We start from the raw sequence: 66,858 nt of genomic DNA, 5'->3' as shown, positions 1-66,858 counted from the left end.
GCCCGTCTGTTAATGCCACTCATACGCATCTTTGAGCACTAGTTTTTTTTTTTTGGCGGGAACGTGGCGGTAATTCCAGAAATAAAGTTATTTTGATATCCATTTTCATTACTTGTTTAAATATAGGTATTGTTTTGTTTAATTAAGATAGCTCTGCCTAGACCAAACTAGTAGTCTGGCGTCTAGTATTAAACATGTACAATACAAATAAAACAACCACCTCAATTTTATACTTTATTTTTGCTGAACCACACATATGACCATACAAATAACCTACTTATGTATCAATGTCATTCGACACTACACTTGTATAAATAAAGCACCACGTGTTTATTTGCACATAATTGCACGGAAATCGTGCGGTGAACTCTACACCTAGAGACATTCAAATCTAAAATATGAAGGGTATTCGGAATTTCGTCAACCATCGGGGGTTAGAAACCATCGGTTGACCTTAAATATGATTATTTGCGAAAATTATCATTATATCATGTGTATGTTGTATTAGAATTATGCTTTTTTTATTATTATTATTATTATATTTATTTAGGATCACCAACAGACAGTACATCATTCAAACATTTTTAAACCTTCATTAATTTAAAGTTAGATGTTTGCCCAATTATAGGTAATCACATCATGCACCAGTATCTTTGGACAAACATATGTACAGTAGTAGGTCTTTTGGACTTGAACTATTAGTATAATTAAATTTAGTAAACATAAACAAAAACAAAAAATACAATAATAACATACTTTAGAAATTGGATTCCTTTACACTTTTCGTTCGAAAAGCGGTGGGACGGATTTCAAGTAAGATTAAATAAAAATAAAATAAAAACATCCTAGTAAATTAAAGAAAAAAGCAATTGTTGGAGTACATGCGGGATGCGAGCCTAAATATGTTATAAAGATATTAGCACACTAATATCACAGCACATGCGGCTAGGAATCTATTATTTTTAATCTAAAGCAATTACATTATTTTCAATTTAATAATGAAATAAAATAGGTACATTTCTTTCGTCTTCGGTACTAGACTACTAGATGTTAATTAACTACTGCTTTTAAAAACAAAAAACATTTACAAAATTGCAGTCTACATTAAAATCAGTTAGCTTACATATAGTTCTTAAAACATATTAATTGTACTACATTTATTTCATTTGTGTATTGACAGAGATCTTTCTATGAAAGTAACATAAATTAAAACATAAATTATTTATTTTGTTATAACTTAAAAATACAAATAAAGTTATTTATCAATAAAAATAAATTAAAAAATATAACTGAAGAAAAAGAACTAAAAAGGTACACATAAGAACTAACTTGATCTTTGAATAAATCAGTGTTTGCATGGGGTGCCGAATTCAAACAAATAAAATTGTAACCAGAGTCTGGCCACATTGTAGTTTCGTCACTTTTAAATAATGCTTTTAGCTTTCAAGCTTCTCAAACTTTAAGATAATTTACATTTCACGTCTAAATATAGCAGCGAGTTCTTTAAGAGGGGGTAGAGCAGGGAGAATTTTCAGAATCTGTCAAATTACCCCATTACACACACAAACACCCTTCACTCACACTACCTCAATTTACTGTGAAAGGTCAATGACCCTTAATTTTTTTCAAGAGTGTTAGATGAGTTTGTAGTCAACTACTGACCTCCTTTGAGAAATTAAACTGTAAAAAAGGTAGCATACAAGAAGACAGAGAAAAAATACGCATCATCTAGCTTTCCTTCTGTTCATGTCTCATGTGACTTAAATTTACCTAAATATGTAGATAACGTTCCTTACTGTTGATTGTTTATCTAGGTGTATTTCAAATTACTTTGCACTTCATTTTGCGTTACTTTTCTATACTTAGATTAAAAATCGTCAGCCTGCCTATCCCCGCAAACATTATTCAAAGTCGTGTGTGAAGGCCGATACCTCCAGGCAGACAATTATGGTCGCGTGATAAATGATAAAACATTCAGCCCTATCGCACTATTTGTAAGTGCAACAGGGACGGTCCGATGTTTTATCATTTATCGCGCGACTATGATTGCCCTGCAGGTCTTCAGAGGCCTGTGCTGTGCATTACGTATATGCGGGTTGTATTAAAGACTATCAGATATTTTCTTTATTCTTTTTGGTCGTTAGGTTTTTTATCATTTAGTTTGATACAAAATAAAGTATGTGTATAAAATAAAAACCTAATGAATAGAGAACAGCTAGCAGCAGTCAAGTCAGAGACACAAAGAAAGACGGGGAATATCGACGCATATCTTATCTTATCCCAATACCGCCATCGCCATCTGCATCAGACTCTTTATCTTACCCAATTTCCGAGTCTCTTCTCTAAATTTCAGTTTCTTGAGTTGAAAATGTTGAAACTCATACTTGGTAATAAATAAGACACAAAAAAAACATATAAAAATCACAATATAATTTTAAATTATAGTTTAGGCCCTGTACCAGTTGCAGTCGCCACGTCTGTAAAGTCCCTTGTAGTTTCTTTTAAATGGCTAAATACCTAGATGTTATGTCATAAACATCTGTGACGTGACTGAAAATTAAAAAACATCGCTCAGAGATAAGGTTCAAATTAGCATGGCAAAAATACAACAGTGCAGTCAAAATACGAAAAAGCAAATGTCAATGTCAATATCATTGCCGTATTTCAGGCAATAAGGGCTGTTTTCTCAAATATGAAAAAATCTCAAAAGCAGGACTTTATAAAGACTTTCTAGGAAAATTATTTTGAACTTGATAGGTAGACCAATTTAATTAAAGTTGTACGAAAAAAAATTCTGAACTAAGTTTGTAACTATATATGAAAAGCATTTTTATCTTAGATTGTATATTTTAGTATCGTAAATCGTTACGATACTAAAATATACAATCTAAGATAAAAATGCTTTCAAATAAAAAGAGAATTATTAGAATAGATTCACGGTGTCTACCGTAAACTGGGGTTACATTGACCAATTTGGGAATTTAAACTTCTCTAGCTTCTACATGTAATGGGTAGCTATAGCTAGCTTCTACATTTAATGGATATTTTTATCCATTAAATGTAAAGGAAGAAAAAAAATGGGACCATCAACTTTTTTAGTCTTTTCCTGCTAAAAATCTAGAAAAGTAACAAAATAATGTACGCAGAAAAAAAAACTATGAGATCAAACTTAAACTGACATTGGGGTTACTTTGATAGCCTATGTTTTTTTTTAATGGTAATCGAATTGCAAAAATATTTTATCTCAAGAAAAGATAAAAAAACGGTTCGCACAGTCAAATATTACAACTCTTTAACGCTATTTTGGGGTTACTTTGATCAAAAATAAAAATTACCTACCATATTCGAAAAACCAACTTTATTTGCAATTGTTTCAATATTTATCACACGAAGAGATCAAATTATCCGCCTCAACTCAACAAGTACCGTGACATAATCAACTATGTGTCATTATGGTCAATGTTACCCCATGCAATGCAAGTGATCAAAGGCACCCCACAGAGTATATCATTAGTAATAAATGCCTAGTTTGACTTTATGATACAAAACTCAATACTTACAATGGTAGGTATAGCTAAGCAGAAACACATTTCTGGCAAGCTACTTAATATTCACTGTGAACCTTTTACTTGAATACCACTACGTTAGTTTAGAAGTTATTTAAACATGAAAAATAGCAACAAACATATTATATTTATGTATTATTTTAACACGTTATCCGCACTGCCCACGACCATACTTACTTGTTCACTGCGTCAGAGCACCATTTATTGGTTGGTTGGTTTAAGGTTATCATATGTGTAGATTTCGATAAATTTATTTTATTAATACATAACCGACTACTCATAACATATTAGTTAGTCAGGTTTTGTTCGTAGTCCAAAAGGGTCAACCCTAGCACTTTTCCCTATTCACCCCAACGTTAGGGTGAGCGAAAATTACTAAATAAAACGACATATTTTCAAAGACAAACCGAAGTTCACACCGCTGGAAGATTTTTTGTGTAAAAAATTAGCATGGAACATATAAAAAAAAGTGCTATCGACGTTCAAAAGTTGGTTTTGGTCCTATTCAGCACAAATTACGGTAGTTCATACCCGTTCCGACCCCATGAACCCAAAATCTTCAGAAAACGATGTACTAAGTAGCCCAAAGTGCAGCGCCGTCTATAGGTGAATTGGGTTACTAATTTATGCAAACTACTTAAGTCGCAATAGATGTCATTTCATTTAGTATTTTAGAGGTAACTAGTAAAGATAATTTAGTTTTACAATTGTGCGAAAAAAGATTCTCATTTGGCCAGATTTTTTAACCGACTTCCAAAATTCAAAAGGTTATAAATGTATAGTTTTTTTTAAATATCACTTCTGGTTCAATTTCAAACCCCACAAATATTAACGGCAAACTGATAATGACATTAAGTTTTTTTGAAATAAATTTTTGACATATGTGGGTAGTTTAGTAAATAGGCACCGACTGATTGTGGGTAGGTTTATATTTTCGCTGGAACGGATGTGTTTTCTTTGGTGCCTCTTCATCAGCGCTGATCTTCGGCTGGGAGCATACCTTACAAAATTAAATGCCAAAAAAAAGTTTATCAGTAAAAATTACTTATTTGAAAATAAAGTCATAACCGTTTTCATGCTTATACATTGAAATAGATATCACGCACGAAAGTAAGAACGACAAGGCCCCCTGGTGGCTGAGCCGGGAATCGAACCCGCCATGTCTCTCGCTATACCGTAATCCTCTAAGTGCCACTTGCACCAACAAAGATGGAGGATTAACCTGAGGGTTAACCCACTATTTTACATGGAATTTGACAGTTGACAGCCCACTAACCCTGAGTTAAGTGGTTGGTGCAAATGGGCCTTATAAGATTCATATACGAGGTGGTCAAAATGTGCCTATCAGAGATAACGTACACTAGAGAAATTTCGTTGGGTACCACATGGCGGGCGGGTGGCCTAGTGGTAATGACGTTAGCTGCGTAAGCTGAAGACCCGGGTTCGATTCCCGGCTCGGCCATCAGTAGGCCTTGTCGTTTTTTCTTTCGTGTATAATATCTATTTCAATTTATGTATGTATGTATGTGAACACTTTATTGTACATAAGATAAGTTAGGACATATAAATACAGTATAGTTATCGTGCAAAAAGGCGAACTTATCCCTATAAGGTGTCTCTTTCAACCTTTGAGCGAATTGAGAATTTATTATTTATATAAACTTGAAAAAGAACAAATCAAAAATTATTCAATAAAATAATTTTATTTCTTCCCTAGTTGTATAGTTTCATACTTATGATTTTTATTTTAAAGTAATCCATTTATATTATAGCAATCATGGGTGAAACGTGGAGGTTGACAGAAGTGTAATTAACATTTCTAAATATTGATTTCTTGTATCTAGTCTAACTACGAAGCAATACATTGACGTATAAATTGCGTCCATATTCAGAGAGGTCATTCATAAAAACATCACTTTAGGTAAGTTATATATCCTTTATACAATTTGACAACCACTGACCACACATCCCAATTCACCCCTCTTCCGACCCTAATCACCCCTTCGTAAACCTATTCACCCCCTTTGCGACCCGATTCCCCCATTCCTGATCCTATTCACCCCTCAGGCCGCGGATATTTATCCATCAAATTGAAATTGAAAATTGAAATTGAAATCGTCTGTCAATGAAAAGAAAATTGTAGTAAGTATGTATGGAACATTAAATTTTAGAAGTGTAGGTATACACTACATTCAAAAGGATAACGAACAAATTCTGAGCAAAATTTCACACAAAAATAAAGTTAAAATACAATAAATTTAAATGCCAACTTTGACAGACATTTTCATGGCCCTAAATATATTATTTTCCTTGGAACTACGGAACCCTACACTGACCGTGACCAGACGCGCTCTTGGCCGGTTTTTCTTCTCAATGAAATGCAGAGATAATAAAAAATTACACCTCCCAATTTATAATATTTTTTTTTGCAAAAATTTCATTTTTGGCACAAGCTTTACCTTAGCCGACTGTACCTTTCTTTCAACAATTATCTATTGCTCTCCAAGATGTTTCTAAAAACCCCTTACTCAATGGGGATACGACGTTTGATAACAGAGTTCCTCTGACCACCTTTCTGCTCCATCATCAGATCACCTCCATGATACCATAATATTGCATTGTCACGTGATTTACATATGTGTGCAAAATTTCAGCTCAATCGGAAACCGGAAAGTGGGTCAAATTTAGCTTCTACGTTTTGACCCAAACTAACAAGGCAAGTTGAATAAAAGCTTGTAAAAAGGCTTCTCATATCAGATTTGTAATAAGTTTAGTTGTCATAGTTTAAGAACAGATGAGACAGACATATGCAATGACAATATACAGTGAAACCTGGATAAGTGAGACTTCAAGGGACGACAAAATTTATCTCACTTAGAGAGGTATTCCACTTATTCAGGGTCTCAGTTAGACAGGCATAATAAAATGTTTGTCTCATTTACAGAGGGTATCACTAATAGAGGCCAGAATGGAGGGTATGTCAGTTATAGAGGTGATAAAAAACGTGTTTTGCATATAGTTATTATTAGTTGCATACTACTTAAAATAAAAGGTAAATAAGCCTTGTCTTTAAATAAAATATAAGACTCTAACGTCATTGTGTCTTAAGACTTTTATAGGTGTATTATGAAAGTATTTTTTTTAAATATCTTTATGTAAATTATCGAGATTTTAGTTTTAATTACTTAACATAACCAAGAAAACCCTTAAACTCATCTGAACACAAAAAGGATCAATCGCGTAATTTAAAGATAGGCTAAGAATTATTAAAAATATGGAAGTAGATTTTCAATGAAGTCCAAGTTACAGAGGTCATAGATTGACTGTATCTCAGATACAGAGGTAAATTCCTATAAAATTCTTAACAAACAATTAAGTTCATACACATTTCAAATATAGTCTCAGTAACAGAGGTAAAATACACACTCTGTCTCACTAATAGAGGGAAATGTGACTATAAAATCGAAAAGGCTAATCTCACTTATAGAAATTTGTTTTGTCTCACTAATAGAGGTAAATCGGTGCGAAAGTGTCGGGACCACACCTTGGGTCCCAACTAAAGAGGTTTCTCACTTATCCAGGTCCCACTTAACCAGGTTTCACTGTAATACTGCACGTGTTTCGTGAGATGTCAAATCACCTCATACAATTTACCGCTCTAAGGCAACTAAGGTAGGGTTTGTTATTGCACTTTAATTACATATTAATGATTTCTAGCCCGTAAGATATAACTAAGCTTTAACAATGGATAGATAATTATGCGAGTGAGAGTGTAATTTAGATTTTTATAAGGAAACAAATATTTTTAAGCGACCCGATCATACGAATAAGGACCTTCCCACATCTACCGTCTCGCGATCGTAGCGTCGGGCCAACTGTATGGCTAAGCCGCGCCGACGCGACGCGGCGTCTTTTACCATACAGTTGGCCCGACGCTACGTTCGCGAGACGCTAGAAAGAGAGACTATGTTTTTGCCGGTCACGAAGCATCACAATTTTTTGCCGGGAATATGTCGTCATATACTTATGGCCCCTATAGAGAATCGGATATGTTGTCACGGCCGTTCATAGTCATATACGTATGCTGGTGACTGTTCCATGAACATCTGGTCTAGTTGAATGGAGAAGTGCCATTCAAAACGAGCGTTACTTTCTAAACAACGATGAACTTACGGTTACTTACGTGTTCGTGGTATGCACAGGGCAGGGATGTAACGGATGTGGTTTTAACGGAACCGGAAGCGGAAGCGGAAGTTTTGAATTTAGTTTAACGGAAGCAGAAGCGGAACCGGAACCAGCAGGCCTAGCACATGATGGCCGCGGGAGTATGTCGCCGCGAGATAGACTACCTGTCCTTATGTCATTAATACAATTAGACAAAGACGTGTCATCTATCTCGCGGCGACATACTCCCGCGGCCATCATGTGCTAGGCCTACTGAAGCGGAAGTTATAGATGTTAAAAACGAAATGAAAAAATACCACATAGGTATAACATAAACCAAAACTAATTAAATTACCTAGAACTTTTAGGTGTTTACTGTTCAGCCTGTAATCAGCAGTTTGTAATCAGCCTTTAGGCCCACTTAGGTTTTAAAAACGAAAAGAAAAGTTACCTGATATTTTATCTTTAGTATATCATTCATTACAATCCAAAAATTTAAATCACCTTGAACTTTAAGATTGTTTGTTGTTTAGGTAATCACTAAAAATCACATAAGAATCCTTTTAAACCTGTATTATGCCGTAAAAGGTTTTAGAAACGAAAAGAAAACTTACTCGTAGGTAGTATAATACAATCCAAACTTTAAGATTGTTTGTTGTTTAGGTAATCACTAAAAATCACATAAGAATCCTTTTAAACCTGTATTATGCCGTAAAAGGTTTTAGAAACGAAAAGAAAACTTACTCGTAGGTAGTATAATACAATCCAAAACTAACCAGTAAAAATTATATGTGTAATTGTTAGCACACAATTAAATTTTTAAATTAAATGGAGTGATTGTAAAAGAAGTAAACTGTATTTAATAAACAAATTAGCAGCTTTATCTCCCGGCAGTTTGCTTCTAAGGGGATCGTAGATAAGCCCTGCACCACTGAATAGTTGTTCACTCGCTACTAACTAGGTGGACAGGACAAATATTGGCGCGCAATGGAATGAAGCGGTTGATGTTTAGTATCGCAGCACGTGGCAAGCGGAGAGATGAGAGAATGACAGGTATAGACCTGTTGGTCTTTGATGTACGCCGCTCATGTCCCACCGTCGCGCTAGGTTCAGACATCCGTTATAACTTCCGTTTGAAAAATAACAGAACCGGAACAGAAGCGGATGTGTAAAACAAAACGGAAGTTCCGCAGAAACGGAAGCAGAAGCAGAGCTCCGTTACATCCCTGGCACAGGGTAATCTTTAATGAAATTGAAACATTTTTTTATATAAAAATTTGAACCAGAAGCACACCATACGGAATATTTATTTAATAAATAGGTACTTATATACCCGCCCGCATTTCCCTTTCTTCTATTCTAAGTAAGAATCGATTAATAAGTATCTAAATATGTAAAAATAAATTAAATTATAATTGTTTACATACAACCTGGTTGACAGAATTTGACGTAGGTGCTGTCATATATATTTTTAAAATGACGTACTGTTAATACCAGCGTAATGAAAATTTATTCCAATGAGTAAAAGAAAACATGAAACTCTTTTCAATTTAACCGAACTAGAATGAAATCATTTATACTCATTCGGTTGTGTTCGTTATTTTCTTTAATAATGTGATATATTTTTATTTATTTTTGATGCACAAGCCATGCACCTTTACACTTTAAATGAGATTGGATCTCCACCTGACATTATCGACTTACCCTATTTATTTTGAGCACAGTTTTACACTGGTATGGTTTTTCGTGTACGTACACTATTTTCTGTCAAAATATTTGTCAAATTTAATTGTCAACGCGGAGCGACCGGCGACACGTCTGCCTCCGATGAGCCGCTCACGGCATCTAATCGAAAGGAGAATTCTGACAGCAATGGCGAATGTATGGAAATTTTACGATAGTTTAAATTTAAGGTAAAATTTCTTTGTTGCCTTTGAGAGGAAAAATATAAAAAACCTCAAAACTTGTAGTCCATTTATCTGGCTTTCAGAATCACATAATGTTTTAACTAGGGTATTAAATTTTTTTAACAAAGTTTACTAAACGGCGACATACGTTTTTCTCATTTTAGGTCAACTTTGTGTGGGTTTAGTTATTACACCGTTAATAATTGGAGATTGTGAATAGTCAAAAGTTGTAGACACACTCTTTAACATAATAACTACATTTATTTTATTTCATTTAATTTAGAAATGTGAGCAGCATTTGTTAAACGCCGAATGCACTTTTCGAGGATTTCGTACGACCCCCTCTTAAGAACCCGTTATGATCTTACGACTAGATATGGTAAAACGTTGGTTAAAGTGCCCACTTACACGGTGCGAGGTCACATTACGATTTGAACGTCGATTTTTGCGGCTGAAAATCGCATGCTCGCTCGCTTGCCGTCTAAACGGGCCTTAAATCTCACGTAGCGAGTGTTGTGTGGGGGAGTGCGTCTAGAAGCAGACGCACTGCAGTCGCTATTGCACCTTCTTCTCCTCCTGGGGTGGCTCCTCGTTCGCTGGAGGATCCTGTTACATATTGTATCTTTAATAACGTATAATCTGCAGGCCTAGCACATGATGGCCGCGGGAGTATGTCGCCGCGAGATAGACTACCTGTCCTTATGTCATTAATACAATTAGACAAAGACGTGTCATCTATCTCGCGGCGACATACTCCCGCGGCCATCATGTGCTAGGCCTACAGTTGTCAAAGCGGACTCCCATGAGCCGTGTCAAAAATGCCGAGGATGAATAACGTCTAATATACAGTCGCCGAGGTATTTGGGGTCCACAAGAAGTAGAACCCGACTAAACCCTACTCCAGGCCGTCGAAAAAGATGTAACCTTGCGTGGACGCAGTTTACACACAATAATCGGTCAGTATACATTTTGTCAAAAGGAAAAGTCATACATTTCAGTAGTAAATTTTAATGGTGGGATCCTTTTTGATAAAGTACATACATCCTGCCTGAGTAACATTATGTGAGACAGTACCATTATGGCGAGCTGCTCCTGCCGCTTGTGCCCCAGCAGGCGCGCGCCCAGGTAGCCGAGCGCGGAGCCGGCGAGCAGCGCGGCGGCGCCCGCCTTGGCGCCCACCACCAGCCCCACGGGGCCGCCCACCAGCGCGCCCACGCAGGCCCCGCCCAAGCCCCACGCGCCCGCACGTAATCTGAACAAAACAATATTTTACTGGCAGGGTCGCCATGTTGTACTAACAGTGAAGTATGCAGACAGGTAAAGCTAGGCGGCGGCCATTGCTCTAAACTAAATACGCCCCTGAATTTATGTTTCTTTGCACAAAGCGTATAAAATGTGTTGGCAGCATTGAAACACAATATGTAACTATATTTGTTGTTACGACAAAATATTTTTTTACTTTTCTAAGAGTTTTCAAGCAACTTTCATCTAAAGTAGCCGTCCCACCTTCGCTTAGAGATGATCTTACCCAGCAGGTAATAAATAACTGTCATGAAGTAGCAAATATATTTGCCAAACAATTTGAGAAGTCGTATGTTCGCGAACCGCTGAATGGACTAATGCCTGAAGTAAATGTAGCCAGAGTTAACAACTCTATTGAAAATGTTGAGTTCACACCGGATTTAGTTAGTAAAGCGATCTTGAGTTTCGACGAAAGTTCATCAATGGGACCTGATGAAATACCTGCAGTTTTGTTAAAGAGATGTATAAAGTGCCTTGCACCTCAATTATCCCATATAATGACATTATCACTTAGAGAACAGAGATTGCCCCCTGATTGGAAAAATGCCAACGTAACGCCTATTTATAAGAAAGGAGACAAACTGGTGGCAGGAAATTACCGACCAATAAGCCTCACTTGTATAGCCTGTAAAGCAATGGAAAAAATTATAACATGTGAATTGAGAAACTTCATTGCAAGAGAGCAGATCATTGTCGACGAACAACATGGTTTTACGCCAAAGAGATCAACAGTAACTAACCTGTTATGTTGTGTTGACAAGTGGACAAGCAGCTGGAATGAAAAGATACCGACGGATGTTATATACCTGGATTATGAAAAAGCATTCGACCGCGTCCCGATAAACCGACTGCTCGTCAAGTTGGACCCCTTTGGAATTCGCGGAAAATTGCTCAACTGGATAAAAGACTTTTTGACGGGCAGGAAGTTTCGGGTACGAGTTGGAGAGCACCTCTCGGACCCGCATGACGTCCACAGTGGGGTTCCGCAAGGTTCAGTGCTTGGACCAATGCTGTTTGGGATTTTCTTGACAGATCTCAGACAAGTTGTAGAGTCAGATTTGTTTTTGTTTGCTGATGATACAAAGATCATGGGAAACCCGCTTATCAGCCACAACATCATACAGCAGGACTTAGACCGTATTGTACAATGGACTAAAGATTGGCTAATAACTCTCAATGCGGAAAAGTGCACTGTACTCCACATAGGTAAAAACAACCCTGAGCATACGTATTGTATTGACTCTAAAAGTTTGGAGAGAGTTACTTCTCAGCGAGATCTTGGTGTCATTATAACTAATAACTTAAAATGGGAAGAACACATATTACAGCTTACCAAAAAGGCCAACTCTATGTTATACATGATTAGAAAAGCCTTTCGCTATATGGACAAGAAGCTCTTTATTAGAATCTACAAGACGTACGTAAGACCATTGCTGGAATATGCGTTCCAAATTTGGAATCCATATTTTCGAAAAGATATTAGTCTGATTGAAAAAATCCAAAGAAGGGCAACAAAACTGGTACCATCTCTTCGCAACCAACCTTATGAAGACAGGTTAAAAGAATTGGGTCTGACAACCTTGGAGCAACGAAGACAACGCGGCGACTTAATAGAAACGTACAAAATACTCACAGGACACTATAATGTACCTTCATTAAGTGACATTTTCACTCGGAGTGTGTGTGACAGATTGAGAGGACATTCCCTGAAGTTGACACGGACACAGAGTAGTAGCAACCCTAGACGTCACTTCTTATCTAACCGCGTAGTGAGAGTGTGGAACAGTTTGCCCGAAACCGTAATCAGTGCACCTACAGTGAACTCTTTTAAAAACAGACTCGACAAATATTTATTGAATGGACAAAACACAAGTGCATCAGGACATTGACGTGCACGTATCAGCTTTAAGCTGCCTGTGCATTAGCAAATAATAAATAATAATAATAAAGTTTTAGCTATTTCTAGTTCCGCTGTAAATACATTTATTATTTTTATTTATTTATTAATTTGATCAATAAAAATCTTACTTCTCGGCACTGGAGAGATGCGCCCGCGCCGCCTCCACGTTCCCGGCGGCGACGTCCACGCGGCTCGCCGTGTCGAGCACGAGCTCCCGCTGCGCGCGCGCCGCCGCGTGCGTCGCCGCCCACACGCCGTGCAGGGCTCGCAGCTCCGCTTGCAGTTCTGTCCAGCCTCGTAAGGCTGCCTCGCGCTCGGCCAGGGCTAGCTCCTGTCGAAACAATCTTTATTTAGATAAGAATATAAATATTGGGAAGCACGCGTGGAGCTGAAGACCTACCTATACCTAGACCTAGACCTTTGATACTCCTATCATACTTTAATGAAATTTAAAGGGTAGGTACTCTAAACGGAGCAGATTAATGGAATCTAAAACGAACTGAGCTATTGGGTAAAAGCGATAGACAAAATACTGGGCTTTGAGATAGAACTGAAAGTCTAATGCAACAGTGACCAATTTTATTTCTGGTAGACTGTGAAACACGCCCTCATAAGATGGACTCCCACAAAAAGCGACAGCTAAGATGACTATAAGGCAAAGTAGTTGACAGTAGCTCAGGGTGGCAGAGAAGTGTGCATCATCATCATCTTTCTACAGTTCGTACAGAGTAGCAATACAGTTCATGTGTCAACTAAAATACGCACCCGATCGTCAACTTGTAGCTGCAGCATCGGAACATCGCAATCATCTTCTATCTCACTCTGACCGGTCTCCGCTCTCTCTCTCGCGTGCGCCACCACGCCGACGGAGTCTGTAGACACCGCACTGCCGGCTACCGCGGGCATACTCGGTTCTGACCGCGTTATGCTCATTGGTGATGATTCTGCAATCAATCACAGTCAAATAAGTTAACCTCTATATTCCACAAATAGATTCTAGGCCATGCTAGCGTGTAATATTATACAAAAGCCTTGTAATGGGTTAGTTTCATAATATAACATCGACAACAAAAACAGACAACAGTGCATTGCTGGACATTTGATGATGTGAATGATTTGATGATGATTTCATGCTTGAGCTTACTCAATTCTTAAATTGTTAAAATAATATATACCTGTATGTATACTGTATTAAATACTTAATCTCTTTCATATTTGCTTATCTAAAATCATGTACTTAAATAAATATTTTAGAACCAGATATTACAAACGGTTCGTTTAGTTAGGCAGTCTTTCGCGAAGATAACACTTGTGATAATACCTGAATAACAATTAGTTTAGTTGTAAACATCCAAACACACAAGAATTGAATCTATGTATTACGAGTATAGTGTTTCATGGACAACAATCAACTAAAGTGAATCTTGTTCCTGACAAAGAATAAAACAACACAAAATTTGTTAATGGTTTAGTAAACAGGTGCAAACAGGAGAACACAGCTCACCGCGGGGGCGAGCGAGGGGCCGAGCCAGGCCGGTGCAACTTCTCTCTATCAATCCTACATTGGAGAGAATCCTATTATATTTGTTATTAGAATACAGGGGTCAAAAATAACACGAAAAAGTGCCTATTATCACTAGTGATTCTTAAAATGAAAAACTTTCTGAACTACAGGAAAAGTTTGCAACTCTTGCAGGACTTGAAGCTGCATTGGAACTATAGTCCAACTGGTCTGACCAACTAAGACTGCAACCTACTGGACCGGTGTTCTACTATACCACGGGTTCGAGTCATGAGATTTTTTCAATAATTGTTTCTTCACTTAATTTATGAAATTGTAGTATTGCTAGCAAGAAACTTCTGCTTGTTAAAAAAAAGTGTACATTGGAATTTTATGCTTTGTTCTTAACACTCCCTTCTACAAAAGGTCCAAGTCTATACAAACCTAGATAATCCATGATAGCCTGCAAAGTCAGGTCCCTCGACCGCTGTGTCTTGGTATCAAAGGCTTGGCGGTCAGACTCCCGAACGCGTGCGCGGAGGGCTGCCAGCTCCGCAAGTAGGGAACGTAGGCGTGCCGCGGCGCGGCCCGCGCCCGCCTGCTCACGACGGACTTGTGCATACTGGCCTGCTTCTTCATGCTGCACAAGTTGGGATTTAAAATAATGGTAGATTTAAAAACTCATCATTCTAGTCAGAACAATAGGACCTCATACAACAGTGACGACATTAAATCTAATAAGTATTCTTGGATTAATAAGATACTATAATGCTCACCTTAAATTCTTAAAATAAAACTTACTTTTTATCAACTTAAAACTAATTTTAATGAGCAAATGAGTGGCTGAAGAGTTCCTGTGACTAAACAAGAATACATGTGTGCTTGATTAAAGAGCTTCAGTTCAAGTGTTAAAAACATAAACAAAATCAATACCTATCTGGCTATCTCTCTACAGTACCAACTGTTTGAACACAAACAAAGCCAAAAGATTGTGTAATACACGAGGCTATCGAAAGCTCTTGGCGAATAGATTTGTAAATCCGTTTATTTTTACACAAACTACGTCATAGTACAAAAAATATTACGCACTTGACGCTAACGAAAATGACTGGATGAAAGCTTACTTTATATTCTAGCTGATACTAGACCATCGATATTGCGTTGCAGACGCTGCGTCTGACCTAAATTGTCTCGAAATAGGGTCGAACAATACCTTGATAATGTTAGCCTTGTGTTGTCTCAGCAGCTCTAGGTGGTGTGGTATCGCGACGTCGTTGAACTTCGACAAAGAAAGCTCCACTCGCTTCAATGGCAACTGATTCTCTTCCTCCATTATTTGTTAACTAATTTATTTCAATTCTGATACATTTCAGAAATACTGAGCTAAGAACAACAATAACAAAGGTTTCGTGATTGTGAGACAAGGCAAGTGTTCTGTCAAAGTCGTAGATGTCAATTGTCAATACACTCCAGGATTGTTCAGAAACGAAATCTGAATACCTATTGAAAGTAAAATATGACATGATATGACATAACATATCATTTAAATATTTCATTTGTTCTAAATGCCATTAAAAATACTGAAATATAGAAAAAAAATAATAAACTAAGATCATTTAAATAATTTGAACAGCACTTAGATATACTTTTTCAGTGTTGGAAGCAAAAAATATTGACTTTCAGAATGATTAATACACTGCCAATGTCATCGAAGCTGTTCCAGAACTTAGTAAAACCATTGAGAGTTCATACGCGTTCTAGCAATAAACGGCTTTTTACGCTGCCTTATCTGTGACTCGATCGACATGTAAATTGGCAATCGGCGTTATTTTATTACATGTCAAATTCGTTAACGTAAAAGCGAAAAATGCTTCGTTTTTGTTATTCTAACGTGTGAAATTACTGTTTAATGTAATAACATCCATATTACAACCAATTATTGACATTTGATAATAGTTTAATCGACAATGGACGTGGACACGGGTATGTTATTGTTTTATTCGCGGTAGGGACATAACCTCTCTCCTATATTTCTAGAATGTTAGACAATGCATTAGGTTTACAAACTAAAAGGCGCTGTATTTATTCAGAAATGACGGTGTGAATGTTTGCGTTGTTCGCCTGAGGTACCACCAGGTTTATGCCTTTCATGAGCTTTCACAAGGTTATTGTGATTGTAATTTAAGTGCCCTAGACATTTGTTAAGTAATGCTCTCAGAAAACGAAGATACTCTCAATCTAGGAGCCTTTTTATAAAACATGTCTCTAAAATCTTTAAATTATTGCAAAACATGATGAAATGCTAGGTGCAATGCTATTAAAAACAGTAACACAGGGCTGCTGAGTGAAAATGAATTAACTGTATGTTACTTAACAGCTGGCGACACTCTGGTTGCTCCTTGTGGTACAATCACTATTGATTCAATATCACCATGAGCTTGATTATATGAACATTGGTTGTTGTGTTGTTGAATGACAATAATGTCAAGTTGATTGAAGAGAATGATGGAATGTGTCGTTGCAGGCGGCCGCAGCCCGCGCTCCCGCAGCAAGTCCGTGAGTATCTACACACACAACATATTTATCTATTATAAGACATTACATTGCTACACATTTAATGTACCAATTTGGCAATTTCAAAAGAATACGAACATCGGCCATATGTCAGGGACGCTATCTGCATTCATGACATGACTTGATTGCAGTTTCTCTATGCTTGGTTTAAAGTAGGGATTGCAATTGAACTGGGGGACCCGATAAGGGCTAAGTTACTTTTTAGGAACTAACAGAGAGAAAGAAAAAAAAAAACACAATATGCATTTTAGATGGCGTAAACTTGTAAAGGTGGCAAACGGGAGTTATGATTTGCACAGAAAAAAGAATTTAAGAATTGTTATATACTTAAGAATTGTTTATCTTGATATTATAAGTTACATATGTATCAGTGGCGTAGTGTCGATACAACTTGATTCCCAACGGGTTCCCTAAAATTCTGCAGTATTTGTATAAGTCCATACAAAACATCCCAAAAACCCATCTGGCTTTACCAACGAAAATCTTTACGCATTGCCACTGATATGTATATCAGATAACTTTGGTTTCATTTCATTTTGACACTGAAATTGATGTTGTAATATTGCATGTTTTACTGCTATGTTTCATTACATTGTTAAAAAGTTCAAAAATATCTGACTCCATGTAACTAGGGCACTCTAAAAGACCGCAGAGAACGTGGGGATTTAATAGAGACATTCAAAATACTAACTGGACATTACGACCTCAAGGAATTTCAAGAGATGTTCAAGCGTAATAACAACACTCGTTTGAGAGGTCACCTCTTAAAGCTAAAGACTCTAAAGAGTGATAGATCTCACAGTAACCCTTATAAACACTTTTTGAGCAATCGAGTAGTGAGATCTTGGAACAAGCTCCCAGAGGACGTGGTCTCAGCACAAAATGTGAATCAGTTTAAAAATAGACTAGACAAGCACATCACATCTACAACTCGGCTATAATTACTGTCACAATGATCACTGGATACAGGCTATATCGGTTCTTTAACTGCCTGCCTGCTTATTAAATAAGAATAATAATAATGAACGCAGGGCAGCTTGTGGCGAGCTGTTGGGGAACAGCGACCCCACGTACCCGAGTGCTCCTGGGGAGTTCTGTTACCCGTAAGGCGGGTGGGTGGGACAGTACTCTCTACCTCTGGCTTGCCTTGGCTGGCCGTCCAGAGTGGAGTCGTTAGGGCTACATGCCCCAGGGGTGGAAGTGAAAATTTGCATAAGACGCGAGTTGGTGCAGTGGCTTCACAGCCACTGGGCAGAAAGCGGTGTACACCTCTTGACACCCTTGAGTTCTCACACCGGTGTTGCCCTTGAGCCATCTTGGATGTCGCTTTTTGTGGGGGCCCATCTTGTGGGGACGAGTCACCGTCTGCCGGAAATAAAATTGGATACCATTTTATTAGGCAGGCGTCCAGTTTTTTATCCATAGCCCAGTATTTAGTCCATCACTTTCATCAAAATAGCCCAGTTCATTTTAGATTCCATTAATTCTCAAATAGTCCTTACACCCTGGCGGGTGCTGCCTCTGCGTGTGTCCCATGATACGGGCAAGGGCAGCATCCGCTCGGTGTACCCCTTACATTTCATTAAAGTGTCAAAAGGGCCTCTACGCGTTGGCTTCGGCCCCGCGCACGCCTCCCAAAGGTCCGGAACACCATTGTTCCGTGATGGGAAAGACATACAAAATAATAATAATGTAAAGAACTGGAATAATCAGTCATTTAATTATCTGGCCAGACCCGGCTTAATGACTTATCTTGTTTGCAAATGCAATCCCTAGTTTAAACTGCTGATAAACTTCTTTACTCTTGTATCTTAGAGACTATGAGTACTATCATAATTGGATTGCTGAATCTACCACTACTAATACCAATATTGTACTAAAGGTATTTGTTAGATGATTTGGGGTAAACATACTGTAATTTTAAATTCTCATTAAGGTTTATGTATTTAATTTAGTAGATACATTGTTGAAAGGTTGAATAACCTCGGCAGGTGGAGTCCGCGTCGAAGTCTCGGTCGCGCTCGCGCTCCACGTCAACCTCCAGCCGCAGCAAGTCCAAGTCGCGCAGCCGCAGCGGCTCTGCCGTCAGCCGCAAGTCCAAGTCTCGCAGCCGCAGCGGCTCTGCCGTCAGCCACAAGTCCAAGTCTCGCAGCCGGAGTGGCTCGGCCGTCAGCCGTAAATCCAAGTCGCGCAGTCGAAGCGGCTCCGCTGTTAGTCGCAAGTCTAAGTCACGCAGCCGCAGCGGCTCTGTAGTCAGTCGCAAGTCCCGGAGTCGCAGCGGCTCCGCTGTCAGTCGCAAATCTAAATCCCGCAGCCGCAGCGGGTCCGCAGTCAGCCGCAAGTCCTCGCGCTCGTCGCGCTCGCGCAGCGCTCGGCGGCGCCCTCTGACGCCGGGGACCGCAAGTCGCGCTCGCGCAGCGGCTCCCCGGTGGACAAGAGCGGCTCGCCTCGTAAATCGCGCTCCCGAAGCGCGTCACGCGCCAAGTCGCGTTCGAGATCCAAAAGCCGCTCGCGAAGTGGATCGCCCTTGGACAAATCGCGCTCTCGCAGTGGATCCCGCGCTAGAAGCGGATCTCGAGCGAAGTCTAGAAGCGTGTCGCCGGCTAAGTCGCGCAGCGGGTCGCGAGCCAAGTCCGGGAGCGGGTCGCCGAAGAAGTCCCGGTCTCGCAGCGGGTCCCGAGCCAAGTCCCGTTCTCGCAGCGGGTCCCGGGCCAAGTCCCGTTCTCGCAGTGGGTCCCGGGCCAAGTCCCGGTCTCACAGCGGGTCCCGGGCCAAGTCCCGGTCTCGTAGCGGGTCCCGGGCCAAGTCCCGGTCTCGCAGCGGGTCCCGGGCCAAGTCCCGGTCTCGTAGCGGGTCCCGGGCCAAGTCCCGGTCGAGAAGTCGCTCGAGGTCGCCGGAGCGGATGCAGATCGATGAGACGGGAGACAGGCCGGAGTCACCCACCTTTACACGTAAGTTGTACAACTTTAAACTTGAATTTAACTCGTCTAAATGATGCAACCACGTAATAAAGTTTATTTTTTATTCCAGAGGTGGAAAGGAAAAGCCGATCCCGCTCCAAATCGGCCGGTCGGAACTCTGCATCCCGATCTAAGTCCCGTTCTAAATCTCGATCTAAGTCTCGATCGAAATCTCGATCTAAATCTCGATCAAAATCCCGCTCCAAATCGCGCTCGAAATCTCGTTCCCGCTCTAAGTCTGGTTCGCGCTCGAAGTCCCGATCTCGCTCCAAATCCCGATCCCGCTCCAAGTCCCGGTCCCGGTCCCGCTCAGGATCAGGCAGCCGCTCGCGCTCGCGGTCCGGGTCGAGATCTAAATCTAGGTCGAGATCTAAGTCCAGGTCGAGATCTAAGTCGAGGTCGAGGTCGAAGTCGGGATCTCGGTCGGGCTCTGCCAAGTCCAAATCTAGGTGAGTGAATTTGATATTTACCCACGTTAAAGGCGCCTACAGACTGTCAGTTCGCTGGACTGTCACTTTTTACTTGACAGGGTAACTGATAGTCAGTGGCGTGGTTTATGAGTGTTTGTTGTGAATAGAAGATACGCTGAAGAAATAACCGGTGGTGTGTGGTGTGTGCGCAGGTCTCGTTCCCGCTCGCGCTCTCGCTCCGGCAGCCGCTCTCGCTCTCGCTCGGGCTCCGGATCTCCGCGCGCAGGTTATATCACATTTTATTTGCAAAGAATTATGTATTTTTCTAATTAAAGACAATATGCTTAAGATGTTAAGATACAATTTTCTAAATTACATAATCTTCTCCCCAGCTGCCTAGTCTGTAATGATAATTTTAAAGATAGATTAACATCATGGTTATTGTGTAGACGCTAAGAAGCGGCGCACCGTGCGGCTGGCCAGCGACGACGAGGGCGACGAGGGGGGCGCGCGGCCCGAGGGGGGCGCGGCGGAGGGGGGCGCGCCGCCGCCCGCGCGGGACGACTCCTCCGACGACGACATCGCGCCCGACTCCAAGACGTGAGTACTGTGCTACTTGTCTACAGGTACACCGCAACCGAGTGCTGGAATAACATCCCTCCACCGTTATGTTACTACTGCACCGTCCGGCCTTGGTGTAATATCCAGTGAAGATGGGCCCAAAGGCGGAGGGGGAGATACCACCGGCTCTTGAGTGACTCCTCTGACAATGAGATAGCTCCCGACTCCAAGGTGTAAGAAATCAGGTGTTGAAGTAAACTCCAGAACTTTTATGTAAACAATAGGTTTTTATTTATGATGTAAAAAAAATAATCACAGCACTTGGATTACATTCTATGGTTTTACAATATTATAATTAAAATAATGAACTTGTTAACTATTCGACAGCTCAAGCGCAAAAGACCCCGACGCGTAGTTGTTCAGGCCTTTTATGCCTGTTGAAATGGCGCCACTTTGATCGGACATGACGTCACAGTCAGTTGATTTTTACCTGGCAAAATGGCGCCACCTCGCTCGGCATGTGACGTCATGATTACCCGTTTTAATGAAACACGTGTTCTTGTAGTTTGTTAGTCAGTACACTTTCTATTTACGAGAACACGTGTTCCGCAGTTGAAATTAATATTATACAAAATTATTTCTTACATTCGGCCTTTCCTGACAAAAAGTTTGTCCCAAACTTAGATACAAATACTTAACAAATTCATCAACACATATCATATTCAAAGATTACAAATTTAATTACATAATAAGTAAACACATTCAAGAAGTACTTAACAAGTTCATCAATACACAAATCATATTCAATTTTACAATTTAGATTACATAATAATTGGAATCATATCATTTATGTACATATCATTGGTCTCTTCTCTCTTTTTTTTAATATAATCTCTCTCAATCATTATTATTTATTTTATTGCATCGTCACTATCAACCATATGATTCATTTTGCTTTACTGCTATACTGCCATACTACCATACTACCATACTACCATACTACCATACTACCATACTACCGTACTACCTTTACTACCTTACTACCATACTAACCATACTACCAGTATTCATTATTCAAGATATTTATTTATAAATATTTAGCTAATCATAATAGAATACTCTGAGATAAGAAATTAACTATGAGAAATCGGTTAGCTTTGATAATCCAATCTTTTCTCATTTTAGCCTTTATAATTCAAATACATATTTCAATAAATATGACATCTCAAACAAAATCATATCACTGAACAACACAAATCATAAATTATTTTCATTACTAACAATCATAACTGAACCATAATCTCTTTCTATTTTTTTATTCGATCGTGCACCAAGAACTCATTAATGTTTGGTATCATCATTCTCGGAGTCTGAGCTACTTGTATCGTCATTACCATTATCATTCATTCGCGTATTTATCCAGGGCTTAATACGATCAGCTGCCCATACACTACAATAGTTTCTCTGTGTAATATTAGTCCCTATAATACTAGCTATTTCATATCTATCATTATCGAGAACTTTTGTAATTCTAAACGGTCCTGTAAATCTGGGCAATAATTTCTTACTCTGACCTTCATTACTTGGAATTGGTTTTAGTATTTTTACGAGATCACCTACTTGATATGTTCTAGCCTTTATTTTATGACCGTCATACCGCATCTTTTGAGCCGCTTGATCTTTTTCAATGTGCAAACTTATCTCTGCCCTAATATCATCTATAATACCAACTTGTCGTGTCTCTTGCAATATCTCTGCAAAAGCATTATCACCTTTACTCAACATTCTAACTCCGAACATTGCTTCGGAAGGTGTTTTGGCTATCCCTTTATTCATGGTATTATTCAACCCCACTGTACCTTCCCTAAAACGGTGTCCCAATAGCGTTCACCTAATTTATCTGCATACGCTGTCAGAGAGTCAAGTATTGTCCGATTATATCGTTCTACTTGGCCATTAGCCCTAGGTGTACATACGGCATTAAGTATGTGTTTAATTTTTGACCGTTCACAATAATTTTTGAATTCTTTCGAAGTAAAAGATGTACCTCGATCAGAGATCAATCTATTGGGATAGCCAAACGTCGTGAAAATGTCTTCCAAAGCTCGAATCGTTAAGTTAGATTTAAGATTGCGAAGTGGTTTGAGAAAGCAAAATTTTGTAAACGCGTCTACACATACCAGGAGATACGATTGACTCTTTGCGCTCTTTACAAAAGGCCCTAAATGATCTATATGTATGGTATCGAAGGGCCTGTCAACCTTATGGATCGGATGTAATAGACCCTCCTTTGGTCCTGTTGGCTCTTTACTATAAGCACATTCAATGCAAGCACGGACATACTTGGTTATAAAACGTCTCATTTTAGGGAACCAAAAGTCTTGCTTTATTTTCTCTAAGGTTTTATCAACACTGAAATGACCAATGTCGTCATGATTAATCTTACAAAGATGGAACCTTGCACTTTTAGGAACTACCCATTTTAACTCACTTCCTACTTTTCTAAATAGCCTATTATCTTTTACCAAATAATTATCTTTTATTTCAGAATATTCTTTATCTTCGAGGACTTTGCGTATATGCTGAATTTCACTGTCATTTAACTGTAGACTTAGAAGCCAATCTTCTTGGGTAATTCTCAAAATTGAAGGTATAGGGTCTTGAATCGGTTTTGGTCCACAAGGCTGAGGGTTCCTACTAAGCGCATCGACATGAGACATGGTATGTCCTGGTTTGTATTGAATATCGAAATCGAACTCCTGCATTGCTATCCACCACCGCGCTACACGAGGGATAAGATCTCTTTTAGCAAACGTTGCTCTTAACGCGCTACAATCAGTAACAAGAGTGAATTTTAAGCCTACTAAATATACTCTGAATTTTTGTAATGAACAGATAGCGGCCAAGGTCTCAAGTTCATATGCATGGTAGTTTTGTTCTTCTAAGGTTGTTTTGCGGCTAAAATAGGCTACGGGTCGAAGACTACCCGTTGTATAGTCTCTTTGCATTAAAATACCTCCTAAGCCGTATTTGCTAGCGTCCGTATGCACCTGCGTTTCGCTATATGGATTATAAATACCTAAAAGGGGTCGTTGCGTAAGTAACTCTTTAAGTTGGTGAAAGGCTTGTTCTTGTTGTTCTGTCCAACACCATGAATAGTCTTTTCTAGTTAAATCGGTAAGTGGTCTAGCTATGACTGCAAATCCTTTGATAAACTTTCGAAAGTAACTTGCTAGACCAATAAACTGTCTCACTTCATGCACGTTTCGCGGTGTTGGGAAACTTGCAACGGCAGCAATCTTATCTTTTCCCGGTTTAATTCCTTTCTCACTTATTTCATAACCCAAATATTCTAATTCTTCTTGAAGAAAATTGCACTTTTGTAAATTTAATGTTAGTCCTGCATTTAATAGTAGTTTAAACGTGTTTTCCAATCTTACTATTTGTTCAGTAAAGTCTTTTCCAGGTATAAGTATGTCATCCATATAAGCAAGTGAGGAATTAAATCGGGAATTGCCTAATATTTTGTTAATAGTGCGTTGAAACACGGCCGGTGAATTAGCTAGCCCAAATGGCATTTTTTTAAATTGATATAACCCATCGGGCGTTACAAACGATGTGTACGGTCTACAATCTTCCCGTATAGGTATTTGGTAATAACCACTCGCGAGATCTAAACTTGAATAATATTTATTCCCGTTTAACATGTCCAACTGATCTTCAATCCTAGGCATGGGATAGTGATCTTTTACAGTTTTTTGGTTCAATGCTCTAAAATCTACACAAAGTCTTCTGCCACCATTTTTCTTTGAAACTAATAAGATAGGGCTCGCGTATGGGGAGTTAGATTCTTCAACTATGTCATTCTCAATAAGTTCCGCGACCATATCCCTAACTGTCTGTCTCTCTGTATGACTCAATCTATAGGGTCGGTAAACAACTGGAGTTTGATCTTTAAGCTCGATAACCATCTCTGAAGCATCTGTACACCCTAATTCTGACAAATTTTGTGCAAAACATGGCCTGTATTTATTGATCAAGTCTAGTAAAATCTCTGATTGGTCATCAGATAGATTTGGATTCATCTTAATATCATCTTTAGTGAATGGAGTAAGAGTAGACTGATCAGTTACTCTATTGCAAGAAACCAATTTAGATTCGTCTAAAGATTCCATAACAGAGACCGTATGTGCTCGCACAAACAAAGATCCTGCCTTCAATGTAATAGGTTTCATAGATTGATTACATACTGCAACCTTACAGTCTCCATTATGTAAGCTATAGACTCCTCCCACGATACTGTAGTCCATGTCTTTCTGAGATCGTGAACTGTCATTAATCAAAATGTCACAATTTGTTTGCCCGCTACTCTTACAGTCCACGAATTCAAACGAGTCTATCTTAGTGTCAGTTACGATCCTAAGAACTACTTTGTCATTATTAGGTTCAACATTATTTGCCAAAGTAGCCCAATCAATTGCATTATTTGTGTCACACTTAAGTATGTCTAGTCGGTCGTGTGTCTTTACTGCCAAAAGGTCGGGTCGCTCTGTAAAATCCTGACCTACTAAAATCTCCTCAGATATTACAGTAGAGTCTACTATGTAAGCGTCTACATCAGCTGTGACTTCACCTAACGTTAAACTGAATTTTACACGCCCTAATGGTGTATACGCGTTCGGTCCAAATCGTATGTTGCCTAAATCAGTATTTACTTCGGATTTTGGTAAGGAGTATTTATTTACAACATCTTGTCTGATCAAAGTACAATCGCTTCCAAAATCAACAAAACTCTTTAACTCAATATTTTCGTTTATAAACACGGGTTTATAAAATTTTAAATCAGGCCTTCGGCTTTGCGCAAACATTGTCTTCTTTTCCGTATTTTTCATTGTATTTGTTTTGTTCCGGTAACAATCGCTAGACTTATGGCCCATTAGATTACAATTATCACACTTAGCAATTGGCTTGGGACATTTGGTTGAAATATGTCCTTTTTCTTTACAATTAAAGCATGAGATCTCTGTTTTGTTAGGATTTTTGCAATTAATAGCGCGATGCCCTGATTTGTTGCATTTAAAACAGACTATGTCATTGGAAGCGGTTGTATTCTGACGTTTAGACGTTCTCAAACTAGTTTCTTTACAGAAATCCTTTAGAAATTTTAATAAATCCTCTGGATCCGTTAAACGGGCTGCCATAGCACTCGAACGCATGATTTTATCGTCTATAGCATAAACTAAGCAATCTACAGCTTGTTTACCTTTAATACCGCACGCGTTAAGTAAAATCATCTTGTCATAATAATATTCGTCAACCGATTCTCCGTGTTTTAATGACCTATCTAACATCTCCATTAACAAAGCCGCGTAATTTGTTTCTGAAGGAAACGCCCTAGTCAATCGTTCTTGCCATTCTGACCACGTCATTAGAATAGATTGCAACCCTTCGTACCACTTTTTAGCATAACCGGCTAGTTTAGGTAACGCGAAATGAGAAGTTTGTTCGTCCGTCCAATTATAAATTTTAGCACACTCATTTACTTTAGCTATCCAATTTTCAATTTTTTGGTTCTTTTGTGCAGGATCGAAATTTGGTATTATATTTTTATCATATGACATTTTATGTGTGTTATACTTTAGCAAATTTTGAAAAAACATTGCAACATCAGTCAAACTAGAAGGTAATATCGGTACCTCGTCTCTCTCTCGCGAAGCTGCTGTGGTAGTCTCTGGTCTCTCGTGAGGCTGCTCCGCCGCTCGCTCAACATGTCGCTGTGTAGACCTCGCATCAGCTTCGTCTGCCAGCTCAGCATCCCTCATTCTCTTCACGGGTTCCGTGTTCAACTCTCGCTGAAATTCACAAAATAAAGGTCTTACTACCTTATAGTCATAAACATTCACAAGTCAAATACGTAAACACCTCGAAATTGTTTTTCAACAAACAAGGAATCAAGAATTTATTGCATCTAACCGTTTTGTTCTCGAAATCAAACCCAACGAACCAAAAATAGTTTTTTTTTTTTGTTATTACGTGAAGCGTATTATTATTAACCTGAATTTAGCACGAGTTAAAATCTCCAAATATTTTCAGTCGAAAGAAATAACAACAACAAACAAACAAAACAACAAAAAAAAAAATGTTACTCGCCTCTGATATTTCTCGAGCTGGTGTGTAACTCTGTCGCTTACGATTGGAAGAACGCGGAGACCGTTCTTGAACAGAGTTCTCTTGACGTTCCAACCGCCGTCGCTTCGATGGCGACCTGCGCTGCGTCGATCGCGACCTCCGCTTGCCACCGTGGTAACTTGTCGTAGATTCCGTAGATTGCCCTCTGCTACTAGAACCACGGTCCCGCCTTTTTGTTTTTCGCCTGCTTGTATCGTCTTTATAGTGTGAACGTCGCTCCCTCGAGCGAGACTTCCGGTTTGATTTGTTTTTACTTTTTCCCGTCATGTTTCGTGTGTGATCTTCATGTAAGTACTTATCCCACTTCTGATGTAAGAAATCAGGTGTTGAAGTAAACTCCAGAACTTTTATGTAAACAATAGGTTTTTATTTATGATGTAAAAAAAATAATCACAGCACTTGGATTACATTCTATGGTTTTACAATATTATAATTAAAATAATGAACTTGTTAACTATTCGACAGCTGCTGCTCAAGCGCAAAAGACCCCGACGCGTAGTTGTTCAGGCCTTTTATGCCTGTTGAAATGGCGCCACTTTGATCGGACATGACGTCACAGTCAGTTGATTTTTACCTGGCAAAATGGCGCCACCTCGCTCGGCATGTGACGTCATGATTACCCGTTTTAATGAAACACGTGTTCTTGTAGTTTGTTAGTCAGTACACTTTCTATTTACGAGAACACGTGTTCCGCAGTTGAAATTAATATTATACAAAATTATTTCTTACAAAGGCGTGAGTATTGAGGAACTATTGATATATCACAACCAAGTGCTGGAATAATTTCCCTCCACCGCTATTAACGCCTTAAAACCGAAAAAAACGAAAAAACAAAGTTTTTTTCAGGTGTCAAAGTGGGAGCGCTTTAAAAAAATCGTTTCAAATTACTTACTGAGTCGGGCCTTTACAATTAATTCTCTTTTCACGTTATAATTTATACTTTGAAGGATATTACATATCAATGAAAAGCGAAACTAATTCCGCTATTCTGTTTTCTTAACAAGTTGATAACTTGCAGACTTTTATTACTTGTCGTAAAAGTGTAGGTAAAGAACCGACCATGCAAAATAAAACCTTGACTGAATGTTAGTGGGCTCAATATCTGGTAAACGATATGATATCAAATTTTGCGGTGTATTTAAGCATTCTTTCGGTGCAAGTCTAATTGTAATTCACTTAGAAAATTGATGAAACTGACAATTTCTAGTGAATTGTACAAACCTTTTTCAGACGTAGTAACTGTAACCCTTTCACGAATGACCTGATGAGCTCAATGAATTTTAATTTCATTCACCTTCCTCATTACCTTCTTCATGTTTTGGCACATTATGATAATAACAGTTTAATGTGTTTTTGCCTATTTCTTCTACTAATAGAGCAGACTGGCGTCATCCTTTGCAGGATGGCATGAAGAGACATGATGAAGTCTGGCTTGATGATCTAAGGGAGAAAAGACTTCAGAATTTACAGGAACCATTAACAGATTCGCGTTTCACTTGCGATCTCTGTGGCCGGAAGTGGAGTGCTGCCACTGGACTTTACAGCCATAGAAAATGATGTGCCGTACCTCCGATGTCTGTTAAAGATGCCGTGGCCAATGATGATGAGTTGTGCGCTCTCGTTGATGTATGTGTGTGTGTTGTAGGGAGGAGATGGCGGGCGGCATGTCCGACTTCGAGATAATGCTGGCGCGCAAGCGCGAGGAGCGCAAGGGGCGGCGGCGGCGCCGCGACATCGACATCATCAACGACAACGACGACCTCATCGCGGCGCTGCTGCAGCAGATGCGCCAGGCCGCCGAGCAGGACCGCGAGCTCAACAGGAAGAACCAGCCCGCCGTCAGGAAGGTAATGACGTCACCGCAGGAACCACCCATACAACCATTTCGGTCGCAAAATCTTCAAATCAGTAACTAACTGTCAAATGTGACATAACGCGTGGTAACGTCGTGCAAACAATGCGACCGTATTGATACAATAACAAAATGTAGTCGACGTGTGCACTTGTTACGGTAACAAAATGTGTACGAATCTGTGGCTGTCAATGTCACTGTCAGAACGATTTTTAATGACACTCTATCTGGCGTCAGTCAGGGATCGATTCTTGGGCCATTGCTTTTTGGAATTATGGTCAACGATTTACCATCTGTTCTTAGGTCTGCGAGAAGTTTGCTTTACGCTGACGACCTCAAAATTATTTACGGCGTGCAAAACATCTCTGACTGTTTATCTCTCCAGGATGACGTAGACCGAGTTCACTTATGGAGTGTAAAAAATAGGCTGACTTTTAATTCATCAAAATGTGCAGTCCTTACATTTAGCCGAGCTCGTAATCCCCTTGTCTGTGAATATTTTCTGGATTCTGAGACTATTACTCGTGTCAATTCCATACGAGATTTAGGCGTAATCTTAGACTCCAGCCTCAACTTTCATGATCACATTACCTCATTGGTGCGCGACTGTTATAAGAGGTTGGGGTTTATTATTAGGAATTCTAGGGATTTTAATGACCCCGATACATTAAAGATCCTTTACAATTCACTAGTGAGAAGCAAAGTCGAGTCGGCCTTCGTCGTTTGGAACCCTTACGAAGCATCTTACGTCTTACTTCTAGAGAGAGTGCAAAAAGTGTTCTTACGATCCCTTTATAAAAAATGTATGGGTACTACCCGTTTTTATATCCCACCAAATTCTTGCTGGGTGTGCTGGGTTTTCTCTCTCTGGAGGTAAGACGTAATCATGCACTTCTCACTGCTGCCTGTAGCGTCCTGCAAGGGGAGTCGGACTGCCCCGAACTGGTGGAGCAAATGGTGCGTCTGTACGTTCCCTCAAAGACCAGAATTGATTTCAGACCTCGGGACCGTTGCCTACTGGCAGTCCCGGCTTCACGTACTGTAGCGCGCAGGAATTCCCCTCTGGTGCGTTCCTTGGTCCTCCTGAATGCGTTCCTCGCATCAGCCCCTCAGTGCGACTTATTTGCAAGCAGACAGGTTGTTGTGCGTGATGAGTGTCTGAAGTTCTGTGAGAGGATTGATGCAAGGCCTACTACAGTTAAAATGTAGGTAAGATAAATTGTGTTTAGTTATTTTTTGTTGTTATTTACTGTTGCTGTGTTGTATGTTTTATTCTATGTAGTTAGCAGTGATTTAGTTTCGACTGTTATGCTGTTAACATGTTTTGTAAATAAATAAATAAATAAATAAATAAATTAGTCGACGTATGCACACATAACGGTAACAACAAGTGGACGAATTTGTGGCTGTCATTGACATTAAAATGTAATGGCGTAAGAATTTGTTAAAGATAAATATTGTTTGCATTTGTAATATAATATGGGCTAATTACCATGGCCAATTAAATTGCTCGAGTGATTTCATAAAATAAGTCTAAATTTATCAACGCGCCATCAATTTACCTCAGTTTAACCAGTAATAATATTATTGACTACTCGGTGTTTGCGTAGTTTGGTGAAGTTTTAGTGCTCCGGTGCATATACTATACTGAAATAATAAAAATATTGCCTAGAAAACCAATAAAGTTGTTAAAATATGGATTAAGACTCGGTAATATTCCATGTAAAAAACAGTCGCCAAACGGTCACCAAACGGTCAACAAACGGTCAACAAACGGTCGCAAAATGGTCGCAGCGTACACGCGTGACCGAAAGCAGTGAATATTTATTGGATTTGAAAATGGCTTCTTGTATTCATTTTTTTCAGGTATCCTCAAACTTTATAAACAATTAAATATGCCGTCGTACTCAGTTGTCCTCACTAAAGAAGATTTAAAAAAAATTGTAACGTGCGTACCGAGCTGCTGGGTTGTAAAGGATCGGGGATCATATTATTATGGTCTTTATAGAGCAACTAGTATTTTGCGGCATTTCACAATTGACACTTGTTGAAGTAGTCGTCATTAATATTACTATCAACATTAATTTCAGCGATCTGTACTTCTTTTGTCAAGATTTTTGTAGAGATAAGTGTCCACAAATTTGTAATGTTAAAGAGACATAAATAAAACGCAGTAGAGTAAATAATGTGTTTTTTTTGTAACCCAAACAAAATACTTGTAGATACGAGTGCGGAAAAGAGGAAAATCGATACGAGTAGCGATAAATTAATACACGAACGAAGGGAGTGTTTTAAATCGACACGAGTTGTGAATGTCCTTTTCGCACGAGTATCGTACGACGATTTTCAGTACCTAAATCTAAGCTAAGAGTTTCGACCAGACAAGAAATGAATCATTGCTTGATTTGCTCGCACTACTGCGTGAAAAAAAAAGCAGCATCTGTACTGAAAAAAACTATCATTGCGCAACAGAAATTCTATTAATATCACAGTAAATACTCTATTTCATTTGATACCTACTTTTATTGTGTAAAGCAACACTACACATCATTTTTATCAATAAGTATTAAAAATAGATAGATAGATAGATATACGTTTATTTGTTTGTCACAATACACACAGAATACACAAAAGGAATAAGTTACAAAAAAGAATTAGAATACATAATAAGCAAATTGGAAAACAGGAAATTACACAGATTTTTACCATAGCGTACTATGATACTGTGCGCGTCGCAACAAGACAAAAGGGTTACGGCTCAGTATTACGCTACGCCCTGAGGCAGCAGCACTGATATTCTGCCGGAACCGGATCAGATCACGATAACACATAATTGATTGAATAAGAAATATTGTAAAGAGATGAAATTATATACCTAAAATATCTATAAATAATTGCCTATGAAACGAGTGAGATGAATGCTATGATGAAAAGAAATGTGTGTTTGATTTGTTAGATCGATATATAGTAAAATAATTGCTACAGCTAGAGCTAAAGCTGAAGCTAAATCCGGTAATCTGCAACCAGGTAGCCATAAGGGATACCCAAACTTTGTTTTTCTAAAAGATATTTTTTAAAATGACGTTTAAAAGTAAATTTAGTTTTAATTTGACGAATCGGAGGCGAGATATTGTTCCAGCACCTGGTTGCGAGATACCGGAAACAGCCTGTAAAAGCAACAGTTTTGTGAGGGTGAGCTTCTAGGAGACAGCGCCTGGTAGACCGTGTACCATGTCGTTCATGGAAAGAGGATATGCGTATTTTAGAGAATAAGTAATGGGGCTTTTTGTCATTCAAAACGCCAAATAAGAGACTAGCTAGATGTAAGTGCCTCCGTGAGGACATGTTTAATATGGATGCTTTGTTAAGGTATGGTGTAATGTGTGTTCTCGGTGGTATTGAGCTACAAAAACGGAAACAGGCATTTTGAACTCTTTGGATAAGACGACGAGTTTTTTCCAATAGTCGTGGCCCGTACACAATGTCTGCATAATTTAACTTAGAGAGTACCAGCGATTCGCACAACAACTTACGAATTTCCTCATTTAAGAGGTATCGTACTTGGTATAAGACCTTAAGACGAAAAAAACACGACTTCACTAATTCTCCTATATGCTTCTCAAACCTCAGCTGGTTGTCAATGACTAATCCCAAGTTTCTAGCCTCGTCTACGCGTTCGATCAGTGAACCCCTTATAAAAATTTTAGGTTCATTACATAAAATCCTAGAGAGTTGTACTTTGGATCCGAGTATCATAAACTTTGATTTAAGTGGGTTCAACAGTAATCCGTTATTATCTGCCCAAGTGGAGATATTTTCCAGGTCTGTACTTATTTTTTGTAGCGCCTCATCGAACTGACTTGGACGGGCTGCATAATATAGTTGAACGGGGTGCGCCAAAGTTCATATAAAATTGGTACATAGATTATTGGTAGTCCGAAAATGTTTCTCATACAATTTTACATTATAATGATCATTATTTATAACAATTTTATGTTAATAACTCTCGTAACTTCGAATGACTTATGTTCATAATGTCATTCATCATAAACACATTTTATACTAATGTTAATGTTTATATACTTATTGATCATAACGATTGCGAGTAATTTAACTTGTCGGTATGTTATTGTTAACAAAACAGAAATCACATGTGACAGAGTCCAGTTAGGTGCGACGACGAGCGTAGCGAGGAGGAGCGTGTTAGGTTGACCGTGAACGACTTTTTAGTGTAAATTGTACATGTCACTGTAAAAGCTCCAAGTGCGCTTCTACAAATGCCACACGTTTTTCATAGAACTTCCCCAAAACTTTTTTAATAACTTTATGATGAATGATTTTCTTAAACACTAAATTATGAATGGTATTAAATATTTGTATAGAATTTATGATTAAAAATTTTCGGCCAAATTATTATTATGAACAGTGATAGTAGTACTATTGATAATAATGAAACAAAATTATGATAAGTAAAATTATGGGAAATGATCATTCGGAACACAAATCGGTATATACAATAATTTTATAACAAATAATTTTATATGAGCCAATATGGACCCAGTTGAACGTCATCTGCGTATAGGTGATAATTGCAGTTTTTGATGCTTTTGGTGATATCAGCAGCGTATATAATATACAGTAAAGGGCCGAGTATAGAGCCTTGAGGCACTCCTCGGGTTAGGTTTCTAGAGTCAGATATCATTACTGTACCATCGTACTTAGTTAATTTAACGGATTGCGTGCGTCCGAAAATTATATATTTAATACATTAAGTAACTATAAAGTGCTTAATTATTTTTAAAAACCGGGACTTAATCGCGTATAACTACATATTAAACTGACCTCCAACGTTTCAAGGACGGCGTTGTCCCCGTGGTCTCGGAGAAGACTTCTCCGAGACCACGGGGACAACGCCGTCCTTGAAACGTTGGAGGTCAGTTTAATATGTAGTTATACGCGATTAAATCCCGGAGAAGACTTCTCCGAGACCACGGGGACAACGCCGTCCTTGAAACGTTGGAGGTCAGTTTAATATGTAGTTATACGCGATTAAGTCCCGGTTTTTAAAAATAATTATGTGTAATAATTGTGAAAGTTTAAATCAGTGTTATAAAGTGCTTATCTATTTGTATAATCATTCTGCACTTTTCTTAACTTTCCCACATTTCTATAAAATGTCGAAGACTGCTTAAATGGTCGTCGTTGTTTATTATTTATTATTTAATTCGCTCATATTTAAATGATTCAAAGCAACCAGTCCACAACTTCACAAGACAGTTTGAGAAACCTTCGTATTTCAGATTGTCATTTGCGGTTACAGTGGTTTAGGAGCAGTTCGGTAATCACTGAAATGAACTGAAAATCGTCGTACGATACTCGTGCGAAAAGGACATTCACAACTCGTGTCGATTTAAAACACTCCCTTCGTTCGTGTATTAATTTATCGCTACTCGTATCGATTTTCCTCTTTTCCGCACTCGTATCTACAAGTATTTTGTTTGGGTTACAAAAAAAACACATTATTTACTCTACTACGTTTTATTTATGTCTCTTTAACATTACAAATTTGTGGACACTTATCTCTACAAAAATCTTGACAAAAGTAGTACAGATCGCTGAAACTAATGTTGATAGTAATATTAATGACGACTACTTCAACAAGTGTCAATTGTGAAATGCCGCAAAATACTAGTTGCTCTATAAAGACCATAATAATATGATCCCCGATCCTTTACAACCCAGCAGCTCGGTACGCACGTTACAATTTTTTTAAATCTTCTTTAGTGAGGACAACTGAGTACGACGGCATATTTAATTGTTTATAAAGTTTGAGGATACCTGAAAAAAATGAATACAAGAAGCCATTTTCAAATCCAATAAATATTCACTGCTTTCGGTCACGCGTGTACGCTGCGACCATTTTGCGACCGTTTGTTGACCGTTTGGTGACCGTTTGGCGACTGTTTTTTACATGGAATATTACCGAGTCTTAATCCATATTTTAACAACTTTATTGGTTTTCTAGGCAATATTTTTATTATTTCAGTATAGTATATGCACCGGAGCACTAAAACTTCACCAAACTACGCAAACACCGAGTAGTCAATAATATTATTACTGGTTAAACTGAGGTAAATTGATGGCGCGTTGATAAATTTAGACTTATTTTATGAAATCACTCGAGCAATTTAATTGGCCATGGTAATTAGCCCATATTATATTACAAATGCAAACAATATTTATCTTTAACAAATTCTTACGCCATTACATTTTAATGTCAAATGATTTTATTTCTTTTTTACTTTGACGTCTCTGACAGTCGCCATTTGAAAAGAATGAAAAAAACGAATGATTTTGGGAAAGTAGTCGCCAAACGGTAACAATGTGTGCACGCGTAGTGCACACTTCTGTCACTTCTGTGACCATTTGTGCCTGTTAACAATCGTCCCCATTTGGGTCGCCTCGACTAAACGTCGACCGTACTGCGACTAAGCATTGAGACCCGAAGACCTGTGTGTACACAAAATAGGACGATTTGCGTAGGAACGGCGACCGATTATGGTTATATGGGCAGCCCACCCTTAGGAAGGTAATGACGTCACTGCAGGAACCAGCCCGCCGTCAGGAAGGTAATGGCGTCACTGCAGGAACCAGCCCGCCCTCAGGAAGGTAATGGCGTCACTGCAGGAACCAGCCCGCCCTCAGGAAGGTAATGGCGTCACTGCAGGAACCAGCCCGCCCTCAGGAAGGTAATGGCGTCACTGCAGGAACCAGCCCGCCCTCAGGAAGGTAATGGCGTCACTGCAGGAACCAGCCCGCCCTCAGGAAAGTCAATATTTCATCTGCACTATTTGATGATTGACAGTGCTTTACTGTGTCCAGAAACTTCCTGCCTCACAGCTAGACTGTGGAAATAACTGTAACTTGCTGTATTTACGGATAGAAATAATGTTTTAATATTTCCAAATTTGCTATTGGAACTGCATACGTAAAGAACTTGCTACATTTTTTACCTTACAGAGTTTTGTCTACCTATATGTACACTCATATTTTTGTGCACAGGAACACTGAACAAGGAACGTGTTAATGTAAACAGTTGAAGACAGGGAGTAATAGGTAATTTCCCCGCAGGTGTCGATGCTGAAGGCGGCCATGTCGCAGCTCATCAAGAAGGACTTGCAGCTCGCCTTCCTCGAGCACAACGCGCTCAACGTGCTGTGCGACTGGCTGGCGCCCATGCCCAACCGCGCGCTGCCCTGTCTGCTCATTCGGGACTCCATACTGAAGCTGCTGCAGGACGTGAGTATACACACACACGCACACACACACACACACACACACACACACACACACACACACACACACACACACACACACACACACACACACACACACACACACACACACACACACACACGCACGCACGCATGTACGCACGCACGCGTTTTCATATTATCCGATCCGATATCGAATGTCGGAAGGATTTCAAAGGCAAAAATCCAAGATGGCGGCTTAAATGTATGGGGTATCGGTTCTACATCCGATATCGGATCGGATAATGAGAAAATGCACTTACCTTGTCTGATCATCAGGGACTCGATATTGAAGCTGCTGCAGGATGTAAGTACATAAAAACTTCAGAAAAAGCACACGCAATAAATAAAAACAAGAATTAGGATTTCCCCAAATTATGATGCCATACCTGAAAATGTCCGTACTTTGATAATTCGCTATATTACTCTGTTTTGAACCAAATTTGTTCTGAAATGATAAATCTTCAAAAAAATATTTCGATAGAAAAATAACTGTCATATTAGTATTTGCGGTAAATAGAGGAGATATTTTACTTTACTATTTGGGTCATAAACAAAATTTCTTGTGAACGATGTGTTTGCAAGTTGGTGATCATGTGTTTGCCTTCTGTGTCCCAGTTCCCGTCGATAGACAAGTCCCTCCTGAAGCAGTCCGGCATCGGCAAGGCGGTGATGTACCTCTACAAGCACCCCAAGGAGACCAAGGCCAACCGCGAGCGCGCCGGCAGGCTCATCTCCGAGTGGGCGCGCCCCATCTTCAACCTCTCCACTGACTTTAAAGGTAAAAATAGTTATAGATAACGTGATGGGATGACTCAATCCAGAACAGGTTAAACTTATAGTCTACCGAAATATCTTTTCAACAAATAGAAACGCTTGTCGTCTGTCAGTCGTCTCGTCTCGGTATTTTAGATGGCAGGACGCTGGGCTAGCGGGCTGCATTGTATTTGAGATGATTTTAAAATGTTGTTGTCTGTTACAGCGATGACCCGCGAGGAGCGCCAGGCGCGAGACGAAGCCATGGCGGGCGCGAGGAGAAGGGACAGCGAGCCCGGGCCCTCCGCCAAGCGGCCCCGCAACGAGGAGCGCTCTGAGAAGTACGTGCCGAGCCGACTACATCGTGGAGGAAACACTGTTAATGGACTCATTTTTTATTTTATCTTTTATAAATGGGCTACTTTGGCTACAGACTAGTCAAAGGCAAAGACGTGACCTACGATGGAGTGAATTCGTCCAGGTGATGCATGTTCACTCTTGATTTTAAAATTGCCTATTTGTAAACTGAAATTAAAGTTATCAAAAGAGATAATGTCCAGTGGCTAGTATGACTGACGCCCATCCACAGCGGGGCGATCACAGAGTTTGGACGAGATATGATGAAGGATGAATGAAAACTTTTATTACAACATTTATAATAGATTTTACGGAAAAAATTGTTTATAAAATAAGGGGTGTATTTTCTAAGCGTGTATTGTCTTTATTAATACCATAGTTTCCGGTTCATTTGAACGTAAACTCAAATTACCCTATTGCACAGTAGTAGTAGTCCTCCTCGCCGTGTCCGGCGACGGCGACTCCTCCAACGGTTATTGATCCGAAGCATGGAACGCTCTGATGTGGCTTGCGAAGCCAAACTTGGTTTTGAAAGTGCGATCACAGGTTGCGCAATGAAGCTGGCCGGCGGGGTTGTAGGTATAGCTATACGAGGGCTTCGGTCGTGTCTTACGGAGATGGCGTTTAGCATCCAGGTCTTCTAAACGTTGCCGCTCGTATTGTTCAACTTTTTTATGCACAGTTGCGCGCCATTCAGTTCTACGCAACGCCATCTCCTCCCAGGAGTCACTCGGTATGCCGCAAGTGGTTAGGTGACGCTTGAGGACGTCCTTGTGGCGTAGGTACTGACCCCCCTGTTTCCTCTTTCCGACAGCGAGTTCGGAATAGAAAACCGCTTTGGGTAATCTACTATCGTCCATGCGTACGACGTGGCCACCCCACCTCAACCGGTGCTTAATGACGAGTGCCTGGATACCCGGCATCTTGGCGCGACGGAGGACCTCCGTGTTCGGTATTTTGTCCTGCCACTTTATGCGCAGAATTGAGCGAAGGCAGCGTAGATGGAAGGAGTCCAGCTTTTTTATGTCTGCTTTGTAGCAGCACCAGGTTTCTGCGGCATAAAGAAGCGTCGGTATGACTATGGCCTTATAGACCAACATTTTGGTTGTTAGCTTAATGTCATGTGATCGCCAAACACGGTTATTCAGTTTCCCAAACGCTGCAGCTGCACTGGATATCCTAGACGGTATTTCGGACATTAGGCTATTGTCGTTCCGGAGCTTGCTTCCCAGGTACCTAAAGTGTGACACTTCTTTTAGCTCTTCGTTATCCAGTCTGATGCATGAGTGTTCTGAGTGACAGCCCCTAGGTGGCTGCACTAGCACCTGTGTTTTCGTCACACTTATAACCAAGCCAAACTGTCGGCACGATATGTTAAGAGAATCCACGTATGACTGAAGGGCCTCCGCCGAATCCGCCATAAGGCAAACGTCATCCGCGTATAACATTTCCATTATGGAAAGTTCTCTTACTCGCCGTTTGGCCCTGAATCGTGAGAGATCAAAAATGGATTTATCTGTCCTGGATTTAATCTGCATAAGACCACTGCAGGTTTTTCTTGCGTCTGTCAACACAGCAGCAAAGTATAACGCAAACAAAGTAGGCGCCAAGACACATCCTTGCTTCACACCGCAAGAGACTAGGAAAGGGTCTGAGAAGCTTTCTTCGTGCCGGACTGTAGCCATCATGTTATCATGGAATTGGCGTATTAGGTTAACAAGCTTCACAGGGCAGCCAACTTTTCCTAGCACAACCCAAAGGGCCTCCCGTGGTACACGATCAAACGCTTTTTCTAGATCGACAAAGCACATAAACAGAGGACGGTGCTGCTCTAGACTTTTCTCTTGGATTTGTTTAACAACAAAGACAGCATCTACCGTACCTCTGCCTGGACGGAAGCCACATTGGGTTTCTGGGAGCAGTGTTTCAGCAAGAAGGGTCAATCTTTTATTTATTACATGAGCAAGAACCTTGCCGGCAGTCGACAGGAGTGAGATGCCTCTGTATGAGCTGCAGTCAGAAATTTCGCCCTTGCCCTTATATAGCTTGCAAATGGAGGCATCTTTCCAGTCTTGCGGCACTGTTCCACGTTCCCATATTTTGTTGACAGTACCACATAATCAAAAACACATATTCTCATATGAATCTAAATTCAAAATAGCCTACCACCGACAGTCCCAAAACCCCCTAAAAGTTTAAAATAGAAATAAGCCCGTTGTAAGAAACAGTCCTCTAACAAGAAGTAAACTCGTGTGTGCAGGCCGCTGCGGCCCGGAGACCCGGGCTGGGTGGCGCGCGCGCGCGTGCCGGCGCCCTCCAGCAAGGACTACGTCGTCAGGCCCAAGTCCACCTGCGAGATCGAGATGTCCAAGGTCAGTACTCACTACCACGGAACTACACTCGTGTAGTACACTCGTGTCGTGTGTGGCAGGCTCCGGGCTGGGTGGTGTGCCGGCGCCCTCCAGCAAGGACTACGTCGTCAGGCCCAAGTCCACCTGCGAGATCGAGATGTCCAAGGTCAGTACTCACTACCACGGAACTACACTCGTGTAGTACACTCGTGTCGTGTGTGGCAGGCTCCGGGCTGGGTGGTGTGCCGGCGCCCTCCAGCAAGGACTACGTCGTCAGGCCCAAGTCCACCTGCGAGATCGAGATGTCCAAGGTCAGTACTCACTACCACGGAACTACACTCGTGTAGTACACTCGTGTCGTGTGTGGCAGGCTCCGGGCTGGGTGGTGTGCCGGCGCCCTCCAGCAAGGACTACGTCGTCAGGCCCAAGTCCACCTGCGAGATCGAGATGTCCAAGGTCAGTACTCACTACCACGGAACTACACTCGTGTAGTACACTCGTGTCGTGTGTGGCAGGCTCCGGGCTGGGTGGTGTGCCGGCGCCCTCCAGCAAGGACTACGTCGTCAGGCCCAAGTCCACCTGCGAGATCGAGATGTCCAAGGTCAGTACTCACTACCACGGAACTACACTCGTGTAGTACACTCGTGTCGTGTGTGGCAGGCTCCGGGCTGGGTGGTGTGCCGGCGCCCTCCAGCAAGGACTACGTCGTCAGGCCCAAGTCCACCTGCGAGATCGAGATGTCCAAGGTCAGTACTCACTACCACGGAACTACACTCGTGTAGTACACTCGTGTCGTGTGTGGCAGGCTCCGGGCTGGGTGGCGTGCCGGCGCCCTCCAGCAAGGACTACGTCGTCAGGCCCAAGTCCACCTGCGAGATCGAGATGTCCAAGGTCAGTACTCACTACCACGGAACTACACTCGTGTAGTACACTTGTGTCGTGTGTGGCAGGCTCCGGGCTGGGTGGCGTGCCGGCGCCCTCCAGCAAGGACTACGTCGTCAGGCCCAAGTCCACCTGCGAGATCGAGATGTCCAAGGTCAGACACACACCATCATTAATTATCAATCCTGTGCAAGACTGCACAAACTTTTTATATCATTTTACCTTTTTATAGTTTATTGTCTATGATTTTTCATATAGTCCTTTTGTCTATTTTTATTGATTGACTTCATTACATTTTGTTTTCTCAACGATACCAGTGCCTATTATTTAATTTCCTTAAAATTTGGTCTTTCTACCGTAAAGTGAAGTAAGATAAAACAAGATAAGTTAAGTAAATGATAACACGCTCTAAAAGTGCGAAAATGAGTGTAACTCATAAGGGAGACGGTGAGGCCGCCGTGAGGGATACTGCTCCGCCCTTGCAAGGAGGCGAGGGCGCCGCCGCCGCCCCTCCCGGAGCGACGCCGACACCTTCCCGCGTGGCGAGCGCCGTCTCGTCACGCTCCTCTTCTACAATCGTGGCGCGCCAGCTGGAGGCGAGGGCGCAACATGCGCGCCGTCTGGCTGAGATGGAAAGGGAACGAGAGCGGCAGGCCGCGGAGCGCGAGCGCCAAGCGGCCGAACGTGCCGCGGAGCGCGAGCGCCAAGTTGCCGAGCTCGAGCTGAAAGCCAGTCTCGCCGCCATAGAGGCGGGCGCTAGCCGACGTGGAAGTCATGGCACGCGTAGTCGTGCAAGTGTACAGGAATGGGTAAATAATATGATTCCTAATACCTTTGAACAAAATTTATTAAGCGCCAACCCACCTTTCAGGTCTGTCGATGTTGCGGCCCAGCGCGAGCCACTGGGACCGAGAGAGCCGCACGGCATGAGTGCCGCGGCAAATAAAAACTCTCACGAGCAATATTGCCCTGAAGACGGAGGAGTGACTCGTTTAGTAAATTCGCTCGACAAGCTAATAAATAAAGTAAACCAAACGAAGACGGATTTACCTAACTTTGACGGCAAGTCGTACCTGGATTGGTTAGCTTTAAAACGTATCTACGAAAATAAAGCCGATAGTTTTTCCCCTAGTGAAAATTTAGCTCGCTTGTCACGCGCCCTGAAAGGGACGGCGCGCGAGGCCGTGGCGGGCCTGCTGGCGGCGGCGCGCGACCCCGGCGCCGTGGTGGCCGCGCTCGACGCGCGCTTCGGTCGCCCCGAGCTCGTCGTCATGCATGAAGTGGCAGCGGTGCGTAACCTGCCTAAGGTAAGCTACGACGGTAAGGATTTAGTGATTTTTGCAAGCCGTGTGCGTAATTGCGTTGAAGTTATCCGCATGTTAAATAAGCCCGACCATTTACGCTCGCCTGAGCTGTTTCAAGCACTATGGAGCAAACTGCCAGCGCTGTTGCGTCCACGGTGGCTGGATTATGCTCATTCGTGCAATGGTAGCGCTTCAAAAATAGAAATGTTTGCGGATTTCCTGTCGCGCGAGGTTGACTTGCAGTGTAGATTTGGAGGCAATATTGACCAGGCGTCGGCCTTAATTCCTCGGCCGATAGGTAATAGGGATAAAGTTAACAATATTGCTGAAAATGATCATTCCTCTAGTAGCATTGAAAATTCAAATAATAATTCTGACTACAGTTGTTCATTATGTCAACATAAACATGATTTATCGGATTGTGACAAGTTTGTCAAAATGTCAATAAATGATAGGTGGCAATTCATAAAGAAAAATAAAATATGCCATAGGTGTTTGAAAAAAGGTTTCCATAAGAATAAAACTTCATGTATGAAAAAAGTATGTAGCGTAGTAGGTTGTGAAATGCGTCATCATAATTTGTTACACGGGTCTAAATTTGAACGTGTCGTCACCACGCACGTCGACGCCGAGGACAACGACGACGCCGCCGACGACGACTTCGAGGACGACGACGACGAGCAAGTGCCATCAACGTCCGGCGTGAGCGCGCCCGCCGCCTGCGCCGCTACCGGAGCAGCCGCGACTACTCCGCTGCCTGACGACTCGGAACATGACATTCTAACGCATGCCACCTCTTCATCGCCCAAGAAGCCTTCCGCGCGGCCGTTGTTGAAAATTGTCTCTGTCACCGTGTCCGGACCGTCCGGTAGCGTTGACACATTTGCTTTATTAGACGACGGATCGTCAGGAACATACATAGACTCAGAAATATCTTCTCAAATTGGAGCCAAGACGTCTGAAAGGCTTATCCACGTAGATTGCGTACTCGGTTTAGGCAAGGACGTTAAAGTCCAGTATGTCAATTTTAATATACAGGGTCGTCATTCAACTGAAGTTCACTCCATTAAGAAGGCTAGGTCAGTTAATGGTTTAGGCGCCGCGCGTGAGTTTGCGTATCAAGATAGTGTACGCAAATACCCTCATCTAGTAGATATAGCCGACGAGTTTTGCTACGGAGACGTAAAACCAATGCTGATAATAGGTCTTGACAATTGGCATCTCTCTATTCCCACAGACGTGCGCAAAGGAACCAAAACACAACCTGCAGCTATTTTGACTGCCCTTGGCTGGGTTTTGTTTGGTTTCGGTTGCAGTAAGACTAAGCGGGTTGACGTTGTCAACCATATCTCATTAAGTGAACCTGACGTCGAGAGTGATCGTTTTATGTTAGAACAACTTATCAGGGAACAATTTAAGATCGACGCAATCGGTATATCTAAAAAGGAAGCCCGCAATGCTGACGATGAGCGTGCCATACAAGTTTTAGAGAACACTGCTCACCGTCTGCCGAGCGGCCGGTATGAGGTTGGCTTGTTGTGGAAGACTGATAATCTGGATATTCCCGATAGCTATAAGTTAGCAATGTCCAGATTCGTAAGCTTAGAAAAGAAAATGATTAAAGACCCCTGCTACGCGGAACGTTATCGTCGCAATATTCATGACATGTTATCTAAAGAATACGCTGAACCATGTTCATCACGTGCTGGCCCTGGACGTCCTCTTTGGTATCTACCTCATTTTGGTGTGATTAATCCCAATAAACCTAATAAGTTGCGAACGGTGCACGACGCAGCTGCAAAATCTCACGGCGTGTCATTAAACTCTTTGTTATTGACTGGCCCTGATCTTTTGCAACCTTTGCTAGGCATTCTAATGCGTTTTCGTGAGGGCGCCGTCGCTTTAAACGCTGATATCCGTGAAATGTTTCCGCAAGTCAAAATTATTGAAACTGATAGAGACGCGCAAAGATTTTTGTGGCGAGATACCCCCGGTGAACCGATTAGAACATACCGCATGTCATCCATGATTTTTGGCGCCGCGTCGAGTCCATTCACTGCCATACACATAAAAAATAAAAACGCTTTAGAATGGCAGGAAACTTACCCCGACGCGGCTCGAGTAATCATCGACGACCATTACATGGACGATTGCATTACTAGCTTAGACGACGTCAACAAAGCTGCTAGGCTGGCAGCTGATATTTATTCCGTACATGCGCATGCCGGCTTCGAGATGCGCGGCTGGACGTCGAATAATCCTAGTGCGCTTTCGTTGTTGCCTAAAGAGTCTTTGCTAGAGGTATTACCTCACGCCAATAATGGAGACGTTGAATTGGGCCGCCTGTCTACGCCCGTTCGCACGCTGGGCCTTATATGGCAGCCCTTCAACGACCTGATTGGTTTTAATACAGGTGTAAAAAGATACGGTGTTACCTGAAAAGTTAACGAAACGAGAGGTTCTAGTACACGTGATGAAAATTTACGATCCGCTTGGGATCCTTGCCCCAATCGTCGTTCGTGGCCGTATAATGTTTCAAGACGCTTGGCGCAAGGGTTTAGACTGGGATCAAGAGCTCTCTCAATGTGACAGCGCCGCGTGGAAGTTATGGTTTCAAGACCTGATCTCCACTTCCAGTTTGCGAATACCACGCCGCTACAACTTGAGCGAGCTCGAGGTAGAGGGATGCGAGTTACATGTGTTTTCGGATGCGAGTGAGTCTGCCTATGCTGCTGTGGCCTATTGGCGCTTTCTATATGTAAATGGTGACGTGAGACTCTCCCTCATCTGTAGTAAAATGCGCGTGTCCCCAATTAAACCTGTCTCCATTCCTCGTTTAGAACTTCAAGGTGCACTAATGGCCGCGCGCCTCGCTACGACAATATGCGAAGCCCATCGGTTGAAGCCAATGAGACGTGTTTTCTGGTGCGACTCAATGACTGTGCTAGGTTGGCTTCGTAGTGATGCGCGTACCCTTAAACCCTTTGTGTCCCACAGAGTTGGTGAGATACTGGAGCTTACAAATATTAGTGAGTGGCGTTGGGTACCGAGTGACCTAAACGTAGCCGATGACGCTACACGCGTCAAACGTTTTGTGCTCTCTCCAGAATCTCGCTGGATCTCAGGGCCTATCTTTCTCCTGTCCTCGTCCTGGCCCGCTGAACCTCAAATTGATGTTAGTGGATTAGGACGTGAAGAGTTTAAAAATGTCATTCATCTGATCACTGAAATTGAACTGCCCGCACCAATCTCTGCAGATCCATATCGTTTCAGCTCATGGCTGAGAATGGTGCGAGCAACGGCAAAGGCGCATCAATTCATATCATTATTGCGATTGCGTAGTATGAGAAGACGAGACGCGAACTTCAACCTACCTCGTCTTGAAGGACACTTATGTACCTTCCATCCACCTTGCACATCCTCTCCTGGTACCGCGAACCTCCCTAATAACCAACCAAGAATAACTGCGAACGATATCCGTCTAGCCGAAACCCATATTTTCCGTCAGAGTCAACTTGATTCCTTCAAAGAGGACATCTTGAGAGTAAAGAACGGAGACCCGTTGCCTCGAAGCAGCCGCCTTTTTAAACTATCCCCATTCATAGATAACAATGACCAACTCAGAATGTTCAGTCGTATAGCAGCTGCAACAGGCGTCACTGATGAAGTTAAACGACCCCTGATCTTGGACGGAAAGCACCCAGCAATACGCCTCCTTATAGCAAGATACCACCAAAAGGCTGGCCACGCAAACAAAGAAAAAGTCCTGTACGAACTCCACCAAAGATTTTGGATATTGGGCCTCAGAAATGCTGTCCGATCAGTAACCCACGCATGTCAGTTTTGCAAAATTCACCGCGCCAGGGCATTCACGCCACCAATGGGAGATCTACCGGAGTCCCGATTGGCTCATCATCAAAGACCATTTTCCTTCGTCGGTCTTGACTACTTTGGGCCTGTGCTCGTTTCTGTTGGTCGAAGAAGAGAGAAACGCTACGTTGCTCTATTTACGTGCCTCGTCATCCGCGCCGTACATCTTGAAGTGGTACATAGTTTATCGACAGACGCGGCCATAATGTGTCTACGCCGTTTTATTGCTCGTCGAGGCACACCGCAAGAGATCTGGTCAGACCACGGAACAGCCTTTGTTGGGGCAAGCAGAGAGTTACAAGCTCTTTACGGCAACTCAGTTGAAAATTATGCAGCTAATGAATCAATCAATTGGCGTTTCATTCCTCCGGCAGCACCTTTTATGGGCGGAGCATGGGAGCGTTTAATTCGCAGCGTTAAAGAAGCCCTGAAGACAACCCTAAGAGAACAGGCTCCCTCAGATGAAGTTCTGAGCACACTATTGGCGGAGGCTGAAGCCATTCTTAATACACGACCACTCACGCACGTTTCACTTGATTCTGATGCTGACGAAGCGTTGACCCCGTCGCATTTCATACTCACATCTCCGTCTGGGCCCCCTATTCCCGCTACTTTGACCGAAGCCGACCTCTTGAGCAGAAATAAGTGGCGCAGGGCGGTAAGGCTAGCCGACCACTTCTGGCAGCGCTGGGTCAGGGAATACCTTCCCTCCTTATCACCACGGACAGGAGGAGGATCTCCGCCTAATATCGCGATTGGGGACATCGTAATAATTTGTGATTCAAACCTGCCTCGAGGCTCTTGGCCCAAGGGTCGTGTCACCGCCGTATACCCCGGCAGAGACGGGATAATCAGAGTGGCAGATGTCGCCACTGCTGCTGGGGTGTTTCGCAGACCCCTCAAGAAGCTCGCGAAAATACACGTTGCTCTTTAAAAAAGGGGAGAATGTGCAAGACTGCACAAACTTTTTATATCATTTTACCTTTTTATAGTTTATTGTCTATGATTTTTCATATAGTCCTTTTGTCTATTTTTATTGATTGACTTCATTACATTTTGTTTTCTCAACGATACCAGTGCCTATTATTTAATTTCCTTAAAATCTATAGCAGCAGCCTTTAAAGCCCGTCTTCGGACACAGGCCTCTCCGTTCCTCCGCGCCTGGCGGTCCATCGCCACCTGCATCCAGTCCTCGCCAGCTTGTTGGCCTCACCACCTCACCTCACCCATCACCACCCATGTCACCTCTTCATCTAATATATCTTATGTCCTCTTGTAAATTGTTTGAATAGGTGCGAATAATCTATCCATGATGCAAGAATTATATGGGCGACCTTAAGCGAATAAATGTAATATTTTCCTTGTGTACAGGTAACAAAGAAGAAGATGACTCGGTACGAGAAGCAGATGAAGCGGTTCATCGACCAGAAGCGCCTGCGCAGCGGCTCGCGCCGCGCCGTCGAGATCTCCATCGAGGGCCGCAAGATGGCGCTCTAAACCATACTGAGGACTTTGCTCCCGTCAACCGGTAGATGGCGCTATAAATTGTTAAACTACACTTTTACAGTAGGCTCTAGTGTACGCAAGATGACGCTGGAAACCATACTGTGGACTTTGCTCCTTGTGTACGCTAGGTGGCGATGTAAACTACACTACAGCTACACAGGACGAGGGATTTTATTGCACACGAGGTGGCACTCTAAACTATACAGGGATTGCCCCTATGGACGGTCACCGGCCATAACATCGCACAAAAAGAAGACAATCTTATTCTCATCATATCTAAAGCCATAAGAGCGTGGCAGATATTTCTGCAGCCATCTTTTTGTAGGATGTTTTTGCCGGTGACCGTACGTAAGATGGCGCTGTAAACTGTCCCGCGGAGGACTCTGGGGACTGCTCCTCCGTACGCAAGGTGGCGCTATAAACTATCCTTACGTGGGGTGCAATGGCATATACTTGCCACCAAAGAGTTCAGAGCGGCTAAAGTGCTCACAAACATCTGGACACACCTCTGTTCTCAAGTGTATGTTCGTAAGTTGAAATTGTATGTACGCAGAAGGTAAAAGTACCAGTGCACATACAACACACGCCAATGACCAATAGTTGACACCCTTCAGACATTTATTAAACAATGACATAAAATTGAAAATATTTATTTACTGGTACACTGTCGAGCACTGGTAGGCTTTTTCTTATATTTGGTGATGTTTGTATAAGCATAAGTCACATCAATTTTGACATTCAAATGTTGGAATGCGCGCCGTGCGATGCAGTTTTTAGTTTGATTTTATTTAGGGCATATTTTTTGTAAAAAAAATGAATGCTTAAGTACTAGTATTTCTCAAAACGTGAATTTACGCAATTTTTATTTAGTTATTTTATTTAGTTATTATTTTCATTAAAGTGCTATTGATGCAATATCGTGATTATTATGAATATGTAATTACAGAAAACCTTTTTGCAATATTATTATGGTTTACATTGAGATGACACGCACCCAGAGTTCAAAGAATCGATTTCCTATAAAACCCAATTACTATCTAAATGAAAAGTGGATTTTTATAAAGGAATGCTTCAATATTTGTTTCTACATATACAGGGTGTTTGGGTTTGGCACGTGAACCTACAACATTTTGTGTGGGATTTGTGGTGTCATTTCCTTCCATTTCGTCCTTGGCACCTTGGTCCTAGGAGTCACGGTTCTGGAGATATGATTTTTTTTATTTTCTTCCTAAGGCCCACTTGCACCGACCACTTAACTCAGGGTTAGTGGACTGTCATCTGTCAAATTCCATATAAAATGGTGGTAATGGAAACCCACCATTTTCGTTGGTGCAAGTGGCCCTTAATCATCCAGACACATGGTAGTGTTGTCCCGTTTTCTCACACGCAGAAAGAAACAACACTAGGATGTTGACACTTTTTCTAATATTGACTCTTTTGTCGGACGGTACATACACTGGCGTCATCGTCATAAAACTAGACGCCATTAGTATTATTTCTGACATTCGCTAGATGTCACTTTCAATAATTTTGGGTGCTTTTTGATATTTCGGAAATACTCCGCACGAGATCAGTGGAATTATACTTCTAGTGTTGTAAACTAGATCTTCGTTACAAAAAGGTTGCTTTGTTGCAAAATGTAACTTTTGTTTTGAATATTTTGCGTGCAATCTTTGGACTGTTCCATTCATTCTCCTAAGGCCCATGTAAATGAAGCAAAGAAGATTTTCCACTACAATTTTAACTTTTAGTAAAGATAATAGAGTCTATTTCGTTTGAAAATTTAACGAAATAAAAGAAATGCATCTGTTCCAATTTATTAATTTTATTATGATTTGAATTTAGGACGCTGGGCCTTAGGAGGTTTAAAGGGACTGTGATAGTTAGTATGGTATGTGATCATTTGTGGACCTTGAAGGAAGGTCAAAGAGGGGACTAAATGCGAGTCACTCGTAGGCACGTCTATTGGTTTCTAACCTCAAAATATAATTTCTTTGATGATGACAGTTTTGTCGACTACAAATGATTGTTTTGAGGTTAGACGTAGCAATTAAAATGAAGACGTAAAGAAGGGTGTGATAGAGTAAGCTGGGCCGCGGGGCGCGGCGGAGCGTGTAAAGTTTAATATAACGTAAGGCGTATATAAATAAATGACTTGTAAGTTGTAAGCGTCGTTTTATTTCAAGTTTGATAACCTTTGTGTTGAATCATCGCCACGCTCATTATTTCACTTTTTGAACCACAACTCTCGTGGTTCATTATTGGAATGATAATGATATCGCGTGTGGTTCAAAAACTTTGCCCGTTGTAAAACGAATAACTACTATCTCTTGATGCGAAAGTTACATTTTCCCCATAAGACCATAATTATATGAATGAATGAATGAATGAATGAATTTATTTGTCAATAGTGGGTTTACAAAAATGGTCTTAAAACTATTTACAATATGTAACTTCTACAGATCTCCACATTGTGCCAACAGACTGGCGTACAAATATCTTTTGCTAACCTAAGTAACCACATGCATACATTAAATATACCTACGTTACTATAATGATCTGTTAAGAAACTCGCCAACACTATAGAAACATTTCTCACACAACCAAGCTTTCATCATTTTCTTAAATGCTGTAGTTCTTTGTTCTTTTATGTCATACGGTAATTTATTATAAATTGTAATACACATTATGTAGGAATTTTTAGCCGACAATTCTAGCTTTGTAGCTGGTCTATACAATTTATGTTTGTATTGCTGTCTAACATTTCGAGTGCTCATCTGCTGCGTTTCTATGAATTGATCTTTATATTTATGTACAAACATACAGACTTCAGATATATATAAACAAGCAACAGTTAAAATTTTGTGTTGTATGAAATAGGGCCGGCACGATGCACCTCGCCGTAAATTAAAGATATTCCTGATACATCGTTTTTGAGCTATGAATATAAGATTTATTAGTGTACAATTACCCCAAATTACTAGGCCGTATCTAATAACTGAGCTAACATAACCGTGATATGCCATTAAAGCTGCTTCTGTAGATACTGTCTGCCTAGTTCGTCTCAAGGCAAACACAAAACTGTTGATTTTTGCATAAACTTTTTCTACATGTTCTCGCCATTTGCAATGACAGTCAACCATTATCCCTAAAAATTTCGTACATTCAACTTCTTCAATAGGAGCGTTATTATAGTGTACATTCAAAATTGGCGGTATTAAACGTTCTGTATGAAATTGAATATAATTTGTTTTATTAATATTAACCTTTAAATTATTAACTTCAAGCCACTTAATTGTTTGAGCTAATGTTAAATTTATGTCATTATTATATGTCAATAGATCAGTACCCTTAATTATAATTGATGTGTCATCTGCAAATAAAATACATTCATGTGATAAATAGTCAGGTAAATCATTAATATACATTAAAAATAATAGAGGTCCCAGAATACTTCCTTGAGGAATCCCGTAACCATTTTGTATATAGGATGATCTATAGGACTCCATATATTGGGGCGCCTTAAGCCTTCGGTGTCATATACTTGAAAATTTCGACCCTTGCCACCGTGTCCGAATGGCCGAGTGGTTCAGGCATCTGTCGCGATAACGGAGGACGCTGGTTCGAAGCCAGCTTTGAACATTTGGTCACTTTTTCTTTGTATATGACATTTATTCCAGTTTTAAGTTACATTTTATCCATAAGAGTGGCAAAGTACTTACAACCAAATTTTGAGCTGTTTCCTCATATTGGGTGGTGAAATTGACTTTAAAAATTTATTATTGCGGCTTATCGCGTTTACGAGTATTACTCGACGCCTAATTTAAAACAATGCCCGACGGAAGGCTAACATTGCCAAAAATATGATAAATAAATATTTTAATCGGATACTTATAACGGTGAAATATTTGGGCTAGTTTGCTCTGGCACACAAATCGTATCTACAGGTAATAGCTGCCCACTGGAAGATTTTGATATCAGGTGTTGTCAACTCGCCAACTTTTGCGCAACATACACAGGAATATTACGAACAGTTTTTGGGATGGCAGACGAGTGGGTTCTTTTGGTGTTCTGTGTGTCGTCTGTGAACGCGGTCATGGAGATCCCTGTACTGACCACGCGCGGTAAGGAAACACACACTATTCAAACTTTAGTAAGTACAAAGAATAAACAAATAGGTAATGAGTAGTAAGGGTTAGGTGTAGTTTATGTTTTTCATTTGTTTTATACAATTATACTTCTCTGGTATAATCATGAGTTTTTTTAAGAAATAGGAGTCAAACGAGCAGACAGGTCCTGATAATCCTGATGGTAAGCGATCATTGCCGCTCGTAGACACCGCACGTCCAAGGACGTTCTAAGGGCCAGTTGCATCAACCACATTTGACAGACACTCGTCACGCAGCAGACGTCTATGGAACTTCCCATATGATAAATTTTAACGAACGCTTTAACGATGACGGACGGTTCGATGCAACCGTCCCTAAGAGTCCTTTATACAATCCATCCATGATAATACAAGTTCCTCGTCTCGTGCCGTCGAGTAACCCTTATTTTTGATTCCATCCGTAGGTGTATTTCTAGACGTGAACGCCAAGTGGCTGGAAGGGTTCCGGCGCGACCTGCTCCGCGACAGCTACGACTACGGGCCGCCGTCCGCCGGGCGCGGCGCCAGCAGCCAGCCCGCCGCCGCCGGCAGCCGCCAGCACGACGCGCCCGCCGGCCGGGGCGGCGCCGGGCGCGGCGCCAGCAGCCAGCCCGCCGCCGCCGGCAGCCGCCAGCACGACGCGCCCTCGCAGGAGCTCGGCATCTCGCGCCGCGACCTGCGCGACCCGCAGCACGAGCTCGGCATCGAGGTAACCCGTTCAAATGGTGAACAGACTGCTCTTCTTGTTAGGGACCTGACACCTGACCTCTCTTATTCGATCGCTAAACGTGTACTTGACTTGATGAAAACGTTATCTTCCAGCTGGACGGGCCGGATTCGCCGCGAAGACCTTTTCTAGACAATCTTTACGACTTGGAGGACACGCTCAGACCCGTCTACATGCAGTCCAATAGGATCTCGGGAGCGAGGAAGCGGTGGAGCGACGGGGAGGAAAATCCTTACATCGAAAAAAACGGAATCAAACTATATAAAGTTCCCCCGAACCCTAACGGGAGGATAGTTCCTCGGATGTCGGCGGAGATCGGCTTCGCGAGACCTCCGGACCGGGCGCGCGCGGCTTCGGAGGAGCAATTCGGGGGGATGGAAATAGAGTCTAAACCTAGACAGTACGATAACGATCGAACGGAAGACATGTATCGATACGTGGATAGAATACCGTACAGACAATCCGCGTATAGAAACGACGGGAATTCATACAGAAATAATGACAGAGATAGGTTCAGTAACTACGGCGACGTTCCCGACGGGATGCAGTTCAGAGCTAACAATGTGCGCGGTGTAAACATCGAGGAGGCGGCGGAGGACAGGAATAGCGAGAGTTACGAGGAGAGCGCGAGCGCGGAGGAGGAGGAGGACGAGGAGCCGCCGCGGGAGCCGCCGCCGCCGCCGCGCGACTACCGGCCGCCGCCGCCGCCGCCCGCGGCCGCCCTGCGCGACCAGTACGCGCCCGACTGGCGGAGGGCTCTGGGAAGGGGCGGTTACGGCGACAAGTTTGCAGAGAGGAGGGACAGGGACCTGTTGGCCGATGAAGCCCTTTTATCACCGTAGCTATCTACTATACTATACTTACGTGTTTTAACTTAATAAATATTTCTATTTCTATAGGACAGAGTTTTAATAGAATCCAAACTCTTGTAATCTGTTTAGTAATTATAGTTTTTGTCAAATGATTTATGAAAACTTCATTGGAATATTTAATTTGCATTTAACCCTAAAGATTGGTGCGCCCTGGGTTGACCTGAATCTTTTGCATATCCTGAATTATTTAAAAACTTGAGATGACTGTTCAAATAAAACTACAGGCAGCGATAATGCAGTATTTATTCGGAATCAAAAATGCTTTCCATTTCGACAAAAAAGTTAATTACGTTTCCTAAAATTACCCTTTCGCGTGTTTTGCAAAATAAATATACGTACAACGTTAAGTACTTATACATTTGTAGTTACAAAGCTCCAGAACAATACACGAGATCTGCCGTATCGAGTATAATATAGCGTACAGTCGGCGACGCGAAGTGGGCCGCGGGCCAATTATCGGCATTGTGCCCGGTGTGCCCGCCGGCTGGCTTTGTACTTGTTGCGGCACTAGGTTACTGGGATATTTTATGTCTTTTATTCTATAAATGTACTACTTTTATGAATAAAAGTCCCGCTTCTTAGGTTTTCGTTTATTAAAAAACAATTTAACGCAGTCTCTAAACTGTGTCACCTGTATTATATACAGGGTGTAAACCTAATACGGGCGAACCTCTTAACGGTGGTGAGCATAGGACATAAAAATTGAATTAGATAACTTTTACTTAAAATTGAAATATTTTTTTTATCCATACAAAATAATTCGGGCCGCAACGTAATGCAAACATACTCGCGTTAAACGCTCGTTGACAGTTGTCATTGATTGTCATCGCAACCACGTTTACAGTACATTGCTGCTGGGAAATTTTTCAAAAATTCATTATGGGGTGAAAATTAAGAGAAACTCAAAAACACCTCTTAATTAATGATAACAATATTGAATTATATGCCTGGTTTCATTTATCGCCCTTATTAGGTTTACGCGCTGTAGATGACAGTACCTATACTGAAAACTTCCTAGCCCTATGTCTTCAGCCGACCTATAAGGTTTAGAGATAGAAAAGCTAGGAAGAAGAGAAGTGTCTCGAAACGTCCGGGCGAAAGATCTAAGACAGTTCTGTGCTCCCAACAAAAAGAGTACAAGTATCGTGCAACTCAGAGTTTTTGGCGTTTCAAAACTCGATAGCGTAAACGATACGGAAAATGGCATAACATTTTTGGAGAAACTGAACAACGCCCCAAACGGTTATTTTGTATTTGTGTAGACACAAAAATGTTATATTTTCTGCTATTGAATAACTTATTTTAATGAAAAAAAAAAAATGAAAATGAAATATTTATTTTTCAAGTAAATAGGCATATTACAATGCGCATATTAATGTCAAATAAAGCTACGCCAGCTCTAACCCTACGCCTCAGCCTCGAGAAGATTTCAGTCCCCCCTCAGTTGGGAGGGGGGTATCCACTATGGGACCGGCAAGAAACTCGGCGGGCCACTTATTTTCAAAACATTACATCTTATAATTAACATGTATTAAATAACAAGATAAAATTTAACATGCAAAAGTATTCATCAAAAAAAAAATTAACGGACTAGGTAGGTACTCTATGGAAATTAATTTCAATAAATTACATTGTACTTTAATAATACGTCGTTCTTCTTCAAAGAAAACATATCAAATTGTCACAGAAGAAAAAGATAATATAAATCTCAATATCATTTTAAATAAAACGTTAAAGGACTTAGCAGTGGCTCAGATGACGATATAAGTGTTGTCATCATCGTTTTGCAGCTGCGCCGCGCGCGCCCTGCACCCCTGTTGACTGGCGCAGGGCTGTGTCCGATCCTCGAAGTTGGACCGGTCCTCCGAGTCGGGCACGGCCTCCTGCAGCAACCGGTCCTCGTCTCCCAGCAGCGGAGGCGGCGATGGCGGCGTTGATTCCTGTTATTCATCAAACAAATCACTATTAAAGATCTGATCTAGATCAGAAAGTTCTAAATTTATTTGCTAACAACACAACAGTTAGGTATCCACATGAGAAATATCGATTCTTGTTTTTCTGGTTCTGCAGTTCGTCAGGACCGAAACGGAATCTCATGCGGCTTCTGCCAAAACCTGATTTTTAGGGTCGAACCCGCTCAAACTCAAACCCTTAAGTTCCCTTAAATCTATAGATAGATACATAATAATACATATATATAATTTATAACAACTATCTAAAAACGCAACCTCTTACCTTTCGTTTCTTTACTTTTTGTACACAAAAAAGCGAAGTTAACGCCCACTCCTTACAGATTTATTTTAGTAGTACCTATGTATAATCCTTCCTTAATTGTATTTTTTTAGTAATAAATAAGCTAATAAGTAATAAGAAATTGTCTTGTAATCAAAATCTTAAGACAGTTCCTGTTTTTTGCTTAAAGTAACCCGTGGATAATGCTGTTGACTATACATATTGTAATTCATACTTTCTGTACCGCCTACTGTAACCGTTATTGTATAGTTGTTTTTTATCCCTAAAATAAACAAAATAAAAATAAACCGAAATATCGGTAGGCCATTAATGCCTATCTAAAATCTCCACAGCTTGTGGAGGGTTAATGGAGCTAATAGGACGAACATAACATTTATTGATCTATTCCAGGCCTTCAGAAGTATTTCATTGTTGAAGTACCTACCTACATTCGCATTCCGGTTGCACATGCAAAATAAGAAAATAATTTTACATTTTTATTCCTTGAACTTACGGTCATAAACCGCGGCAGTCCTCGAATCTTGAACGTCGGCCGCGTCTCCTCTTCGGAAATTAACGAGACAAAGCGTATTCCCTCTCCGGAGAAGTCGGCCGTCACCTGCGGGTGGCAAATTATAGACATCTGTGTATACTACTGTACACACAGTACCAGTTTTCTGTGGGAAGAAAACCTGATCTCCCCCTCAATCGCAAACCCCGGCGTATACTCGGCGCACGACTAGCACTCGATTGCCGTGACAGGCTGACAGTCGAAAGATGAGAAAATGCCGCGATAGAGCTCTCGCGAATCGGCAGCACAATCGGAGAGGGTTCTCGTGGTTGATTAATCCTACGACGTAAATGGCAGCCTTATTGTGGGAAATTCAGACGTGAGTCTAGTAGCCATGCTTCTCCCCCTCTTTCGACAATAGACCCAGTTTAGACCCAATATTGGAACACTACGAACTACTCCATGAATCCACCACGAAAGGTGTGATAATATATTAGATACCTAAACACTGTCCGATTTTTAAGATCAAGTTAATTATAGATACATTTTGTCTTAGAAAAGCGGACAAAAATCATATATGTAGTGATGAAGTGTACGTGTGGCGGCGGCTGCTGGTTCGGGCCCCCGGCGCTGCGCAGCGCGGGCGGCGCGAGCGGCCCGAACTGGCCGTGCGCGTCCGGCGTCGGCGCCAGCGGCTCGAAGCCGCGCCCTCTCTCCTGCGAGTTCAAGCCGCCGGTCACCTGGAACCGACGAAAGACTCGATGAATTTGGCGTTCGTGCATGTAACGCGAGATATACTTTACAAAAATGTATTTTCTTACAATAGGAAGTCAGACTTATTTGGTTACCTTTGTATACTCGACAGCTCGCAGTGGTGCCGGTATCGTCTGAGCCTGCGTTGTCGGGAACATCTGCCTCGGCCTCAGCCTCCGCGGCGGGTAGGGGCCCAGCGGCGTCGGCACGCGGCCGGACCCCGCCCCCGCGCTCCACGGCCCGGGCCGGTAGCCTTGCAGCAACCGTGGCGCAAAGCTGGGGTACGTCGGCACCGGGAGCAAGTACCACGGGTTCACGGACACCCCTAGTGGGTTACCCGGACCTGGGCCCGGTCTGAATGGTGTATTTGACTTCAACAAGTGGGGCACTAATGCTAAACCATCTAGGATGCCTTGTCCGCGCGGTGTTAGATATGCCCAGGTTTCTTCTTTAGGCGATTGGTACCCCCGTGTTGTAGGTGGGGATAATTTGTGACCTTTGAGGTCTGCCAGCGGGGGATAAGGCCCTAGAGGAGGGTCTTTTCCGAATAGTTCTTCGTATTGCTTCCGAGAGTCGTTGGCGGCGCGAGCCGCGTCCTCTGCCGGCGGGAGCTGGTAGTGCGCCCGGCGGAAGAGCGGGTGCCTTAGTTCTGGGTAGGGGGCAGTGGGGACTTGGATCCCGTGCGGTGGATTTTCGCCGTGTTGCTCCTGAGCCTCTAGGTGAGGTTGGGAAGCATTTTCTGAAACTGTGAAAAGTTAGGTAATAAAGCTTGAATGAGTTCAAATTGATCTATCTACTTACCTAACTCACATTCACAGCTGTATTTGTAAGTATTTACCGGCACCTGCAGGGACGAATATCAGCATTAACCAGAACATTCACTAGACCAACACAAATCTCATTTCAAATAAACTTTCAATCTTAACTTGCTTATTGCTAAACCTTTGCTAAAGATCGCGACTTTATAATAAATAACCGGTACCACATTAGTGTTAAGTAGGTACTTGATTACTATAAATAAGTTACCGAAGTACTATAAATAAGTAAGTCAGGAAAGGGTAAAGAAGGATTGGATTGAACAACCGCATAAATAAAACGATCGCCGTTGTTGCCAAAAGTCAGTTGCCCAACGATATACATGCTACAAGCCATAAACATGTTATCAAGTCGGTTTCCAATAGCACGCATATCTAAATTTCTACCAAAATTACGTCTGTCTGTTGCCTCTTTTCGCTTAAACCGATGTTATATCTAACAGATTTAGGTCAACATTACTAGGAAGGTACTTTGAGGTCCGAGCAGAGACATAAAGGAACCTTATGAACCTTCATACTTCATACTCAATACACACATAGGTATTACCTACATACAATGTTCTCTCAATGAAGTGTGGAAGTTTGTAGACGTGGTCACTTATTCTAAGCAAACGAAGTCGCGGGTAGAAGCTATACTGGCATAATTAGCGGCATAGTAGATAACTATCCTGACCCATTTAAAAATCCACCCTGTATATCGAGGTAGCGCAGCAAATTACTTTTAACTCCCGCGCAAGTTTAGCCGCCTGCAAACTAATTGAAAGTAATAAAGTTAGATTAGTTAATCTTGCAGCTTGCTACACTACAACGTGCTGGGGGTTCATAATGTGCTTTTTGAAACTTGTCAACGGTATTAAGCAACACATTTTTTGGACATATTATAAAATATTATAATTCTATAGTAGGGCTCTGGATATTCGTTACTACCCGCCGATCCGTGCGCCCGGCCCCTTAGCCCCGGCGGTGCTAAGCGTCCGAACTACCCGAACCCGCCGAAGTCCGTTCCCGTGTAGTGCCGTTCGCGCGTGTAGTGCCGAATCAGCGTTCGGGGCCGGACGGCCGGACGCACGGACTTCGGCACCGTTCGGGTATTGAACACACGAGGCGGCCGGCGGACCGATCGACTTATTGCCGTGCCGGTTTGTATTTAAAAAATAGGTGAAATTTAAAATTTATATTAATTTAGCGAACGAATACGAATTGGTTTTATACATACTCGTTTTATTTTGATCAATAACGTGTTAACTATATTTTTTGTACTTGTTCCCGTTACGTTGAAGGCTACTCGTACAGATTAGAAGATAATATGGTGATATTCAATACAAATATTACAAACGTATTCCTATTCCTATAGGTCCATAATTCGCCAGGCACACTAGTCTACTGTTTTTTTTTTTTCAATAAAGTTGGTTAAGACAATTGCGAAAAGTAGAGTTTAATGGACTTTATTTGTCTCTAGGTTAACTAATAGAAGTCTAAACAGGGTATTGGTTTGTGTGAAAAATACTATATTAGTTCTATTACTTGATTGTTTTATAATGTTCATGGTGCCTTACTATAGGGACCATACCACCTATAGTATAGTTATAAGTATCTATGTCTCATAGTTGTAAAATAAATAAATAAATAAATATTGGGGACATTACACAGATCGACTTAGCCCCAAACTAAGCAAAGCTTGTACTATGGGTGCTAAGCGACGATATACATACTTAAATAGATAAATACATAACTATGGAAACGGGTTATATCGCGTATCCTGAATTTACTATTCATCCCGACGTTTCGAACACTTTACAGCGTCCTTGGTCAACGGGTGACACTCAGTTTACACAGTTTTATTTCATAAATATCTTTCAAATTAAGGAAATGTATTTGAACTATCGAGTTATTCGTTTTTAGGGTTCCGTACCTCAAAAGGAAAAAACGGAACCCTTATAGGATCACTTTGTTGTCCGTCTGTCCGTCCGTCTGTCTGTCAAGACCCTTTTTCTCAGGAACGCGTGGAGGTATGAAGCTGAAATTTATATCAATTACTCAGGTCTACTGTCCCTTGAAGCTGTGAAAAAATCAAACTTCTAAGCCAACGCAATCAAAAGATACAGCCGTTTATGCCGCAAATTTTCGACACTTGCAAGGGAATCAAAACCTACAGGGTGCTTTCCGTGAACTCAGAATCTTGAAATTTGGTACGAAGCAACGTCTTATAGCATAGATAAAGGAAAAATTACGAAAACCATAAATTTTTAGTTACATCACATAATATATATTTTTTTAATAATTTTAACCTTACTACCCATTTCCTCATAAACGCGTAGAGGTATTAAATTGAAATTCATACCAAATACTCAGGTCTATAATACCTTTAAGCTGTAACAAAATCAAACTTCTATGTCAACGCAATCAAAAGAAACAGCAATTTAAGCTGCATATTTTGAAACTCGCAAGTACTCGCAAGGGAATCAAAACCTAAAGGGTACTTCCAGTCGACCTAGAATCTTGAAATTTGGCAAGAAGCAACGTTTTATAGCACACATAAAGGAAAAATTCCGAAAACCTTAAATTTTTAGTTACATTACAAAATATATATTTTTTAATAAATATAAACTGAACGAACTTTGTAAACCTTGCAGGTTTGTACGGAACCCTCGGTGCGCGAGTCCGACTCGCACTTGGCCGGTTTTTATCTAAGAAGTTAGTAGAATTAACGTCGCATGAGACTCCGTATTTTATTTATTTATTTATTTATTACAATAATTAGCACTAACAGTTAAACCTTACGTACTAATTTATAATAATTTAAATGAGAAGACAAAGGTAATAATAATGACTTGTGGGCGGCACAATAACCAATAACCGTGGTGATTTTTACTGATAATAATGATACTCAAACCTCACACTCGGCTTCCCTTTGACGTGGACAAACCTTTTGTTTGAAAAGTTCTAGATGTAGCCGCGCTGTTTTACAAATACCTAGTTAAGAATGGTATTTTTTTTTGTTATTTTGGAGGGAACCACTTTGAAGTGAATATGTATCCATAGTCCTGGTTCTTAACTTGAGCTAGTCGGATAGGGTGTGACAAAGACACTTAACAGAAAAAAATAAAAGTACGCAGACGCCGAAGTGTCAATGTTTCCCCTCTTTTCCCTCATTTTTAGGGTTCCGTAGTCAACTAGGAACCCTTATAGTTTCGCCATGTCTGTCTGTCCGTCCGTCCGTCCGTCCGTCCGTCCGTCCGTCCGTCCGTCCGTCCGTCCGTCCGTCCGTCCGTCCGTCCGTCCGTCCGCGGATAATCTCAGTAACCGTAGGCACTAGAAAGCTGAAATTTGGTATCAGTATGTATATCAATCACGCCAACAAAGTGCAAAAATAAAAAATGGAAAAAAATGTTTTGTTAGGGTACCCCCCCTACATGTAAAGTGGGGGCTGATATTTTTTTTCATTCCAACCCCAACGTGTGATATATTGTTGGATAGGTATTTAAAAATGAGAAAGGGTTTACTAAAATCGTTTTTTGATAATATTAATAGTTTCGGAAATAATCGCTTCTAAAGGAAAAAAATGTGCGTCCCCCCCCTCTAACTTTTGAACCCTATGTTCAAAAAATATGAAAAAAATCACAATAGTAGAACTTTATAAAAACTTTCTAGGAAAATTATTTTGAACTTGATAGGTTCAGTAGTTTTTGAGAAAAATGCGGAAAACTACGGAACCCTACACTGAGCGTGGCCCGACACGCTCTTGGCCGGTTTTATATCATTATCTTCAGTTTTTTTTTATATTGTCATGAAAACCGTGAAAGCTATAATCACGATATTTAGGAAAAGTATATTCTCCATAAAAATTTTCTACAATACTGTCTTTTAAGGTATATAGCTTTAACTCACTATGTTCAAAATAATGCTTAAGTCCCCCGCATAATATTTGTGTTTAACTACTAGTGGGATGAGTAGGGGTAGCACTACCGACTGTTAGTAATATACTTAAAATGGAAATATTGTAGAGAATTTCATGGTACTTCTCCTAGACATATTTCTGGTAAGTACCTACTCGTAATATTTACTTATCAAATACCTTTAATAGTTTTCGTGAAAATTTTAAAACGCTAAAAATGGGATATAATAGTGGGGGGAAGAGATTGACTCCTTGGCGTGTTTCTACTTCTATTTATTCTTATGAACGTCAAAGCTATGTGCATACCAAGTTTCATGCTTTCTGACATCATAATAATTTAGGCCACTGAAAACGCGTGCCCTATATAATAATACCTAAAATGTAAAACATGGAAAAAAATCGAGTAGTTAAAATTTGTCCCCCAGTCACAATTGCTCCGCTGTCCCTTTCTCGTTTTAGTTATAAAGGTTTTATCATTTTTGGTTCTTTAAACTGATTTTCATATTCGCTTGAACCAAGAACGCGAACGATCATCAAGCATCACTATATACGTCGAGAACGGATCGGACCCGCGGGTTTTTAGAGTCCGTCGATCCGGACACACGGACTACACGGGTACCCGGACTTTAATTACACGGTCCCTAATTACCCGTTCCAAACGGGCCAGAAATCCGGATTCGTGTAACACGGGAACGGATACCTGGCAACGGGTACACGAAACACGGACGCGACCGGGAGCCCTATTCTATAGTCGCCTTCTGTTGCACTTCTTCCTCTTTAACCTCTTTGCGTTCTTGCAGCCTAGTGCCAGGACTGGGGTCCGCTTTACGAGTTACGACCCAATCTTCACTTTTCCCAGCCTAAGTTCTCGTCATTATGTAAGGTGCCCAGAATACTGGCCACATTGCCCCGCTGGATAGCAATCCTGATCCGCCGAAAGAAATATTTCAGAGCAATAAAATACGAACTTAGTAGACAAAAGCTCTAAAGAAGTATATAATATACATTTACGAACAAGCATTTATTACGAAATCTGCTAAGAGTCGGGGCGGCGTTTGTCCGCCGGACAAAACCTCCATTAGAGCCAAGATTGCAGTCTTACTGTGCTGCCCATCGATCTAAACTAAGCGATCGGACACTTTTGAGTGTCGAATTTGTAGGTGATAGTGTATCTAGGGAAGTTTAAATCGATGGTGCTGCCCCTTCGGAAAATAAAGAATATTAATGCTAACCCCTGATCCCTGCAGGTTACTGGAAGCGACAACATATCCACAGGTCGCTGGTTCATATCCGGGTCGAAAGACCATGTTACAGGGTGAACTATGGCCTCAGGGTCCAAGGAAGTGAAGGAAGTAATTTTTATGAATTAAAATTCTAGCAGTAACCATGGAAAGAATTACTCCCTGTGCATGTGTTTTTGACTTAATAAATATGTCTTTCTATTTTCTATTATATTAGTGATTTACAACATTTTCCGGGACAATTTTGACCCATTTAACTGTAACCAGCGTAATGTATAGGTATTTTGAATTCGTGAAACTGTTAATAAACTGTCATTAGTTAATGGAAACAACATGCGGGAAACGAGAGTGCATGCGGCCGACTCAGTTTATAACAACTTGATGCAGTTATTGCATGTGGTGAAATATGAGCAATAAGGATATCTTATTACACAAATAACACGAGAGACACTTCTACGATCCACGATTATTACTTCGATTTGTCAACTGTGGTGAGGGAGGTTGTGCCTATTTCGGTGGTTCCTTTCTCTCCAGCGATTGACATCTGGCCCCCAAAAAACACTACGTAAATGATGGTGGCTTAAATGTATGGGATATCAGTCCTATATCCGATATACATGCACTAAGACTTAGCTTGCTTTAATATATTTGCGAGAGATAACTCAATGTTTTATCAAAACGACATGAGGAAAATCAAGATTTAAAAATCAGAGTTGGCCTCCATTTGCCATTTCGCTAAAAACGGCCACTGGGTGAATAATATATCGGTCCGTATTTAGACCGAATCTGTAATGGACTTATTATTTGATGTGATGTAAGTACGAAATACGCTGAAATCACGCAGGTTTCAAATATGTATCTATGTTTGTTGCATACAACGTGGATCCTGGGAATAATAACAGATAATTACAATTATAATGTAGTAGCAGTAGTAGTAGTAAACTCTTTATTGTATTGTAATTATAGTAAAGAACAGTACAAAGGCGAACTTATCCCTTTGAGGGATTTCTTCCAGTTAACCTTTGAGTGAATGAGAGGATAAAGTGATGTGGGTGACAAATGCAGCAACATGTACAACTAGGTAGTTACCAGAAAGACAAATAATTAAATAAATACACACGTAATTACCCATGGTATTACAAGTTGCAGTCCGTCTCGGCCCTTACATATTATCATTTTTAACTCCCGACGCAAAAACGACGAGGTGTTATAAGTTTGACGTGTCTGTCTGTTTGTCTGTCTGTCTTTGGCATCGTAGCTCCCGAATGGATGCACCGATTTAGATTTTTTTTATTTGAAAGCTTAGTCGGGAGTGTTCTTAGCCATGTTTCATGAAAATTGGTCCACTATGTCGGGGTTTTTTTCAAAATTTTAATTTTGTGGTTAGGTTATGACTGTAGTAGTTACCTTCTATTATGCATATGATACATTTAACTTAGAACACATACCTACACATCAGCATATTACATAATTATTATTGTAGATGATTATGTACTGTATATCCAAGCCCGTAACATAATTCAACAGTGATATTAGGTTTCCTATTTCCTGTGAAAGGTTCAAATGCACCAATATTGGATTCAGATTGGCTGCAGTATTCGCGTCATGTGACGGTCAATTCAAGGGAATTAATCAAGCACAATAGTTAAGAGGGTCACAATGTGGAATTATTGTGCAAGTGTGCATGATAGGTACTGTTATCATGGATACATGGACACTCTCCATGAGCATTTGCTGTGCTTGCTGAGAATTCTGAGCTTGTTATGTAGGTACACATAATACATAGTAATGGTCTTACAATTACAAGAAGCACCTCGGCTATCAGCAAATCGTTGTATGTACTCAACTTAGTACTCAACTGTAAACTACTACCAACAACTAGAACTGTGGATACCTACTAGGAGGCTATCATCATCATCATCATTCGCTTACCCCTATTATATACTTGGGGTCGGCGCAGAATTTCTTTTTCTTCCATACATCTCTATCGGACGTCATCTCATCAGTGACTTGCATTCGTTCCATATCATATCTCACGCATGAGGAGGCTATCATGAATGTAATATTACACTTTTCACTACTTACTCACGCCTCACGCAAACATAATAATATATTTATGTAGGTACAGTCAGGCAAAAAAAGTGGTTTACCACTTTTCGAGCTTATGTGTTTGAAATAGAGTCGAAAAGTGATAAACCACTTTCTTGGCTGATTGTACATAATATTGACGTGATGTCACAATATACCTAGGTTAATTCAATATTCAATTCAATATATTCTTTATTCAAATAGACCAGTAAGCACTTTTAAATTGTGGTGGTTTGAATTGGCTTACTGTCAGTTCCAGGACGCTACATCGCTCAGAATGTTGTACAAAACGGCCATTTGCAGATTGGTCGCAGTATTTATTCCACAATCAGTCGCTTAGCGAGGGTCGCCGCACAACACAAAGCTCGGCCGTCGCTGCTAGCATATTGGAAACAAAGCTGCTCAGGCATGCAATCTGTACCTAAAGGTATTATAGAATTTTACATATTATTTACTTACTAGCAGTAACGCACTTTCGATCGGCATACATGCTAAAAGTTAGACAATAAACCACTTCGAACGTATTGACTACTGTCATATTTTAAAAAGCGGTAACATCTGCTAATGACTTTAAGTTCTCGCGCTTTGTACACATATTTAAAGTCACACACAGGTCGAACGCGATTAATTAACATTATTTTTACCTTTTTTCCCAACGTTTCGGCCAGGTTGCACTGGCCGTGGTCGCGGAAGACTGACGTCCCAGCAAAGTGTCACCGGAAAATAATGTTAATTAATCGCGTTCGACCTGTGTGTGACTTTAAATATCTGCTAATGAATTTACTTAGCAACCCATGAGCTTAAGCTTCTAATTCAAAGTATAACTTGTCTGCAAAATCCTTTTAATCATAAACATGAACGTGAAGTAAACGATAAGATCCCATTATCTCATGACAATATTGTCTCGTCATTAAAATCAGCGACTCACCGGGCGGAGCAATCTCCTACCCTTTGAATTAGATCTTTAATGGTGGATATTGCATCAAATACAATAGGGAGTTTATTGCAACTGTCTCAAGATCCTTGCTGTTCCTGTAAATCCAATTTAAACTGTTTATTTCAGGTTAAACGGATAAAACAGTAACCATTAGAAATACCGGATATTTAAAAATTAACGATCGAAATTTTAAAAATTACTCTATTATAATTATATTTTGAAAATGACCTTAGGGCTCGCTGGAATGGAAGACCTAAGGTGAAGTTTTCTCGGCCAGGTCGGGGAAGGTCAGAAGCATGTATGAGGCATATAATGAAAGTAAGTGAAGAGAAAGTGATTTGTCAGGATCGTAGCAAATGGAAATCTGTGATTACCCCTCTGCCTATCCCTCTGGGAAACAGGAGTGAATGTAAGTGTGTACATAACATAAGGGCGAGTTCGTATTAAATAGGTGCCTTATTAAGAAACTTATAAAACTAAATGTTAGAACTACCTCACTAGTGTTAGCTTCAGAGTGAGCTAAGCTAAAACTTTGAACAACTTAAAGAATCATGTTCTTTGATGATGTCCGTTATTCGTGTTCCGAACACAAGTCTTTCAGTCCAAGTTTATTTATGTTCGTTAAGGCGGCACCACACTTGCTAACTCCCGCACTGACGTGGGTGGAAATTGGGTCAAACAAAACCTCGCAGGTGGAACTTTTTAAAAGTAAATAGTTTGCAGTTAGTTTAATGGTGGCCGGTAAACCAGCTCCCGAAAGCAAGCACGAGCTTCAACCAAGAGTGTTTGACGTTTTAAAATACGTTTGATAGCGTTAATAATGGAGGAAGGAACAGTGCCTCTAAACGGACGCACAAGAACCAAAAATTACATGCATACTCGTATTCTAATCGCTAATCCGTATTTTAATATTATAAATTTATATTTAATAATTATGAATAAATTATTGAATCGGAATCTGAATCTGAATCTAAATGGGAAAGTGTGTGTGCTCTGTTTGTTTGTCCGTCTTTCACGGCAAAATGACAAATTGACGTGATTTTTGAAGTGGAGATAGTGGAAGAGACGGAGAGTGACATAGGCTACTGTTTGTCTCTTTCTAACGCGAGCGAAGCCGTGGGCAAAAGCTAGTAATATTATAAATGGGAAAGTGTATGTGTCTGTTTATTTGTCCAAATCTATTACATAAAAAATCTTATTTTGCAGAGCAAAATGATCAGTACCTTTTCTCCAAATATTCTGTATGCCACCAATTATTTATTTACCCACGTTAGTTGTACCTACACATTACATGTGTCTGTCGGCTCGGCAGATGGGCCTTCGGGCTTCGGTAAACACCAATATAGGATAGGGCGGCAAGTTTGAGACACGAGACTCGTTCATATTACTTTGTACGGGCTGCATCACAAGTAGTG

At 41.0% G+C, this 66,858-nt stretch overlaps 4 protein-coding genes across 7 annotated transcripts; 2 read left to right on the top strand and 2 right to left on the bottom strand.

Annotated features, from left to right (window-relative positions):
- Positions 1-9,988: 9,988 nt before the first annotated feature.
- LOC125237157 (syntaxin-17) lies at positions 9,989-15,777 on the bottom strand. Of its 2 annotated transcripts, XM_048144136.1 has the most exons (7): positions 15,554-15,777; positions 14,785-14,980; positions 14,344-14,397; positions 13,605-13,783; positions 12,968-13,170; positions 10,712-10,889; positions 9,989-10,243 (listed from the first exon to the last, which is right to left on the bottom strand). In XM_048144136.1, exons 1-7 carry the CDS (start codon positions 15,671-15,673, stop codon positions 10,193-10,195), a joined length of 981 nt encoding a protein of 326 aa, XP_048000093.1. In that variant the 5' UTR covers positions 15,674-15,777; the 3' UTR covers positions 9,989-10,192. The 2 variants fall into 2 exon arrangements, with proteins under 2 accessions (XP_048000093.1, XP_048000094.1); XM_048144137.1 differs by lacking the exon at positions 14,344-14,397.
- A 382-nt stretch (positions 15,778-16,159) lies between these two features.
- LOC125236995 (protein IWS1 homolog) lies at positions 16,160-49,393 on the top strand. Its single transcript, XM_048143908.1, has 13 exons — positions 16,160-16,323; positions 16,865-16,896; positions 18,906-19,057; positions 19,480-19,865; positions 19,945-20,323; positions 20,497-20,570; positions 20,734-20,884; positions 28,680-28,881; positions 36,018-36,185; positions 36,818-36,980; positions 37,182-37,296; positions 39,573-39,684; positions 47,091-49,393. The coding sequence occupies exons 1-13, from the start codon at positions 16,308-16,310 to the stop codon at positions 47,214-47,216; spliced, it is 2,076 nt and encodes a 691-aa protein (XP_047999865.1). The 5' UTR covers positions 16,160-16,307; the 3' UTR covers positions 47,217-49,393.
- A 1,655-nt stretch (positions 49,394-51,048) lies between these two features.
- LOC125237219 lies at positions 51,049-52,995 on the top strand. Of its 2 annotated transcripts, none has more exons than XM_048144221.1 (4): positions 51,049-51,349; positions 51,810-51,885; positions 51,937-52,081; positions 52,195-52,995. In XM_048144221.1, exons 1-4 carry the CDS (start codon positions 51,268-51,270, stop codon positions 52,939-52,941), a joined length of 1,050 nt encoding a protein of 349 aa, XP_048000178.1. In that variant the 5' UTR covers positions 51,049-51,267; the 3' UTR covers positions 52,942-52,995. The 2 variants fall into 2 exon arrangements, with proteins under 2 accessions (XP_048000178.1, XP_048000177.1); XM_048144220.1 differs by having other exon boundaries at positions 51,798-51,885.
- Positions 52,996-54,597: 1,602 nt separating this feature from the next.
- On the bottom strand, positions 54,598-57,566 carry LOC125237230. Of its 2 annotated transcripts, none has more exons than XM_048144234.1 (5): positions 57,306-57,566; positions 56,563-57,212; positions 56,311-56,454; positions 55,718-55,822; positions 54,598-54,911 (listed from the first exon to the last, which is right to left on the bottom strand). In XM_048144234.1, exons 1-5 carry the CDS (start codon positions 57,343-57,345, stop codon positions 54,723-54,725), a joined length of 1,128 nt encoding a protein of 375 aa, XP_048000191.1. In that variant the 5' UTR covers positions 57,346-57,566; the 3' UTR covers positions 54,598-54,722. The 2 variants fall into 2 exon arrangements, with proteins under 2 accessions (XP_048000191.1, XP_048000192.1); XM_048144235.1 differs by having other exon boundaries at positions 56,563-57,206.
- Positions 57,567-66,858: the final 9,292 nt, after the last annotated feature.

This window comes from Leguminivora glycinivorella, chromosome 20 (genome assembly GCF_023078275.1).
Source record: "Leguminivora glycinivorella isolate SPB_JAAS2020 chromosome 20, LegGlyc_1.1, whole genome shotgun sequence".
Taxonomy (NCBI): domain Eukaryota; kingdom Metazoa; phylum Arthropoda; class Insecta; order Lepidoptera; family Tortricidae; genus Leguminivora; species Leguminivora glycinivorella.
Note: the sequence above shows the minus strand (reverse complement) of the source record. Positions and strands in the feature narration are given on the sequence as shown.

Bases quoted from the DNA above. Each gene is read 5' to 3' on its own strand.
- LOC125237157 (XM_048144136.1), bottom strand. From the start codon at position 15,673: ATGGAGGAAGAGAATCAGTTGCCATTGAAGCGAGTGGAGCTTTCTTTG. The intron at 14,398-14,784 runs GTTTGTATAGAC...TCTCCAATGTAG, and splicing joins GGCTATCATGGATTATCTAG to GATTGATAGAGAGAAGTTGC. The intron at 13,784-14,343 runs GTGAGCTGTGTT...GATTGATTGCAG, and splicing joins GCCCCTCGCTCGCCCCCGCG to AATCATCACCAATGAGCATA.
- LOC125236995 (XM_048143908.1), top strand. The intron at 16,897-18,905 runs GTGAGTATCTAC...TAACCTCGGCAG, and splicing joins CGCGCTCCCGCAGCAAGTCC to GTGGAGTCCGCGTCGAAGTC. The intron at 36,186-36,817 runs GTGAGTATACAC...TCTGTGTCCCAG, and splicing joins TACTGAAGCTGCTGCAGGAC to TTCCCGTCGATAGACAAGTC.
- LOC125237219 (XM_048144220.1), top strand. From the start codon at position 51,268: ATGGCAGACGAGTGGGTTCTTTTGGTGTTCTGTGTGTCGTCTGTGAAC. The intron at 51,350-51,797 runs GTAAGGAAACAC...TTCCATCCGTAG, and splicing joins CCCTGTACTGACCACGCGCG to GTGTATTTCTAGACGTGAAC. The intron at 51,886-51,936 runs CGGGCGCGGCGC...CCGCCAGCACGA, and splicing joins GACTACGGGCCGCCGTCCGC to CGCGCCCGCCGGCCGGGGCG.
- LOC125237230 (XM_048144234.1), bottom strand. From the start codon at position 57,345: ATGTTCTGGTTAATGCTGATATTCGTCCCTGCAGGTGCCG. The intron at 57,213-57,305 runs GTAAATACTTAC...AACTTTTCACAG, and splicing joins ATTCGTCCCTGCAGGTGCCG to TTTCAGAAAATGCTTCCCAA. The intron at 55,823-56,310 runs GTACACTTCATC...TGCCACCCGCAG, and splicing joins ACCAGCAGCCGCCGCCACAC to GTGACGGCCGACTTCTCCGG.